This window comes from Rousettus aegyptiacus, unplaced genomic scaffold (genome assembly GCF_014176215.1).
Source record: "Rousettus aegyptiacus isolate mRouAeg1 unplaced genomic scaffold, mRouAeg1.p scaffold_m13_p_4, whole genome shotgun sequence".
NCBI lineage: Eukaryota > Metazoa > Chordata > Mammalia > Chiroptera > Pteropodidae > Rousettus > Rousettus aegyptiacus.
The window spans coordinates 6,259,643-6,317,515 of NW_023416307.1; the positions used below are offsets into that span (position 1 = coordinate 6,259,643).

The 57,873-nt window shown below is 45.4% G+C and overlaps 2 protein-coding genes across 7 annotated transcripts; both read right to left on the reverse strand.

Annotated features, from left to right (window-relative positions):
* Window positions 1–1,076: 1,076 nt before the first annotated feature.
* Window positions 1,077–23,119, reverse strand: IL10RB (interleukin 10 receptor subunit beta). Of its 2 annotated transcripts, none has more exons than XM_016162399.2 (7): window positions 22,738–23,119; window positions 20,886–21,009; window positions 17,263–17,420; window positions 14,090–14,256; window positions 10,572–10,719; window positions 5,461–5,621; window positions 1,077–1,772 (listed from the first exon to the last, which is right to left on the reverse strand). In XM_016162399.2, the coding sequence occupies exons 2-7, from the start codon at window positions 20,999–21,001 to the stop codon at window positions 1,596–1,598; spliced, it is 927 nt and encodes a 308-aa protein (XP_016017885.2). In that variant the 5' UTR covers window positions 21,002–21,009; window positions 22,738–23,119; the 3' UTR covers window positions 1,077–1,595. The 2 variants fall into 2 exon arrangements, with proteins under 2 accessions (XP_016017885.2, XP_016017884.2); XM_016162398.2 differs by lacking the exon at window positions 22,738–23,119 and adding an exon at window positions 22,288–22,439.
* A 163-nt stretch (window positions 23,120–23,282) lies between these two features.
* Window positions 23,283–48,958, reverse strand: IFNAR2 (interferon alpha and beta receptor subunit 2). 5 transcript variants are annotated; one of them, XM_016162392.2, is made up of 10 exons: window positions 48,743–48,958; window positions 41,132–41,223; window positions 40,048–40,089; window positions 39,670–39,693; window positions 38,700–38,823; window positions 37,200–37,372; window positions 35,123–35,283; window positions 31,806–31,974; window positions 27,643–27,773; window positions 23,283–25,522 (listed from the first exon to the last, which is right to left on the reverse strand). In XM_016162392.2, exons 2-10 carry the CDS (start codon window positions 41,184–41,186, stop codon window positions 24,839–24,841), a joined length of 1,563 nt encoding a protein of 520 aa, XP_016017878.2. In that variant the 5' UTR covers window positions 41,187–41,223; window positions 48,743–48,958; the 3' UTR covers window positions 23,283–24,838. The 5 variants fall into 5 exon arrangements, with proteins under 5 accessions (XP_016017878.2, XP_016017879.2, XP_016017880.2 ...); XM_016162393.2 differs by having other exon boundaries at window positions 23,283–25,519; window positions 48,743–48,876; XM_016162395.2 differs by lacking the exon at window positions 23,283–25,522 and adding an exon at window positions 25,614–27,318 and having other exon boundaries at window positions 48,743–48,876.
* Window positions 48,959–57,873: the final 8,915 nt, after the last annotated feature.

Below are 57,873 nucleotides of genomic sequence, written 5' to 3' on the forward strand. Positions count from 1 at the left end.
AGTCTCGTGGGGACATCGTTCCTGCTAGTGTTGGGGCCCCTAGGCTACTGGACACATCTGCCAGACCCCTGCCTCTACTGCTGTGGCCCCTGTCTCCTAACTCCAAGCTGGGCCAGAGCCCGGGCTGCGCGCCTACACTCCAGCAGGAAGGGCGTGGAGAAATGAGCAAGTTTCACTTTGAGCCATTAAATAGGGACAGAGGGTCACACTTGCAAGGCGCAGATTCCTCAGACATGTGAAGGGGAGCCAGGCGCCAGGTAGGCAGAAAGAACTCACGTCCTCTGCAGGGTTATGATAAAAATGGGGTGCCTCCATTTCTTCTCTCCTGATCCACATGCATCTATGAGGTGCAGAACTTTACAGCCCTGGATGTCACTTGTCATCCAGGGAGGAGGAAGAGCCTCAATGGGGACGAGAATCCATTTCTCCCTTGTCATGTGACTAGCCACAACCAGAGTGAGGAGGACATGAGAACTGAAAACATGATCACTCCCTCCCGATGTTACCGAAAGCGATTTAAAAATACTGAACCGCAAAACTTCTGATCTGCCCCCCACAGCCCCCATGCTTCGTTTTAAAAATGTCGAGTTATTTCAAGAGGTGTTTTTTCCTGTTTTGGAGGCCTTAGACTGATCTGCTCTATTGGGCCATCTGGCACAGAGGGAGGGACACCTGTTGCTAAGTTTGTGAAGTTGAAGTCATACCCGTGGAACGATGTCTTACGTAAGACTAGCTTTACAGCGTACCTACGACGTGCAGGCGCCGGCATAGGTGTTTTTATGGAGTATCATTAATTCTTAGGTCTTTTTGTCCCCACATCCAGGCGAGGAAACTGAATGGTCACAGGCTAGTAAGTGTCTGCGGTGAAGTTCAAGGTCCAGGGCCCTTCTATTCCTTGACATTCCTACCCCGGGAGCTCCCCGATGCTTTAGGCCCTCATACCTGGCACAGTTCCTGATTGACAGCAAACAGGGACGAAGGAGCACCTGTTGCACGAATGGGCGTAAAAGAGGCACGTGAGCGCCTCGTTCAGTGTCTGACGATTCTGCGAATACGGCATTAGGAACGCATACAGGTTAAATAGAGAATAAAACTTTATTTAATAGAGTACCAGCACTATATAAAATAGGCACGAGTAGAAAAATAAAACCCAGCTGAAGGATCTGAGAATCCAGAAAGTTTGCATTCTGCACAGCATTTCCTGATGAGGTTTTGGTTGAGTCTGCTTTTCGGGTCAGTCTGTTGGTAGTCAGTCTGGTTGGATTTTGCAGCATTTGGTTTTATTCATCATGTTAAATAGTTTTAGTTTTCACATTAAAACTTATTCCTTATATTAGTGTGCGTAAGAGGATGAAAATTATACCCTCAGTGGCCAACTATTTTTTAATCATGAAAGCCTTTATAAAGAGGCAAATTCCCAAGACAGCGTATTTTTGTCAAGTGAGTCTTTAAAATCTAGCTCTTTGGTTGTTTAGATGTCAACCGGGGCTGGCTCAGGTGGTCTCGGCCCTTGTTTTTGCTCTGATCACTCTCAGAGGCAGCTGTGAGAAGTGTGGGGTCGCCGTGCCCCGCAGAGTGTGCCCCCTCCTCAGAAACTAGCTGGAGGGCAAGTCCTCCCCAGCTAGGGTCTTGAGGCTGCAGCTGTCCTCAGAATTCTGCTTGCTGCTTTCAGAGACTTCTGTGACGACACTCAGTTTGTCAAAAACGTCGTTCTCATCAGACAACGGGAAGGAGAAAAACAGAAGCTTGCTGTGATGAGGGTGGCCCAAAAACTGCAGGAGGGGAAAAAAAAGAAAGTGAATTATCAAATTTTTCCTTTTTTTTTTTTTTTTTTTTTTCCTGAGCTTACAAAGATTTTGTACACAACTTGTGGCTGGGAAATGCTGTTTTAAAAACACATCACAATAACAGTATGAGAATTCCTTAAAAAAATTAGAAGTAGAATGACCATATGATCCGGCAATTCCATTTATGGGTATTTACCTAGAAGAACCGAGACAAGGCTCTCGGTGAGAAACGTGTTTGCTTGTGTCCACTGCCTTAGCCACAAGAGCCAAAAGGTGGAAACGACCCACGTGTCCACTGATGGAAGAAGGGATAAACAGAGAGCGTGGTCTACACGCGCAATTATTCAGTCTTAAAAAAGAAAGAGATTCTGACCCACACGCGATGAACCCGGAAGACATTCTGCGAAGTGAAATAAGCCGGACGCCACACGAGCGACCTAAAATAGTCACATTTATAGACGGAAAGTAGAATAGTGGTCGCCAGGGGTTGGGGGGCGGGGGAAAAGGGGAGTCACTGTGAGTGTCTGTTCGGGATGGTGAGAAAGGTCTGGAGACGGGTGATGGTGATGATTACACAAGCGTGCGAATGTGCTTAATGCCACAGAGCTGCACACTGCAGTGGTCAGGAGAGCGAATTTTGTTACGAGTGTTCTACCGCGATTCTAAAAAAAGCAACGACGAATCCACACCTCATTTTCTAAGTGACCACAGGTCAACTGGCAGGGAGATTTTTAGGCCAAGCGGCCACTAGTCGTTTCTGTCTGACTAGTTGGTCTCTTTGATGGTGAAACCAGGAGTAAAAATCGCAGGTAAACAGTTGTGCTTCCTCTTGGTTTTTTCTCCATGAGCAAAACACCTTCTACCCCTTCGTTTTTCCTGCCGAAAATGTGGTTTCTAACGTTTCACTTGTAAAGATTTCCCGGCTCGTTCTGGGGCTGCAGTCTTGCTGGAACTCTTGTCAGAAGGTTCTAGCTGCTCTGAAATACGTGCCTTGGGCCACGTTTCCCAGATCCCCCGTCAAGGTCAAGGCACTTATTCCCCAGCCTCCAGGAGCACTGGCACTTAGAACGGCTCTCAGCTGAGTCCCATTCCAGACGATGCCCTTCTTGAAAGGAAGTTGCCTCGGGCAGGGGTACGTGTCCTTCCCGGGGACAGCCTGTGTCAGGGGACTGGCTGGTGTGGGGACAAGGCCTGACATCTGCTCTTATGGCCGTATGTTAACAAGACCAGAAGAGCAAGGTGTGACGAGGCCTTGGTAAGACGCACGCACTCTGGGTGGGGAACTGACCCGGTGAAGATTCAGGGACCTGACACACCAGTAGTTTTAGGGGTGCCGTGGAGTAGGGCATGCTGGGATATCCTCTCCAGAGTAAAGGAATGACTGTGGTGTCTCGCCGTGCCACAGACTGCTGAGGAGGAAGCACCGTGCTAGGTGGGTGTCTTTGGGGTCTGGAGGCAGCACGTTCCACGCCTGGAACACGACGCTGGTGCATTTGCAGAGTGACGCAGAAGGCTGTCCCCACTTCCTTCCCCACGAGGGGGTCCCGAGCAGCAAAGGGCCCTGCAGCAGACGGCATGGGCTGTGGAGCGAACTGCCCTAGTCCCAGAGTACGAAGGCTTGGCATGATCAACCAATGACAACACAACGATTGAACCTGTGTGACCTGGCGGGTCCTTGATGGGTCTGCAGTGGGGAAAGACACTGGGTAGTTTGTGGCAAATCCCAAGAGGGGAATCGCAATGCACACGGCGATAGTCCCGGGCCAGGCCAGGCTGCCCGCACTGGAGAAGTAGACCCTATGTTGAAAATGGATCCTGGAGGACTATGAGGACCTGGTAGAGACAGGGCCTCTGGTCACCGGCCACCATGTGGCCATGCTACGTAGAAGCGACTATCATGAAGCCCATCAGGCCCACCAGGTCTTAAGAGGGGGCCAGAGGGTCCAGGTGCAGGCGGCCCGGCTTCCTGCGCCATCTACCCCTGCTGCACCAACATGTCTGCCTCTGCTCACGCCACGGTCATGTAGGGACAGGTCCTTACGACCAGCGGAAGACAGAGGAAAAGGCCAAGCGTAAATGTGCCACGTAGGCGTGAACCCACAGAGGCCTGCTGCAGTACTAGAGCTCCAACCCTGACTGGCTGGCCTCAGTGAGGAGACCACCCTCCACCGGGCGGGACAGGTGGGAGGGGGTGGAGGGAGGTGTGGCCCTGGCACACCAGACCCGGTGACCCGCCTGGTGCTCCCTGGCTGTGCAATTTTAGGGTCTGTGCATTTAGAACAGGAGTCAGCAAACCATGGCCCATGGGCCAAATCCAGGCCCCATGAGTTAAGAATGCTTTCAGAGTTTTAAATGACTACATTTAAGTGGTTATAGAAGTATCCGCATTATATCGCAATTTGGCCTCTTGGCCTGCAAAGCCTAAAATATTTGCTGTTTCTCCCATTTAAAAAATCTTTGCTGATCTCTGGTCGGGAGGGTCCCCAGAGGGGACAAAGTAGTGGCCCCATGAGACTTGAAGCTACAGCGACCACCTCCTCACGCCAGGTCCCTCGCGCCAAGAAAGGACTAGAGTGACCGCACTGGTCATCAGGAGAAAGTGCTGCTCTTATGGAACGGTGGGCCCTCGGCGTCCCCGGGCGTCTCGTGGTGTCCCCTGCCCAATTCTGAGTGCAGCAGCCATCACAGAGCCAAGGTGACCCAATGGGGTCAGCAGCGGCTAGTCATGAGAGAGGGTCCCGTAGGAGGGACAGCAGAGCAGCGAGACCACAAGTGTGACTCGTGCTCCTGAGACGAACTGCCGCGGTGGGGGTGGAACCTGTCCCCCTCAGCTTCCTGTGACTGCCACCCCGCACCCTGAGAGGTATCGTTCCCCAGGGCACTCCCCACTAATGCAAATCTCCATCTTCGCGTCTGGGTCCTGGGCCACAGAGAAGCCCTCTGGCGGCTGGGCTTGGCGAGCTTCCATTTTGAAGCGTGTCCACCCAGACTTCCTCTTCCGGCGGCCTCTGCGGTGGGACAGTCTCCACCCGGACACAGCCTCCACCCGGACTCAGCCTCCACCCAGACTCAGCCTCCACCCGGACTCAGCCTCCACCCGGACTCAGCCTCCACCGGACTCAGCCTCCACCCAGACTCAGCCTCCACCCAGACTCAGCCTCCACCGGACTCAGCCTTTCTTGTTTCCTGACCCTTTGAACACGGCTCTATGGGACACACATCCCATGATAGCGATCGCGCTCAGGTACCCCCAACTGAAAACACACTTGTCCCCGCTCCTGCCCCTCTCCCTGGCTGCTTTCTGGCCCTTGGGGTAGCGTTTCCTCTTTCTCAGGCTTTCCCCTCTGAGTTCTGCTTTTTTCTCTTCCTGCCCCAGAACGAACCATCGTCACCTTTGCTCCCTGAGGAGCTGGTGCTTTAGAGAAGGAAGGTCGGGGAGGGAACGGTGCCCAGGTTGGAGGGAGAGCTTCCGGAACCAACCTCCACCTCCTCCGTTAGGGCCGTTCCGTGACCACAGATGTCTCTGAAATGGCACCGGGGAACAGACGGCGGTGCAAGACATGGGTCGTTCCAAGAAGACGCGCTGGCCTGACCTAGGCGGCCCTGCCTGCGAAGGCACAACTGCTCCCGACCCGGGTTCGTGACCCGCAGCGGGCCCCACCCCGCCGCTCACCTCTTTCAGGTGCTGCGGAAGTTTGTTCCCACGGGCGAAGACATACTTGGTCTTCTTGTAAATGCACCACAACAGGGCGAAGAAGCCAAGGAGCAGCAGGCAGGCCACGCACACCGAGGCTGTGAGGATGATGGCCACGACGATCCAGGAGGGAGCTGTCTCTGCAGGAAGGACGGGGCGTGTCATGGTCTTGTCACACGCAGACAGTGTGGCAGCGACCCTCGCGCTATTTTCGCCATCGCGACCCCATGGCGGTCCCTGAAAACTGGGCCCCCGCGTTCATCTCGGAAGGTGTATGGGAATGCAGCGGCTGTCTGAGCAGGGGGTGAGGGGGGTGAAGGGCAGAGGTCCCCAACCAGCGTCGGCCCTTTCTTAGCGTCTTCCGAGTCTGGTTTCCGGCATGATGGCTGGTATACACGAAAAGGAACAGGACGCAAGGACTCTGGTCCGCTTTCCCTACTCACGGGGTAGCAAGGGGCCTCCTGTTCTGCATATACCTTCTCTGCCCGGGAGCGGAGAACAGGGTCCCCCGGGTCCCAGGGCCTCAGTTAAACACAGGCTCCAAAGCGTTTTGTGCTGAGACCCGCTAAAACTCTCAGCACAGATGACTCCATCCACACCCCCGCACTCAGAGACCCCCAGCTCCAGCATGGCTTCTAGCAACCTTAGGCCATGGTGCACCCTCTGGAGTTCCTGCCTGGAAAAGCTCCAGGGTGCTGAAAGAACTCACTATCCGTTCCACTAACATCTGACCTTCCCTTCTTAGAGCATTTACTATAAAAGGCTGTGAATCCTCCCTCCCTTGCTTTGAGATGTGTATGTATCTCCTATGGCCCAGGGGCGTCTTTCTCAAGGGCCTGAAAGCCATCCCTCTAAAATGTAACCAGGAAGGAGCGCCCTGTCACCCAGTCTCTGTGGGACAGTAGAAGCCTGATTTGATAAATGCCAGTTAGCATTAGACACAGATGGCCCACCTGGCAGTGACTCACGCCTTGGACTCTGAGCTTCGTCCTTCCCCTCCCTCATTCTTCCTTTGAAACTCTCCCCTCCTGAAACCCTTACTAAATGAAATGCTTTTGCCTCTTTAACTTACGTCCACTCTTATCTATGACAGCGTCCAGGCTGTTCGTGGTCCTAGCTCCCCCGGTTCAATGCTACGCCCCTTTTCCCGGCCACTTAACCTCCCTATGCCCAACCCCCGGCAATCAGCATCACCCTTGGGATCGAAACCCAAAGCATCTGGTGCTGAGAGAGGCCAAGAGAACAAACCCCGCCCTCTGAGAGCAAGTCGTTTTAAGGGGACCACATGTGGGGGGCAATGGCGACCACCACTTACACAGGCAGGATATATCAAGGAACTCTGACACAGCAAATGGCCCTGGAGCTATTTCGACCGCAATCCCTGGCTGGCCTCTCCCAGCACTTACCACAGTGCGGCTCACAGACAGTCCTTAAATAGCTGACAAAGCGAACATGGCATCTGTGAGTGGGAAGAGCCTGGAGCGAAGTGCCTTCTCTCTGACTGCCTCCTTCCCTTTCCTGCGGTTTCGATTCTCTCTGGCAGTGATGAGTTCCAAAGAACTCCTTTTCCAGTTTCCCAATGAATTCTTGTTTCATTTACTAGAATCGAGGCGTGCTGCCTTCGAGCCCATACTTTCAACATGTTCAAAGCTAAGTGTATATTTTCTTGGTGAAGGCAGGGTCACGTGACCAGCGAGCTGGCCGGAGTGACCCCGAGGCTAAACTCCTAGCAGATAGTAGGAGGTAGACTTGAGATCCAACATCCCAGCTCTTGGGAAAGCTTCAGGATCCTATACATCCATCTGTCCTTCCTCTCACTATTTCAATGGTTCTCTAACTTGGCGATGCATCGGAATCACTCATTAGGCATCAGAATCACTCGTTAAACACGGATGAAACACCGATTGCTGAGCCCACCCGGGCCCTGACGATGGCACAGCGATGAAGCTCCAGATGGCAGCGCCGGGTTCTCCTTGAGTCCCCAGCCAGGACATCTTAGCATCTTAGACAAGGACAGGCACACCTGGTCCATGGCGATAAAATTCAAAGGGTGCTTTTGTGACTTACCCCGAGGGAAAAGAGGGGACGGGAGAGAGAGGGCATGCTTTGCACAGGCTGTGCATTGTAAGAAGATCAACCCGTCAATCAACGCCCTCTCTGCAAAGCTTTCTAACTTGTCTCGGTTCCTGCGACCCTGGCGTCAGGAAGACCACCTTTCTCTGGTTTACCCGCAGGGACACCGTGCCTTTGCTTGTCTATGGAATCAGTCTGCAGGTAGCGCATCACGGGGAAGATAACCTGGGCTTAGGCTGGCCTGTGTTCTGTCATTTACTCGCTGAGTGACTTTGGGCAAGTCACTTCACCTCTCTGAACCTTCAGTTTCCAGCCTGTAAAAGCAGAGAAGGTCCTTATAATGCTCTCACTGAAAATGTGTTTTGAGGATTAAATGAGGTCACTGTTTAAACAAACCTAAAATGATGCCTGACAAAAGCTGCTTTTCAATAGGTCGTACTTTTCTTTGATAAAACTTTTGGGTTTTGTCACTTAACAGGTGACCATTTATAGTCACGGGATATTAGAAAAGTTTTCTTCTTTGGTCCAATCGTATGCCTCATGCCATGTTTCATGGTATGAACCTTTAGGAATACTTAATGATGTGATTTTCATAATATCGTTATCAATAACACTAGTAATATCTAACATGTACGAAGGGATCCCTCTCTGCCGGGCACCCTCCGAGTCCTCCCAACCCCCACGCACGGCAGCAACGCTTCATTCCACCCATTCTGCAGGAGAGGCAGCTGAGGCCCAGCGTGGTTCAGGACTTGCCCCATGTCACACATTATGCGAGGCTTCATGGCAAGAAAGGGCAGCAATGCAGGGACAATAGGGCACGGACTCAAGGCTTTGGGAAAGCAGACGGCAAGTGTTTAGAGGGAAAGGTGGGTCCGAGGCGGGGGATGCTAGCGATTCACGTCGAATGGGGGTGGGGGAGGGATGACTCCCAAGGTATAGAATTCTGGTTCAAGCACAAATGATTCACGAGAGGAATAACATGAGGAAAAAACGTTGAGAGGGTCTGAGAAAACAACTTGTAGCACACAAAAGGCAGGACTTTTTGTGATTTAAAGGTGCTGTTGAGAGGCTCAGCCAGCTCAGACCACGGAAGGAGGTAGACTGGCAGGTCCACACAGCCACTGACCCCTACAGAGGACCCGGAGGCTACAGAAAAAGAATGATAAGAGAATTCCCTCCAGAGAGACAGCAAGACTTTTTAGCTTCTGTGTGGCTTTGCAGTCCTGAGAAAACTGACCAATATAATTACAGAGTAGCCCTGGATGACAATGCAGAGATCATGGACCTGGAAGAGGTGTAAGAATCCTGGATTCAGGCAAATAATTTGTGCATTTACAAAAGAGGAGGAAAAAAAAAATTCAGGAAACTACAGGCCAGGAAGCTTGGTGTTGATCTCCAGAAAAAATACAAACGTTCCAGAATGGATAATTACGTGGTTAATTACATACCCTTAAAAAAGATAAGGATGATAACCAAAAATGATGGTTATTATTTAGGGCACCGAGAAGAAATTAACCCCAAGTGGCTGCCTTTCTTTTTTTGAGACCGGATTCCTTGTTGATACAGCGTGATCTTATGGGCTAGTTTTTCCCAAGCTGTGCTCCTTGGGATGCGAATCCTCCATAAAGGTGTTCAAAGATGAAATAGGCTAAAAACGCTAACATATAGGGCAACTTTGCAGAGGCGGAAATACGGTATGCCGTCATTTCCAGCATACCCGACGGCAGGGCTCTCCCTCTGAGACGCTGGATGCTCCCGGGACACAGGTGGGGCAAGGCCGCACCTTGGTACTGGGTGTCGATTTCGGCCGATATTGGCCAAGGTCGCTCACAAGGACTTTGCAGACAGTGAAACCGAACAGCGTATGTGACAGCACACTATATTCAGAAGCACTGGTGACCAGTGAGCACTTGGGTAAGCAGTGTAAAGGAAGGGGTGTTCTGGAAAAGAACGAGCAGGTAAGGATCCTGAAGCTCTTCCCTGCCGATCAGACGAGACAGAGTAAAACTAGGTGAGAAGTATGTTCAATGACAAAAACCAACAGTCAAGGAGAGCGTGATCAGCCAGAATGGTGAATCAAAGCAAACGCAGTCTCTCCGGGAGGGAATTCCGCATGACTGTCCTCTGTATTTCCCTGTCCCCTCCCCGCTCACCGCTCACCAGCTCTGTGCCTCATGCCCAGGAGAGCTTCAGTGAATGAAAACATGAAAATGGCCAAAAATGGACCTGCATGTGTTCATCCTTCCACGATCCGAGCTGGTTGAGCCTCTCTACGGCGTCTTTACATAATAATAAAAAGGCCTGTCGTTTGACAGTGTCTTTACATAATAAAAAGGCCTGCCATGTGTGTGCAGACATCTAGGTCACGGGTTTTACGCCTTGGATGCAACCGCAAAGCGCCTGAAGAGATCACAGCCTCCAGGCCCACTGGTATCCTGCTCCCTCTCTCCTTCCCTGTTTCCCGTCCTCCCTCTCGTTTTTTCCTTAAGAAACACCGAGCGCGGCGGCACTCAGCTAGACACTGTGACCCCTTCGCATGCGGAGGACCATGTTGAGGGCCTGGCGCTACATTTTACGATGGACCCTGAAACAAGTGGGGTTCGCTGAGGAGCGAGAGGATTTCTAAATGCTCCTTTCCTGTCACGTGCCTGAGGGGCCGGAGAAGGAAAGCCTTCTTTTGTGGGCTTTGACCTTTGCTGAGTGGTCTTGGGAGCGCTGATGAGACTTGCTTTCGGGAGCATGAGAGCACAGAATGAGCACGGGGGTGGGGGTGGGCCGGATGGGGGCAGGGAGGTGCACGGAGGCGGACCTCCATGCTCCGGGCAGAAGTCTCCAGCAATCCCTTTGGTCTCAGAGTGAACGTGCCCACGACAAGGTGCTCTCTCATCAGTTGGGGCTGACCTGGGAGGGAGTCTGAGCAGGGTGCACTGAGGTCTGAGGAGCCTCCCTACCCTTGTACAAGCCTGTTTAGGAGGCTCAGAGGAGGATGACAAACGGCCCGTCTTGAGACTCACCGTCATTGATGGTTTGCTTACAGTCGGGCTTACTCCATAGCCCAGTTTTGTTCCGATCGGGAAGAAATCCTTGAACTTGAACGCAATAAGTTGTCCTCGGCTCGAGATTTCTGAGGACCTCGAAGTCATACTGACAAGTAACTAGAATCTAGTAATGAAGATAAAAATAAGATCATGCCTCAGCAGGGAAGGAACACCATCTTCCCCCACCTACCCCCCCCCAAAAAAAAAAAAAACCACACACACACACTTATCAATATAATCTTTACTTCAGGCTCAAAATAGGAAGACAAAGGAATCAGACACATCTCCCAGTTCATTTCAGGGACTCCATGCTAAGGGACAGGGCCGCCAGGGCTGGCTGTGATCCTGACAAATGATCCCATTTCTTGAATTCTCTAGTTTAGATGACATAAAAACCATTCTACTTCGTTTTTTAAAAAAGATGAACTATATGGGTTGAACCGTGTCCCCCTCAAAATTTATATATAGAAGTCTAACCTCTGGTACCTTAGAGAGTGATTTAGTTGAAGATTGGATCTTTACAGAGATAAGCAAGTTAAAATGAGGTCATTAGGGTTGGCCCTGATCCAGCATGACTGGTGTCCTTATAAAAAGAAGTTCGGACAAAGACATACACATGGGAAGAATGCCATAAAGATGTAGGCAGAGATCAGGGTGATGCTTCTATGAGCCAAGGAACCAAAGACGGCCAGAACCACAAGCGGAGAGACATGTCTGGAACATATCAGCCCTCACAGCCTCAGAAGGAACCAACCCTGCCCTCCCTGTGATCTCGGACCTCAGCCTCCAGAACCATGTGACAATACGTTCTGTTGTTTAAGTCACTCAGCTTGTGGTACTTGGTTACAGTGGCCCGAGCTGACTAATCCACTGGTAATCTACAGTAAGACTCGATGCGCTTTTCTTTCTAAGACAAGAGAATGCTGCTGACCCCGGCTGCCCAGAGATTTCTCAATCACTTCACCGCCTGAGGACTTGGGGTGCCCCCAGTGGCCCACCTCACCTCGAGGGCACACACCAACAGCCGGCCTCTGGTGGGGGCATCCCAGACTCATCTTAGTTTAATCTGAATATAACATATCATAATTGATGATATATTCTTGAAATTGAGAATGCAAAATAGTTTCCAGCAAAATAAAAGGAATTAGTTTATACTACTTGTATTTCCATCACAGTTATAATGTCCCTAGAGAAGGGTCCTATTTGTTACAGGAATAGGAACAGCAATAGAAAGTGAGCACAGACTGCTTTTTACTTTAGTAATTGGTGATTTTTCTTTTGGGGTTGGGTCTGTTAGCATCTTGTCTATATTCTTTTATTGTATGAGAAGATAAATTCAATGAGGGCAAGAAATGGAGTAATACCAACTGAATATATGATCAGTATGGTATGACTTCTTATAATTAAAAACAAATAAAACCAAAAAATCCTGGCTTTCATCTCTGGAAATCCAATACCTCTAAACCTGAAAATGCTCTTTCTTCAAAGACTAAACCCAGAGGCTGATCTATAAATAGCAGGCAGGGGAAAAAGTAGCCCAGATGCGACGGGACCTGCTCTAGGGCTCTCTGATTGCTTTTTCCAGCCTTCCTTCACTCTGGCAACTTCCGGATTTTGCATTCTAAAAGACAACCGTACTGTCTTATTCCTTTCGGCTGCGACCTTTATTTCTCACAGTAATGGAGGTTAGAAGTCCAAGATCGCGATATCAGCAGATCTGGGGTTTGGTGAGGGCCCACTTCCTGATCCATCGATGGCCCTCTTTTCGCTGAGTCCTCACCTGGAGGAAGGTGTGAAGGAGCTCTCTGGGGTCTCTTTAATAAAGGCAGGAGTCTCATTCACGAGGGCTCCACCTTCATGACCTAATCGCCTCCCAAAGGCCCCACCTCCTAACACCACCACATTAGGGATTAGGTTTCGACATATGAATTTGGGGTGGTAGCCACGAACATTCAGTCTATAGCACATATAAACTGGTCATGGTGACATTGCAGTGAAGAATGGGGGAGCAGACAGCCTTTCCAACCCTCAGCTTGTCTCACCAAAGGCCTCCACACCACAGGCTGAGTGACAGGACAAATGTGTAACTGGATGCCTATTCTGTGGGCACGTTCTAGATAAGAAGCTAAAGGCAAGCTGGGTTTTGCATTTCATGCTTGGTGCAGGAGGCACTCAGGCATGGGAACTATGGAATCCGATCCTTAAGTTAAAGTATGCTGCTAACTCCTTGAGGGCGGCAGTCTTGTCTGATTTTTGCATTCCACAGCTTAGCAGAGACACCTGCATTTGATAAGTGACCATAAAACACGTTATTCTGTACTGCTTTCTAGGCGCACATCTCCTGGGGTCTTGACTAAAAACAAAATCATCTATTCTGTGAAGAAGGCAGATCTCTTACACCATTTAATAGAGCACTTTCTGGGGGAAAAGTTAACTTTAGATTTCTTTTTGGACTATGCAGTAAGTGCATATATATTTAATTACGTCATTCCTAAGACAATATTCTTGGGTGACCCTTTCTTCCTAAGCTCTTGAGAATTAAGTGATAAAATCAATATTTAACGTAGAAGAGATAACATATACGTAACTTAACTTACATTACACATACTTAAGTCAATTCAGGACCACAAATGGCATTCAGCTGGGAAGCACTAAGTGTAAGAACAAAACCTGACCAAGGAGGAATGAAAATAACCTAACATGTCTACATTAGGGGACGGGACCCTGGCGTATTGACCATATACACTGGTCAAGCAATGGGACAAGTTTATTTTTTTCATTATGTCACTAAATTCCCTAACAATCCTATGAAATAGGTTATGATCTCCACCTTTTTAATGAAGTGGGTTATTATTCCCATTTTATAGACATGAGGAAGCTGAGGTTAAGAATCGGAGCTGAGTCACACAGTGGCAGGGGCGACATTCCGACCAGAGGTTTCTACTCCTAGCCCTTGTTTTTAAAGGAACTGTCCCTTGAAAAGGAGAAGAGCAATGGAGAAAAGTGGGCTCCAACAGGTAAAATGTGACCCTGTTCATCCAGCGTCCAGGGTGGGGCTGCCTGACCACGGGCCCGACTGTCCTGTGGTGTATGTGTGGCACAGGGCTTGTGCCATGAAACAGCTGTCACTCAGCTGATCATGTGACTCAGCTGACTGTAAGTTCCGCCAGTCAACTGCTGAGTCAGCTCCGTCTTCTTCTGCAACTACCCTTTGGAGAAAGAAAGGCCCCCTCTCGTTGCGCAAGCACCCTGAAAATCTGCTCTGTGAATTTCCCTCCAGCGTGAGCTGGAGATGCTGGTCACCCCTCTGGCTGAGAACTTGCTTGCTCAGCGGGCCAGGCCTTAGATTCTCTGGACCTTGAGGCGCTGCCCCCTTGCAAGACTCTGACTAGATGGCCTCCTAGCCTCCTCTCTTCACTGCAATGGCCTCAGTCCAACACTGAGCAAAGAACAGGGGGCCTGTACTTGAGATACATACAATTTTCCAGGCTTACCTTTTCATCAGAGCCATTCTTCCAATATTGCACATTATAAGCCCAGGAGTTATAAATATTCTTCATGGTCCATGTTACATGTTCCTTCTCAATTTGAGGGGCTGAGAAACGTATATGTAAAGAATTAGCAAGCGCTTCTACTTCCAGTCTAGGAGGTCCGATGATGGCTAAGTATGAGAACAAAACAAAAGGACAATCAAAAACCACATTTTAAAAACATCAACATTTATTTTTCATAACTGTGCTGACCGGAAGTAATCTGACAATACTGTCACTACGGATTTGATTGACATGGGTAAGGAGACTAGTTGGAGTCTTAAAAAAATAAATCTGATAATCTTTGCTTTCATTAATCATTGTAGTCCATTTATATTTATTGTGATTTCTCATATATTTGAACTTATTCTAAGTACATTATTTTGTGTTTTCTGTAAAGGCTGCTTCCTGACCCCCACCCCCCGTTTTTGGCTTATTCCTCTTCTCTTTTTTTCTTTCCATTAGGTTGAATTTTCTTTATTTCCTTCATAGGGTTTCTCTATTAGTTTTAATGTTCAACATATGTAATTAACTCCATATTCTCCAACAAAGTCTGAAGCTGTTCCCTTCCGAGTGCTCCTTTACTAGATATCATGGGGCTGGCCCCTTCACTTCATTTGGGTCTCAGCTCACATGTCACCTCCTCAGAGAGACTGTCCCTTACCATCCTGTGTAAAGGGCAGCTCTCGCCACTTCCTGACTGGGTGCCTTGCTTTGTTTTCTTGAGAGCCACAGTCACTATCTGTCATAAAATACATCTTCCCCATTAGAATGTAGGCTCCACATGGGCACAGATTTATGTCTTGTTCACTGGTGTAGCTTCAGCACTAAGAATGTGCGTGGCATATAGTAGGTGCTCGACAGTCACTGTAGAATGAATAATAAATGAATAATAAAACCAGGCAACGGTGCTGTTTGAATTATATCCTGTATTCTTCTCTGGCTACTATTGTTTTTTTTTGGTGGGCAGGGGGAGGGGGTGCTGCTAATGGGCTTGCTCCTTACATTCTACCCTGCTTCTAATCTGCTGGTAGCTGAAAATCAAATAATTAAAAAAAAAAAACCCTATTAGAGATATTTTTGCAAAGCAAGTACATATAGGTTCCACATGATATCTTGAAGCATTTTCCTACCATATAAACGTCAAGAGGCAAATATGCAATATAAGCTAGATGTTTATAAGAGTGTGGACGCAGGAGCCTGGCTGTGAATCCTTGCTCAGCCGCTCTTCACCTGTATGACCTTAGGCAAAGCTGCTTGGCTGTTTTGTATCATTCTAAAGGGAACTTCCAAAATAGTCAGGACCTAGTAGATCAGTTAGCAATTACATTAACAGAAGCCTGTACTGTGTTTTGGAGACTTGACTATTGTTAAGCTGTTTGTATTTCTTGATGGTCACTTCTTCTTAGTTTTAATAAGGACACCTTTATAAAAGCTATAACTGCGATAACTTCTGACTCTGGAAATAAGAGCTTTTTGCCCAAGCCTGGGCCAGAATTGGGAAAGAGCAAAAGGGCATCCTATCTGCAATTCCCTACCAAGGTGGGTAAAATTGAGGGGGCCACTGGGGCCCAGAGCAGGGGGGTGGTATGACGGCACCTCCACACATAGAGACAATCCTTCTAATGCTTCTATCTACTCTTTGGAAGGCTGCACTTGAATTTTGTTAATGAGGTTCTTGTAACCCTTTATCCTCTTACTCTCAATCACGATACAGTAGATTAATTAGTTTTCAATTCCTGATGTTCTAATTACGTCCATCTTATGACCTCTGGTGGGTCCCTGTGACCCTCCAGATCTAATCTGGGAAACCTTTTTTTTGGATGCTTACCAGGCAGCCTGACCCAACGCATCTGCCATTAACCGGATCCGTCCCTCCGTCCTTCATCCCGGGGAAGCTGGCTGGTCTGTACCTGGTCTTCCTATCTCCACGCCTGCCTACAATACCTTTATTCTTCTGCCTATCCTGCCAAATTTCTTTAAGTCATAATTCCAAACTGACGTCCTCCAAAAAAGTTCACTACAGTCATGTACCACATAGAGACGTTTTGGTCAACGACGGGCCGCATGTATGACGGTGGTCCCAAAAGAGTACAATGGAGTTGAAAAATTCCTACGACCTAGTGAGGTCCTAGCCCTCATAATGTCATAGAGCAGTGCATTACCCATGGATCTGTGGTGATGCTGGTGTCAACAAACCTACTGAGCTGCCAGGTGCACAAAAGTCTAGCACTTACAACGATGTACAGTAGGTCAAACTTGATAATGATAACAAATGACTGTGTTACTGGTCTATGTATTTACTAGGCTCTACGTTTTACTGTTATTTTAGACTGCGCTGTTTCTATTGCTAAGAAAAATGTTAGCTGTAACACAGTGTGCCCTGTCGCACCAGCAGCAGCATTCTGCACATCTTGTGTTGACCGGGCCTCCTCATTGCATCATTTTCCCTTGGGCTTGATTGCACCTAGTGTTCTTTTTATAGATTTAGTGTGACCGAAGTGTACAGTGTTTTTAAGTCTACGGTAGTGGATAGTCATTTCCTAGCCTCCGCTCACCCACTGAGTCACCCCGAATGCCTTCCAATCATGGTTACTTTACTGCCCCTTGTCTATGTTTAGGTAGACAAAGATCACTGTGCTACGACCGCCTAACGTATCCACAGTAACGTGCTGTACAGGCTGGTGCCCTGGGAACAACAGGCTGCGCCACAGGGCCTAGGGCTGTCGTAGGGCTGTCGTCTAAGCTGTTTGGGTTTGTGTAAGCGTACTCTATGACGTTTGCAAGACGACAGAATCACCTAAAGATGCATTCCTCAGAATGGACCCCTGGTAGGGAGGCCGCGTGTGACCATCCACTAATCATCATAAACAGGATGGGCCCCACTCATTCTCACCTTTAAGGCATTAACATGATTACATTTACACTTAATTACCTTACTGACTTTATGCCTTTCCTGTCCTGTCTCTCCCATGAACTTCCGTAAGGCCACAGCCCTCTTTATTACACGGGCCTTATGCCCCTCATACAAGGCCATCCGCCTTGAGGGCGCTCAAAGAATTGCTGTGGACAGGTCAACTAATGGGGTAAAACCCAAAGCATGACATGAAAAGGAAATGGAAAATAAGGCGACTCACTGTCGTCCACAGGAGAGAAGGTGACGTTCACCCAGTCTGAGTACTCCTCTGCAAGTTCGGCCCTGACTCTCAAGGTGTGGTCGCCGTACTTGGAAAGACTTGAGAAATCACATTCCGTCAGCGCAGTACTTGTGCACATATCCTGGAATTTCCTGTAACTATGAAACCAAGAAAAGAAAACCCTGAGAGATCTAACTCTGGTCTTTCTGAGGCTGACGGGTGCTTTATTCTCCTTGCTACCAAAGGATAATGGAGGATAATGAGAGGAAAACAAAGCAGATTCTTAATCATCAATTTTGATGGAGAGTATGCAGCCTTTATGAATATTTTCCAAATTGTGTTCCGTGGGACCTTAATGATCCTTGAGATATATCTATCATAAGATGTTTCAAAAATAAGATGTTCCACGGTCAAACAATTTGAGGGCAAAAACTGGGTTCAACGTAAAGAAGTAGCTGTCTCCACAAGAGAACTTCTCAGAAACTGTCATATACTCATGAACACATGCTGCTCCAAAAAGGGGTCGAATAGTTAACACATTGACCAAGAAAGCTTCCTCTCTTGATTATGTATTTCTGAGAGCAAGACACGATTTAGGGAATATTAACAGACACAGATTAACCAAAATAAGTATATTATTGCCCTATACATGACTACTGTTGCAATTACTCTGGAAAAATTATAAAACCATTTGTCAACCTCTGATCTCTAGCCCTGGAACCCATCACCAAAGAGAGGGTGGCAGAAACATGAAATGCAAGAAGGAAAGGGATGTTTGGGGACATCCACCAGAGGCGGGTAACCTAACCTCACAACAGCCAGAAGAGGTAAGTGGCTCCAACCTGACCCAGGAAAATCCAGGCTTTTGTCTTGCAAAAAATAAAGATTTTGTCTGATTGGTTCCTCAGTCCAAGACCTTCCTGTCTTGGTGTCAAAGTCCATTTAGCTGCCCTTCGAGGTGACAATAAAAGTGATAATGATACAAATATTAAAAGCTGGCACTCGTGGAGCACTTAGGTGTCAGGCTCAGTGCTGAGTGTTTTATCAGCCTTGCTTCACGGACGAGGCACAGGCGTGGAGAACCTAAGAGACTTGCCCATCCGAACTCAGGTCTGTTAGACTTGAGCCCACATCTCGGTCACGACACCGCACCTCCTCCCCACATTCTTAGCAAAGCCCAGAACAGTCTCTTGCAAAAAGGACATAGAGATGATTGGGCTCATACTATTTTACAGTCTGCTCTTCTCACTTAATATACCACAAACATGTCAGCTCTTCATGGCTGCATAACATCCCTAACATCCTGCCGTCTGGAAAAGCCAGGGGTCATTTCATCAGGGGGGTTTTCCCACGGGTAGCCATTTCTTTCATTTAAACTAATGCAGCAACTGGCTGGAACACAGGGTATTTCAAAAGTAAAATAATGTGTTGCAATAACTCCTCTTTCACTAGCCCCGTTTTATCGCATTTAAAGATATTTTCTCCTCGTTATATAGGTAATATGACCCATTCTCCATATTTACATCTAATTTTTAAAAACGTTTCCATATTAAAATCACCAATGAATGCCCCTTCTCTGGTCACCCCTATCCACCGCGCATACATGAGAGAGCTTGTGCCATGCAATCGCTCAGGCTAAATTCTTTTCTTTGTTGTTTTTAATTTTTTTTCTATTTTTATAATTCTTTGGGGGTTTTTTTGGTTTTGTTTTTGTTTTTTTTTCCCTTTTATTGCCCCCAGATTAAATTCTAGACAAATCTTTAACAGAACCATGAAGGAGTAGCCATAGAGGAGTAATCAGATTTTTCAGGTTCAAATTTCTTCACCAAGGACACGACACATCCAACACATGCTCATTCATCCCTGGTGCACATCATGCTCGGTCTGTATTTCCATGCTGAGGACACCTGGAACCCGGGCACCAACTCTGCGTTACTGGAAAGTCACTGGGAACTCTCAGCTAAAAGACAGATGCCCCAAACCAAACATCTCTACCACAGGGCCAAAGGACAGAACAATAAAAAATAAAATACAGTGGGGAGAGACGGAGAGAGAGAGAAGTTAATTTTCCACAGTGAAGTCTCTAGAGCTATCGAGACTGAGTGGAAAAAAAACAGAGATAAAATTATAAAACCAATCAGCGCTAAAAAAATATACTGCAGGACAAAAATAAGTCACAGAATGACTCCTTCTTACGTCCTTGGGAAAACTGACATAATTGGAATACGGACTGTAGGTTAGATGGTGGTACTGTATCATTGTTAAAGCTGCCAATTTTGATTACTGTGGTGATGTAAAAGGTTATCCTTGCTCTTATGAAATACACGGTGAAATGCTAAGGGGACAAGGGCACGAGGTATGAAAGAGGAAAAATGTGGTGAACCTCAACTGGTGAATTTGGATGCAGGCTATTAGGAAGTTCTTTGTATTGTACTTGAAATTTTGAAATGTTCTGTTATCTGGAATTATTCGAAACTAAAAAGTTAAAAATAAAAGTAAACAAAGACTGGGATCACTTTGCAAATAATATGAATGCCTGACTACTATGCTATACACCTGAGACTAATATAAAATGATATGGAATGTCAAAAAAAAAAAAAAAGGAAAAAAGGAAACAAAGACTATGTTATTCATCTCTCTTCTTCTCTAACTTGGCAGGCCTTGGATACCTTTGTAAACATGAAAGCTCGATGAAAAGAAGTGTGGGATTAATAGAATCTGGGACCCATGTTTCCTCCAGCTCTATTGAAGAAATTATCTCTGCATGTTTCTGAGTCACACTAGAAGCAGCTGGTCTCCTGCTGCCGTTTGCACCTGGCATAAAGATGCGTCACCTACAGTCCAGCCTATGGCCTATGGGGGCAGGCTGCTAAGAGAGAGCCCGGCTGGCACAGAGAAAACAGGAAGGGCAGGTCCTGGGAGGTCAGAGCATCACTGAGATAATTGTCTTGGGTGTCACTCAACCTCCCTTCATAAGATGACCTTTTCAGAGAATAGAGCGTTTAATAGCCAGAAGCTGCCTTGCCTTCAATTTCAGTACACAGCCGTGGACTGAGCACCCACTATGCAAATTACCTGTCCTCCACAGCATGGGGGCACACTGTTATAATCTCTTGGAGGGGGTGAGTGGTGAAGATGGCAAGGACCCTCATGACCTTGATTTTCTTCCATGGCTTCCACCTGTATATTGCTGATTTCCGGCAACAGTACTCGAATAATCGGAAATGGTGTCGACGGTAGTGTTCTTTTAAAAAAACGTTAATCGTGACAAATCCGATATGTTTGCGTGGTAGTGGGCTCCCACTGTGGCCAATGACATCCATTCCGGATGATAAAATGTCTCTATCTATCATCGTCCCTGTGATTGCCAAACCATGAACCATCAAGAGAAAACAGTAAAAGGAATCTGACCTGTTTTCAGAGGTAAGAGCTTTCACAAGAATTTCCCAGACAGGAAAAAAAAAAAAAAAAAAAAAAAAAAGGGCCAGCAGGAAGGTTCCCTGTGGGCTGTCATGGTCACATGAGGGACAGCAGTCAGATTTTCTCCTGTGGCCCCCAGCCGAGTGACCAGCCCAGGGCCACCATCCTCGGGCGCTTTCCTGCCAAGAGCCTTTTTGACTCACCTTAGGTACTGAGCTGTGAAAGTCAGGCCCCCTTTGGGAAAAGCAGGCGACTCCCATTGTAGAATATTCTGAAAATTAACTGAATTCATTCTGACGTTTTCAGGAGGCGGCACCATTCCTAACGCTGTAAAAATAAAAGGAAAAAGTGTGCAACGTTCTTCCTCAGAAAAGTGGCCCAGGAATCTGACTATAGCCAATACTTGGGTCTGCTGTATGGCTCCACGTCTTCAGATGGCCAAGCGGGTGAGGCAGAGACAGTCCCGCTGGGGAGTCTGGGTTTCATTTGAGGAGCCAGGAGGAAAAAAACTGTTGCAGGGGTCCGGGAGAGAGTAAGGGTGAGTGGGAACAGGTGAGGGTGACCTAGATTTGAGTGGGGGTACAAAGGTGTGTGTGTGTGGGGCGGGGGGAGTGGGGGATAGATGGAGTTTAGATCCATTTATAGAAGCAAAAACTAGGCTTTCTGACACTGTTGGTGTGGAGAAGTAGAGCTCAATTTCCATTCCTGGCGTAAGCACCTGATGCTCTGACTGGGGCTACGGGCAGGAAAAGCAAGAGAGACCTAAATTCACTGCATTTGGTTTGAGATGCTGGAGAGGTATGTGAGGAATGACAGACTGCGGGACCAATGAATCTCAGGCCCGGCAGACAGATTTGGGCTAGCGATAGACATCATGTTCGAACATTTTAATAGACAACGTCCAACATACATAAAAGCAGAGAGACGAGAATTAAAGACCACCACGGGCCCATCCCCCAACTAGTGCCCACAGAGGGAGAAATTTGTCACGCGCCTGCCGCGGGTATTTCACGCCAGGATTCGGAAGCTGATCCCCCCCGAAGGGATGATGTAGGAGGACCCGAGAGGGCGCGGGCGTGAACCCGGCCGTCCGCAGGTCTGGTGGAGGTGGCGGACCCCAGGTGGAGGCACCCGAGGCGGGGGCGGGAACCCGGGCGAGTGTCCTGGAAGCCAGGACTGTTCATCGGAAAGGAAAGCGGGAAGGGGTCGGTCGTCTGAACGTGGGCGGGCGATTTGGAGGAGGACAGCAAAGCTTCCACCGGCTTTAGAACTCAGAAGCCACAAAGCTGTGGAGTCGGGAGGCCAGGATTCAGACGTCGGGGGGCTGAGGACTGAATGGGGGCCCGGGCGGCGGGCCCCGCGCTTATCACTCCCAGGGTGCCTGTAGGGTCCGCTCAGGGGGTCCCCCGCCCCCCGCCCCGGGGCCGTCGCTGCCGGGTGTCGCAGGCGGGCCTCCCGGTCCGCAGTCGCACCTCGGGCCGGGGCGCGGCGCGCACGCGGGTCCAGGTCCCCGGGGCGAGCAGCCGGGCCTGGGCAGGTGCGCGGCGCAGCGACGAGCGCGCGCCCCGGACCCCGCCCGTCGCCCCGTCCCCGCAGACCCCTCACCTGACACCAGGAGGCAGCTGCCCAGCCAGATCCAGCGGCTGCGCGCCATGGCCGCGCGGGGAGCCGGGGCGGGCGCTCCAGGGGCGCGGGCCGGGCACACACCCCCGCCCCGCGCGCGCTCGCTCGCTCGCTCCGCCAAGCGCCGGCCGCCCGGGCCCCGAGGCCGCTTCCGGGAACCGGCGGGGCGGGGCCGCCGCGCCCCACCCGCCCCGCCCCCGCGCCAGGTCCCCCCCGCGTCCCCTCGCGTCCCCGAGAGCCCCGCGTCAGGGCCGGTGTCGCGGGCTGGGCGGGGGGCGGGCGAGGAGCGAGAGGACCTGGCTCCTCCCCCCGCGCGAGCGGCCAGCACCTGAGCAGAACAGGTTGCAAAACCGCCAGCGCGCGTCGCGACCCGGGGCCCGCGCCGCAGACCTGGGAGGCGCGTGCCGCGAAAGGCGCCCTCGGGTTAAGCACCTGCGAGGCCGCCCCACAGGGTCTGTCTGGACGGTGCGATCGCGCGTGGTCGTAGCTCTTCTTCATGCCAGTGACAACGGCAACCCCAGGGTTTCTCCAGCGAACCGGCACGGCCCGCAAAAACCCCTCTCTCCCCGCAAATAAACTGATTTGAAAGCACTCCAGTAGCAAGCTCAGTTCGAGAGGGTCTTCTGTATCCCCTGCCCTGGGGGTAAACGGACACAAAGCCGAGTCATTTATTTGGCAATAGCTCATTTCCCCTCACCAGGCTGCTGAGAAACGCTGAAATTCCTCGTTTTAAATTTGCCCCGTGGTCAGGTTGGAAAACCCAGAGCCGGGGAAGTAGCCGGGACCGCCTGACGCCTGACGCAGGGACACTGCCCGGGCACGTGAGCGCGGCGAAAGGGTGTGTGCTCCCCTGGCCCCTGCAGGCCGCCACACCGAGGCAAAGGCAGTGTTGCGCAACCGTAGAAATGTCAGCAGAACCACAGATCTGCGGTACATAGTATAGTCAGTCTCTGGAGGAAGAAACGACTCTGAAGACATTACCGTTTACCAATCTCCAGTTATTATTATACAAAATTTAAACACGCATACACACACACACACACGCACGCACACACGCCGCCATAAAGAGATTATCTCAAAAGATTACTCTGGAAATCTAACAAAAGAGGGATGGAGGCATTCAGAGGACAAATGGCCTTCGTATAGGATAAAGTCCCTTTCCTATGGCATTTCATTAGATGAAGTAACACTTCCCCTGTCACAGCCCTCTCTTCGCAGTTACTTTAGAGCAATTATAAGAATGACCAGACGTTCTTGCACTAAGACTCATGTAATCCCCCCCTTCTTTGCATAGATTCAGAAGGAAGGTCAGAGCACCCTGCTGGGGGGGTGGAGGAGGGGGGCAGGACAGGAGGGCCCTGTGCCTTTCATGCATCCTGGGAAATTCCCACGGTGGCGGCACCTCCGGTAGTGTCTTCACCCCTCGTACTTTCTAATATTTCTTCTGGCATCACAGTAGTATCTCAGAGATTGCCTACGCCAACCTTCTTATTTCACAAGGGGAAGAAAAGCTGAGGCTCAGACTGACGAAGCGAAGTGCTCAGGGTCACACAGTGGAATGGTGGCAGTCATTCCTCTGCGTCCCGGTCCTTGTACTGTTTGCTACTGCTATTCCAGAACCTCCTCCCGCCCCCCACTCACAGGAACTGTAGTCACACCTAGGACATGTGGAGTCAGCACACACAGGACTATTTACATCGTTAAAGGTGACCTGGAGGAATTTTATCCCTTATTTCTTCTGAAGACCTTGAAGCACTTTTGCATTTGTTTCTTCACTTGCTTTTATTTAAAAAAAAAAAAAAATCTTAAAATACGGCACTGAGACTCTATCCCCCTCCCTGGTGCAAATGTTTTTTTCCTCAATTAAGAACCTGCCTGACACTGGAGTTATTTAGGTGTGAAATAACTGTCTCAGATTGAGGAGGGCTGACGAGAGGCTGAGTCAAAGACTCAGAGCGTAGGTGACAGAATATGTCAACCGCGAGGTGCCCAAGACTTGGCTGGACCTCCCCTACTTCCGACTTGGAATATGTGCTTCTCCTCTTTGAGCCTCCTCTTCTCCCTTGTGTGGTCTGCCCTCCCATCTCTTTTTCTGCCTATTTTCCTATTCTTTCCTTGAGCCTGTGGAAAACACTGCTGACTGCTCCTGCTGTGAACCCGACTAAGTGTCTCCCCTCTGTCTCCCCACTCCACCCCTGAAAACCACAGGGAACCTTGCTCCTTGCTCTGGGAAACATGAGGCAGAAACATTCTAAATGCGTGAACATAGGGGCAGGGCGTTTTTCCCTTCAAAGCCTATTGCTTCAAACAGGTAAACGACACACAGAATTATACAGGTTCTAGGTGTCCCGCCTCTCCTTCCCTCCACACTGGGAATTCGTATAGATGATGTCATCAGGAAAAATGGGGATGACTCTGCAGTCTCCAAGTCCTTCCCCCAGAGAACACCTGCAGACCGCAGAAGCGGGTGAGGGTGCAGGAGAGAGAACCCTGGAGGTATCTGTCAGTCCAAGTTAATTCAATCTTTTGGGATTCATCTCATTAAATAACCATCTGCAATGTTAACATCAGCCTTGGAAGTGTCACTTTTTTCAGAAGGAGTATCTTCACTCGACAGGCACTCCACAGAGGAGCTGGGGAAGGATGGCTGTGACCCTTCTCCACTGGCCACCAGAAGGCTTGTTTCCATTTCTTCAGGATCCTCTAGGTCGACTGTCTCTTCTGGAAGAGATAACACTGGAGGGACTTCTGAGTCATCGTCGAGGACCCTCATAAACACAGAATTTAAATTTACATTGAAGATAGTTTTGTCCCCAGATTCCTTAGTGGAGCTGCTGTCCTCCGAAAAGAGGTCCGTCAGCTCAGTCTCTCTCCTCTTGTAGGCGCTATATGTACATTCTGAGTCAGGTCCTGGTGCCATCAAAGACTCGGATTTAACCTCAGGCTCAGGCAAGTCAGTTTCCTCGGGGTCTGGGTTGCTACAGGCCTCCAGGGTGGCAGAAGAGGTGGAGGCCGGACACAGAAGCCTGCCTGTTAGTCCGTGCTTGGTATAGCCTCCTGCACTTGTTCGGGTGGCTGCTTCGTCTTCGCTCTCACTTTCATCATAGTTATAATTCCATACTTTCTTCTTTCTGTTGATGTGAATGACCTCCAACACACTCACCCCTTCCAACGGTGGCAGCTCAGGAAATATCCAGGCTGAGAAGTCCTTAAACTTCTTTAAAGGAAAGTGTGTGTGTGTGTGTGTGTGTGAGAGAGAGAGAGAGAGAGAGAGAAAGAAAGAGAGAGAGAGAGAGAGAGAGAGATTATCAATTCTAAGTGTGTGTTCTTTTATTTTCTGACATAATAAAACAATTGGATGGATTACACAGTGATGAGGATGGTGACAATAACAACAACAATAATAGCTAACAGTTATACAGTGTTTACTATTTGCTGGGCGCTACTTTTAGTACTTTGCACGTTATCTGATTTGTATCCTTCATTTCTTGGATGTTGAAAAGCAGCTTCACGTTTATTTTCTAAACGATTGTTGCTAGTATGTAAAAATACAAGCATCATTGTATCTATTATTTTGTATGCAACAACTTTGCCAAACTTATTAATCCTAAAAATTTATCTCTAGATGCATGTGAATTTTTTACGTAGCCAGTCATATCATCTACAAATCACTGTCTCTGCCCCAACCCCTCAGATCTGGAGCTCTATGACAGCAGGGCTTTTTTGTTCACTTCTATATCCCTAGTACCTAGAACATGGGGACACAGAGTAAATACTCAAAAAATATTCGTTAAATGCAGAAAAAGAAAAAAAAGCTAAGAAGAGATGCAATTTAAAAATATTTTAACATCTATTCTTGATTAAACATACATACGCAGACACACTAGACCTAGAGGGTTCTGTTTCACTGTTCCTAGAATTTCTACTTAAACACAGAGCGACGATTTTTAATGGAGAAATACTAGACAGACACAAGACAACAACATCTCCTGTCATTACTTGGGATTAACATAATAGTATATACAATTGCCATATAATTTGGATGCATCTTAAGAAGGGGAGGAACCCCAGGGAGACCCGGGGGGAGGGTTAGTCATGAGTTTAGGTAATTCAGTCACAAGAGTTATCTAGGAGGGTATGGGGGTGGTGCTAAGGGTCTTTATATCTCAAGGCTATATGAGAAATGTTAGTTGCAGTAGGATTTACCTAAGGCCTCAAGGTCAAAGTCATGCGTGGTAGATAGGAGGAGTTGGGATGAAGGAGATGTGTCACACCGATAGACAAAAAATATCCATTCTTGCAAGACAAGGATCACAGTGTGAAACCCAGCACAGAGCCATCTACTTCTCATAAGGCACAGCCAAATGTCAATGAAGTTCAAATACTAACTTTAATTAAAAGCTCCAAAAGTACACACGCCACCTTAATAAACAATCCTCCTTCCAACCCACCCAAGCCAGTAAAACCAACAAGAAAAAGGAGGACAATTTTATCAGCTGCAGAGGAATATTTACATATGTGGCCATTAAAAATAAGAATCAGGTGAAATGAGTTGAAACACAGAAAAACATTTCTGAATGAAAACTTCCAAAATGAATACGGAAAGCAATGGGACAGGGAAAAACGACCAGTGATGGGCAAAGTTGAGCCCAAAGAAGGAGGGGGTTTTGGAAGTACGTACGAGCAACACCCAGACTCGGCCGAGTAGTTAAGGCTCTGGACGGAAAGTCCGTGCCTTGGGAAGTACAGAGAAGCAACACAAGTAAAGTGGCTGGTTTTACTGTTAATTAAAATGATGCAAATGAGAGCAACTATGGGGGCTGTTATACACACGACAAGTGGACAAAAGTGGTAGAAATGACTAATCGAGGTCAGCAGATGTTTGGAGAAATGTACACACTAACATGTCACCACTGGCATTATAGATCACTTCTTTATCATTTTATAAGACAGATCCACTTTGTCTACGTGTTCCATTGAAGTAATCCAAAATCTAAAGATAATTCTTAATGGCTGAAAAAAGAAAGAAAACAAAGGAAAAGAAATGAAAAAGAAATTAATCCAAATACCCCACACCTGGGAAATGATTAAGGAAAAATAACATATTCACAACAATGGAAAAGTATATAATCATTAAATATAATATTGCAGACAAAGGAGAAAAAGAAAATATAAAATGCAAAGTATATTTATAAAGATGGAAAGGAACCCAGAGTGTTGAAACACCTTGGTGTTTTTAGAAAATGAGATTTTCTTCTGAGAAAGTATTTACATGGATAAGAAAAATTCCCATTAAAATAAGAAACAAAGACAGAAATTAGAAAGGAAACTACATACCAACACTTTGGGGAACTCATTTCTTAAGCATATGTAACCAATCCTTTTCAGTGTTACTATGGTGCTTATGATGACAGCTGCTATCAAAAACAGAGTAATCAATCCTCCTATTTTGGCAGATTCTGATGACTCTGTTGATGAAAAATTAAATAATTTTATTTCCAAATAAATCCAATAGATGCTCACAGGAAGGAACAAATGCACATTGGTCTGGTGGAGGAAGGAGATATCAAGGGAGCAAAATTTGGACAAAATATTGTTAAATACAAAAATAAAAAAATGGAAAGTAATCCAAGTATACATTTTTTAAATGATAAAAATGACTATTTATTTATTTATTTATTTATGTGTTCGTTTGAATTTTTGTAAGAGTTTATTTGAGCCAAACTAACAACGTATGTCAGGGAACAAGATCTCAAATGCTCGCCAGATTTAGTTTTTAACCCTATCATTTCTTCCAGTTTATAATTATATTCTATGACTGCACTGTCCAATATGGTTGCCATTAGCCAGGTGTGACTAATTAAATTTGAGTAAGCAAAACTGAAAATAAGCCCTCAGTTTCTGCGTGACTTGCTCAGCAGACACGTCAGTGTGCACTGCAGGCAGGAAGAGGTGGGGAACAGGGGTCTGCCTAAAAAAACAGGCTCATTCTGAGGCTGAACTTTGGCCACGCTGGGACCCCAACTCTGGCTGAACTCGCTTTGTCCTGTCATGAGTCTTTGTCAAAATTCCTTTTGGAAAATGTCAACATTCTGATCGGAAATAGTTTTTTCCATAAGTTCCACTGGACTGAGAAGAAATCGGTAGTTATGGAATAACAAGAGAGAAATTCCGAGCTGTCCTAAATTAAACCGCGGCGAGCCAGAGAGTGGGAGACAGCTGTGGGCAGACACCAAGGCTTCCCACATTTTTTGAATTTGTTGAAACTTCGAATCGACTTTCAAAAAAAAAAAAAAATCATGCTTATATATGAACTTGATGGTCCAAGACCAGTCACTAAGTAGTAAATATTTCTTCCTTAGGGACTTACACCTGATACCGGAGAGCTGGATAGGGATGGACATTCTAGAGAGGACTGAATGGAGCTGAGCTGGGCGGCCAGGTTCTTGCCTTATGTCGGGAGGAAGACTTCGCGGACAAGAGGAGGATCGGGCGGGAACGCGTGAGGTTTAGTGGAGCGAAAGGACACACTCGAGAGGAAAGTGCGGCAAACGGAAACCCAGCGGCGCCAAGCTCGTCTGCATCTGGTGGGGTTTCGTGCTCCGTAGGGGGCGGGGCGGGGCGGGGCGGGGCCTGCAGACGTGGTACTAACGTGGCCTCTTTGTCTTCTCCCAGTGGGCGGGGAGCTGGGTCTCCCACTCTTTCTTCCTTAGTTTGGTGTTGCCGGAGCTGTCATGATGTCAGGTGCATGATGAAGACCGGGGGTAACCGCAACGCAGATAACATTATGCTTTGCCAAAGGTCAAGTTCGGGTCAAAGAGGGCAGCTAGAATGGGCGGGGCCTGTCTGGGTTCGTCTCCCCTTGCTAGGGCTAAAACAGGGGAGGGGCAGAAAAAAGCATGGAGCCACATCCTGGAGGGGGAGGGTACGTTCCCAGGCTACCTGTCCTGCCTTACACCTGTTCTAGACCTGCCCCTCTTCACCTTGTCCACCCTTTCAAAACAAGTTACATCATTCTTCTCCAAACTCATTGTATAAAAGAGCCCAGCGGCCCCAGGATAACGGATGTGTCCCCCTCCACCTTGCCTTGCTGCTGGTGGTTTGGATGGTATGTTCCAGAACCTGGTCCTTTTCTAGCTACCTTGTGGCTCAGGAAACCCTTTCTTTCAGAAATGCTCTCAGACGCAAAGGTTTTTTGTTTAACAGTAACTAAGGCTCTCTTACATTTCCAGAAAGATCTTTATTACTATTAATCTCGTAACCACAGCCTCCGGCAAAACAGATACAAGAGAGAAAGAACAGGAAAGATCAGCCCTCCTCAGAGCCAAGGGGGCTTGACCTTACAGAGCAGGAATGAGAAAAGGGCAGTGAGGGCAGTGGCTAGAGCTGCAGGCCACAGTGGATTGGTCCCAGGGGCTCTCGTCCAGCAACACCTGTCACTAGCTGTAACCTCCGGCTTCTCTTCCTGAGTCCTCATCTGTAAAATGAGATGAACCCTTACTGTATTAGGGTGGTTGTGAAGATTGTTTAAAAAAAAAAAAAAAAAAAAAGAGCCCACATGGACTCCTTTTTACTAAGCCACTATCACCAAACCAAAACTTAATTAATAACTAACCTAATTGCAATTTTAGCCTCCCCTAGGAGTGGAATTTTAAACAAATCAGTCTGGAATTTCCTGATCAAGCTAGTGAGGTAATCCGCCTGATAAGACCCCTAGTCTTCCTCCAAGGGAAGGTGTCCTTGCCTTTTTCTTAGTCCACCCTCTTTCTGACTATAAAAACCTGTTTTGAACAACACATAGCTGCTTGGCAGGATGCTGCCTGTTGCATGAACTGCTTAATAAGGCCAATTAGATCTTCAAATTCAATTCCTGGCATAGAGCTCTACCTAATTCAAAATAAACCCCTTGAATTTATGTTAAGGAGTGACTTTTGCAAAGCTCCCCAGTCTGGGGGCTGGTTGCCAGGAGGAACCTACCATGTGATTAGAGTGCTGGAACTTTTGGCCCCACTCTGTGACCTCCAGGGGAGGGAGGGGCTGGAGGTTGAGCTAATCACCAATGGCCGATGATTTAATCAATCATGGCTACGTAATGAAACCCAATAGAAACTCTGAACAAGAAGGCTTGGGAGTTTCCAGGTCATTGAAGGAAGTACTGAGTCCCAGGCGACAGAACTCTTGCTCTTGGGATCCTTCCAGACTCTGTACCTCTTTATCTGGCTGTTCTTTTGCTTCCTTTATTAGTAACGGGTAACCATTAAGGGTAGTGCTTTCTCAAGTTCTGAGTCATTCTAGAGCATTATTAACTCTGAAGGGAGGTCACTGGAACCTCTGAATCTATAGCGAGGCTGGGCAGAAGTCTGGGGTAGCCGGGGGACCTAGGACTTGAGACAGGCATCTGTCTACAGGGGGCAGTCTCGTGGGACCAAGCCCTTTAACCTTAGTTAGTGGGGCCCTCTGGGTAGTTAGTGTCAGAAATGAATTGAATAACTGGTTGATGTTGGAGAATTGGTGTTACGACACAAATACGTAAATTTGTTTTGGGTTTGTGTGCTTGTAAGAGCTACAGGCATAAAGAATCTATGTAGTTTTAGCCGTCATTATAAAAATTATTTAAGCTAAAAGTTTAGGATGCTTTCTCCTTTAAAACTAGTCTATGCATCATTTGACTCTGAGGGATCCTGGAGAATAAAATCACGCTGAGCACCCTTACGTGCCAGGCACCGTGTAGCGTAGTCACTTAATCCACAAAGAAGCCGTACCACTTCCAGTTACTTCCTTATCAATCTCACCTTATTTTATTTTTACTCTGGTAAGTGAAAACTGTAAGGAAACTCTCATTGGGGTCAGGAAACTCAGAAAGGCTTCTTTGGGGGAGATATGCATAGATTTTTACTTGTGGCCAAACAGTTGGAGACCAAGTGACTTCCAGAGAAAGTAGACAGCAGTGAATGTCCCGAAGCCCCATTATTCTCCCTGCCAATTTCTCCGTTCAGAGGAAGGTTCAGGGATCAGGCTGTTGACCGTTCCGATGACTTTGCAACAGAAGAGCTACAGCCTTGTCAGAGACTCCGTCATCTACACAGGCAGGTTTCCCTCTCGTCTGTGAGCTACGGTCAACCTTGCCGAGAGCCAGGCCATGTCTATGACTCACACCCAAGGTCGCCATATGCACCACCCATGAGCCCACTCTTGGGTATCTCAACCTGCAGCTGCTTCCAGCTCCCTGGCCTCCTCTGGCACTTGGCTTGAATAACGGCCAAGCTAAGAGCACACAGAAATGAACTTCGTACTGACTCCTGAAATCAAAGTGTTTCTACTTCAGGGCAACACAAAAGTGACTCCGCCACTCAGCAGAGAATGACCGTCAGAAAACGTCTCCGCAATGTGCCTTTACTGGAAGAAATACCATTAGTTCTCCCCAACTTTCGGATTCATTTCTTTCAATAGGTTTTCCCCCACGGTAAAAGCAAAACATGAATTTTTAAAAACTGTCATACCTGATTCCTGTTCAAGTTGAAGAAGGGTACATTTTACGGGCGATCTCTTTATTGTTCCCGGATTGAAAGGCTCAAAATAAACAGATATACAGTAGTTTGTGTTTGGAATTAGCTCATTGATGACATAAATGAAATTCCCAGTGATGTTTGAATTGATTTTGGGTTTATGCTGTAAAAATAAGAAAGAAGATCAATAAGACTTTGAGTAGAATTCGATTTAGAGGCAGGATCTAACAGTATGTTTGAGGATTCGTCTTCAGGTCTTAAATAGGAATAGAAATATCATCTATTTCTTGCAATAAGATAAGCTTGCAAACATAAGATTATCTTATTTCATTAATGATATGTCTACTTTATATTCAGACAGTGCTTTCATACATATTAACTCACTGGACTATCAAAACAGTGTGCTAAGTAGGCATTGTTCCCACTCTCCAGACAAGGAAAACTGCAGCTCAGAGTGGTTAAGTAACTTCCCTAAGACCACACAGCTTATCTGTGGCAGAATTGAAGCTGATGTCTAGTTCCCTGTCTTCTCCCTTAAAACACCTTGCCTCTCCTCTCCCAGGCAGCTCTGTTCCATTTTGGAATTAAAGCGATGATATGAAGGTTCGTTCATAAAAAGTAACTTTCGTATAAAGCCTTACAGTTTTGAAAATACGTTCTTCCTAGTTCTATAAATTAGGGTTTCTAGCAGTTCACATATAGCCTTCTGTAGCCATGTGTTCTCTGCAAGTTTCTATTTGAAAGGAGGGAGGATTACTTAAAAACCAGCCAACAAACCAAAAGCTCATGCACGGCAAATGAGCAATGAAGAAGAAAAAGAGGGCGGAAGCACAAAGTGTCATGGCGGGACAGTGCTTAACGGTGGCTGGTTGTCACATCTGGGTTCCACACCTGGTACTGCCATTGTGCAGCCCTGCCTAAGTCTGCTGCCTCCTGCGTGCCCCTGCGCCTCATCCTCTGCCTCCGCTGCTGTGATCGGATGCACAGGCCTTGCTCCTGGCCAAGACCAACCCCGTGCTCACGATATTCCATTCATTCTCATTTCCTACAGGACGTCGTTCCAACAACCCCCACTGGAAAATTCCATCTGCATAAAAACACACTGTAATTTCTGTCTTAAAAAGTTCCTCCCTTGGCAGTGCTTCCTCTCCAGCTACCACAGTGTACCTCTCCTTCCCTTTACAGAAAAACTTGGAGGACTTAGCTCTCCTCACTGTCTCCAATTTCCCTCTTCCTTCTCTTCCTTGAACCCACTCCCACCAGGTTTTTACCCTACCGCTCCACCAAAATCAGCCTTATCAAGGTCACATGGACTTCCATGCTCCTAAATCCAACACTCAATTCATAATCCTCTTCTAGCTTGTTCCATTTATAGCATTTGACTCAGTAGATCACTCTCTCCTTCCAGAACTTTCTTCTCTCGGCTACCAGGACATCTTTCTCACCTAGTCCTCCTTCTACCATGCTGGTTGTTCCTTCTCAGTCTCTTTGGCTGTTTCTTCCTCATTTGCTAGATCTCCACCTTTTGGAGTTCTCCAGGGCTCTGGCCTCGGACATCTTCTCTTCTCTATGCATGACCCCAAGTGATCTCTTCTGGTCTCAAGACATTCAGTACATACCAAGAAGCCAGTGGCTCCCAGGACATCTCTCTCACTGGGACTTTTCTGAACTCTAGGCTCAGTAACATTCAACTCCTGCCCAGTACCCCTCCTGGGATGCCTCCTAGGTACCTCAAATTTAACACGTCCGAAACTGAGCTATTGATGCCCAACCATCCACATTTCTGCCTATAATCGTCACCATTTTAATTAATGGCAACTCTATCCATCCAGGTGCTTGTGCTAAAAGTGTTGGAGTCCTGCCTTCTCTCTTTCTTTACCACAACACACATCTAATCCGTCCAAAAATACCGTTGGTGCCACTTGCAAAATATACGCGGACTCTGACCACTTCTCATTACTACCAAGTGGTCTAAGCCACCACCATCTGTCACCTGGATAAACACCAGTAGTTTCTTTTTTTTTCTTGAACTAACTTAAAGATTAATTTTTTTTTTAATGAAGAAGATTGCTTATCGACTATAGCGTTCCACTTACAGTGTTATCAATGTCCAAATAAACATGGGTCTTTTATGTTAGAAATAATCTAACATAATTTCTTTAGTAGCTCATGGGATGACTATAAATTAGATGTGACTGAAATATACTTAATGGAACTTGATACAGTGTCTACGCTACATAAGTTTATTTTCTCCTCCTTTATTTTTGCTCCCTTTTCCTAATCAAAGGATTAGGGTATTGATAATAATCCAGGTTGATAGTAAAGAAAAAATTATTATAATTGTATAACTTGCTACTTCCTATCAAGTAGTAGTTACCATCCCAAAAGCCTCTTAACTGATTTCTCCACTTCTAACTTCAGCCCATATGGTCTAATCTTAACATACAAGCCAGGATGCCCTATCGGAGCTGTGGGTCCTCCAGTGTTTCCATCACACTCCAAAGACCTGGACCCACAAAGCCCTGCAAGATCCAGCCCTGTTTCCTCCCTGACCTCACCTCCTTCTCTTCTGTCTCAGTCATTCCGTTCCAGCTCCCTGCTGCTTCTCAAACCCACTGGGACCACTCCAGCCTCAGGACCTCTGACTTCCTGTGCTCTCTGCCTGTAATGCGCCCCGCAAGGGTTTTATATTTGGCAAAGAACTATGCAAACATAAGCTGCCATTTCAGCGAGGCTCATCGGCAAAGCACAGTTTGTCCATTGTTTACTCATTCCAGCATTCTAAGTGAACAAATCGAGAGAACGAATCATTCGAGATCTAGAACTGTGTGGTACCAGGCTCACTCTGAGGTTACTGACACTCCGGTAGCTCCTTCGGGGAATTAGGAGGGAACAGAATTGCTGGAAAGAGCCACTTCCCTTACAATGCATGAGGGCGAGAGAGGTAGAGACAGATGCTTTTTATGTGCTGCTAATCCACCCCTTTCAAAAAAAGTCTCACCCTGATGTGCTGAAATGTGCCTGTTCTCCCTGTCTACACCACGCGCCTCTCTTTCTTCCGTGTGCCACCCAAAGGCGTGTGTGCCGCTTATTCTTTGAAAGACGACCGTGCCGCTGGGCTAAGTCAACGTGTTTCCACGATGAATGACCTATGGAGCCTTCTTTCCCAAAATCAAACCACGCTGACCCAGACTCTTTAGTTCGAACTGTTCAAATCATTACAAACGTCTTCTCTTTCTTTTTTTTATTTTTTTTTAAAGAAGCGCGTCCAGCGTATTCATTGCCAACTCAGAACTGTTCGGACCACCTACCTTCTTAACAATGTTCCCTGACTCCTCTTCGATGACAGGTGACAAGTGAAACCATAATCCTTCCCCATACATTATCTTGGGCAGGACAGGTGGAAACTCCACTGTCACGTTCATGTGGTCGGTAAAACTGGCAATCTTAAAATTTGGCGGTTCCAAAGACACTGTCCGGAAAACAAAGTCAGAAACGAAGCCCAATGTCGGTCAGCGATCGTTCCCATTGCCATGACAACACCCCACTTCTCTCCAGCTATCTCCCTTTTAAGCTGCCTATGGTTCTAGCTGAGGCACAGGCTGTATATTTTTATTGGTGAAAAACTGAGAACAATGAAAGCGAAGTGATGTGCTTAACATTACCACAAGAAACGGAGGACAGAGTTTTGGGATGGAAGGCAGTACTTTCCCAATTTTCAGGCTGTATTCTAAACACAGAAGTAAAAATGACTTCTCTCCATGTTGCAATAGTAATACATAACCATTGTAGAAATGTCAGAAAATATAGACAGGCAATTGTCCCTGAATGTGGTTAATCATCTTCAGTCCATGTTGTATGTGTGTAAACATATATAGACATATATAAACTGAACTAGTTTGTACACACACACATACACTCCTAAATTAAATTAAATCATTCTTATGCACACTTTTTTGCACAGTAAATATTTTCACTTATGTCATAAACATACTAACACACATTTATCTACATCAAGGGCTGACAAACTATGGCCTGCGGATTGAATTTTTCCACAGCCTGCAAGTTCAGAATGGTTTTTATTGTTGAAAGGGCTATAAACAAATGAACAATATGTGAAGAGACTGTATGTAGCCAACAAAGTCTGAAGTGTTTATTCTCTGGCCCCTTCCTGAAAGTCAGGTGACCCGATTTTCATCATAACTTTTCATGGCTAATTCTGTCCTGCTAAGTGGTTGTATCATGATTTACCTGATTCACTATTTCAAATGTTTAGATTGACTCTAATTTTTCTGAATGGAATCTGTATTCCTGGAGCAAAATCTTTGCATTTGCCCATAATTTCTTTAGGACAAATTATTAAAGAGGAATTCTGGATTAGCACAGGCATGTGTTAAGGTTTTGCAGACTGCCAAATACCTTCAGAAAGACTGTGCCAAAGTATACTCCCTACATTTCCTCTAAACCTGGGTGTTTACAGATTTTTTCTTACAAGAATGATACTTTAAGCAGTTTCAAGTTAATATTTTTAATACTTGCCATTTTGAGTCTTAAAAAATGATAACCTATTATTACTTTAATATACTTTCTTTAATGGTCTGAAAACTGTGATCTGTAAGTTACGCTTTTCTTTCTTTTCTATGGGGATACACACAGATATGTCTATTTATACACACGATTCCAGCGAATCTCATAAGTATCTATCTAATTGTTTGCTTCAGTGGGATTCAGCTGTCATTATCACTTTGCTAAGTGACTACCTAGGATTACAGACTTTAACAGGGAGCTGAAACCAAATCTTTCTTTTGGAAACCAGTTGCCAACTAGGACATTGAAAAAATGATGGAGTCTGGTGGAGGGCCACCGGGGAGCTGACTCCAGTCACAGGGAAAGGGAAAAAGGTATATCCACTTTTGGGCTCCAGTCTCCTCTTGAGTCTCGACCCTAGACGCACACATGTCTAGACATTCACACAGAAAAGAGATACTGGGCTATGATCTGGAGGAGGGGTTCCAGTATTAAGGACAACTGTGCCAGAGAGTTGTCACAGCTCAGATAATAGGCCATGTGAATCCTGCTCCCCACATCCTGTCAGGTTGTAAAACAAACCGATAAGTAGCAGCTACTACTGCCTGGATGTCGGCCTTCTACAGGCATTGATAATCATCAGCAGAATACAGATGATCGTCTCCCTCTCTGAGTAAGAAAGCTGAGGCTCAGAGAAGCAAAGCAGCTACTCCATGATCATGGAGGTAGTGAGTCACAGGGCCAGGAGGCGGACCTAGCCCGAAATCTAAAACGCCTTTGTAGACCTGCCTATTTCATGGCAGAGAAAATAATGATGATCTTGATGACAATGGTGAAGATGATAAGGAGAGGTCAACTTACTATCCATTAACGGGAATAAGCTGCCCTCACAATTGACCAGCGTCCTGTTCCCTTGCATTCCAACCACTATGGGGGTGTACGTCTCAGACATGTTTACCCACGCATCCGTCAGGTCACAGGATGATCTTGTGATATTTGTACAGTTCTTAACGTTAATGATATCTTCTGGTTCACTTTGAAAGGAAAAGAAATGGTAAAAGGAAAACTTTAGCATTTATGAGATGAGAATCCATGAACTCCATACCCTACTTCCTCATTCCTTTGTGATTCTGCTCAAACATCACTGTATCAAGTCATCTGGCCTAAACGTATCATTTAAAATGGAACACCTCACCCTGCCCTGCCCACCCCCATCCCCATTCCCCTTATCTATCTATTTTTATTCATACCATTAACCATCACCTGCCATATTTTATCTTTGTTTGTTTATCGATGTCTGTGCCTACTTTTGGAATGTCTGCACCAACAGGGCTGGACATTAGTTCATGGTTGGACCACCTGGCATATAACAGGTGCTCAGCAAATATTTGCTGGATGAATGAATGAGCAAACTGTGGGCTTTCATGGTAGGGATCCCAGATGTCCTTGCTCTTGCAGGATAATCAGGAGAGCCCTCCCTGAGACCCTCCACGCTGGCTAAAGATCACCTGGCCTGGTCCTAAGTCAGTCTGTACTACATAGGAATGATGCAGACACCTGATCTCTTGAGCTTCAGAAAGGTAGATGGGCTATACTTGTGACTACCTGCTATAGAGAGAAATTTAAGACTTTAGTGGACAACAAGGAGAAACTTGCCAAAGGCCTTCTCTACCAGGTCAGTCAGCAGTAGTAACGGCTATAAGCTAAATAAACAACAAACAAAAGGACACACTGAGGAGCTACTGCATCAAGGGTAATGACTTATGAGGGTGACTGTGCCACATGGGAGGAAGAGAGACAAAGAAGGTTCCATCCATTATGTCATTAATCCTTAGAGCCACCCCTAAGTAGAAGGAATAGTTCAGAGAGATTGATCTCTGTGCCCAAGGTCACAGCTGGTTAGTGATCGAGCTAGACTTTGGATCTGAGCCTCTTCTAGTGTGGGCCAGGCAGCTTTCTGATGTGCCCCGTGCCTCTCTGAGTAAAGAGAAGTGACCACAAACCATCAATAAAGTCACCAGATCTTTGGACTCCTGTCCTCAGAAAACATACCAATTTTAAACATTTCTCTAATTCATTACTGAATTAGAGAAATAATTGTGAAAATGATACAAAATAATTATTTTGCTTCTGAGGCTTCCACTTGTAGAAATTGCTTTGGGTTATAAATATGGGCTTTGTCAAAAATAGCTTTTGATTATTATTGGATTTAATTAAAAATGGATTTGTGTCTGGTCTTTGAATTTTTTAAGCTATGAATAAAAAACAGAGCTCTGTCACTAGTAAACTCACCTCTTCCCTACCCCCACATAACAGAAAGACAATATATATAGCAAGAGAAAAATGAAATGTTAAACAAACCTCATGATTGCATACTGTAATGTATAGTGAGTCGGTACAATAGAATGGTCTTTTAATTTCCATGATAAAATTGGCCGGAAATTTCTTAACGTTATCTCGAAAATGCAAGGCTCATCTAAAACATCTAAAGGGAATAGGGGGAGGGAAAAAAAAAAAAAGGAAACATTGAAATGTGCAAACCAAGGCTGTGTTTTGGCCACTGTCTAGACTGTCCCTTGAGAGATCTGGAGCCCACACCTCAAGCAAAGAAGTTCCCTGCAGAGCCCAAGGTTCTTGGCTACACAGGCAAGAAACAGTTTTCTCAAACATGAGAAATAGACAAATACAACCAATTAATAAGAAATACAATATCAAGGCAGGACAGCTCAGGAAACAAGAAGTTAGCACTGTGTAAACAGAATTTGAGCTCACTCAATTATCATTGACTCTCAGTGGCTCACTGGATCAAAAAAATCCAGGTCACCCCAGGCCACCCCGTTCTTTCATCTCGACTCCCAGCTTCCCGTGCAGTCCTCCCTAAGCCGCTCAGCTCACTGCAAGCCTTTCCCCAATGAATTCCACCCTGAACTCATTCCCTACCCCAGAGGGGCTGGGAGAGAATAATGTGTGTCCAGACATGTTCAAACATTTAATCCCCACAACAAGGCAGGCTGAAGCAGGTGCTATTAACAGACCCATTCTATGGACTGTGAAATTGAGACGTTGAATTATGCAATGTTAGGCAGCTGCCAAGTGACAGCAGCAAATGAGCCTCTAAAGCGATGCTTGTCAAATCCTGCCTCATATAGTTACAAGTTTTTAAGATTAACTAAGTATCCTGTGGTTAGGACCTGGGCCTCTGATTCTTGGTTCTCGACTTTCCCCAGTGCTCATCACAAGGCTGAACACATGTTTAATGCATAGCGAAGTTTTGTGGACAGATTTATCTATGTGGGCAAGAAGCTTGGTTAAAAAAATTATTTTCCTTTACCTGGTGCCAGGTAGTGGATAACAGCTGGAAGGGTGAAAAGTAAAGGGAAATTATTTTCAGATCATTTTTTTGGTTTGGCATAGACTGTGTCTCTTCATTCTTCTATTAAGGGGTTTTAAATTGAATAGTCTTTTGAGGGGTTTTAAAATTATGACTAGTGTTAATTTCTTCTATTAGTTTTGTGAGGCGAATGCGAAAACCAGAATTGGCTAATTTTGGTTCCTTTTACAAAGAAAGTATTTGAGGAAAGGATTCAAACAAAATGGGCAGTGGATCTGGGATCAGAAACCAAATTTCTCACATTTTAGACTTCTGAACGATCACCCCCAACACTCTGACCCTTACACAAAATTTAGTAAAGCTAAGAAAATCTCTTACCAGGCAAAGCTTGCAAAGTACCAAACACGAGGCTAATGTACACTAGGAGGAAGAAAAACACATTAGACAACAATGTTTTCTCCGGGCTCGATTTATAACTGTTACTCTGCATCGGAATTCTTTTACACACACGTGCTAATATTGGATCGAGACTTCCTTGCGCTAAAGAGAAGTCTAGAGTCAATGTTCTTAGAGAGTTGACATTGCTATTAGCGCCAGTGGTCCAGGGCTTTCATCCTGAGTGAATCCAAAATAAGATCTGTTTGGGAGCTGACACAAATAACAGGGTTGGCTGGTCGAGGGCGTGTCCTGAGAAGCAGTTATCTGCCTGGAAAAATTCTCAGCATATGAATAGGCATGATGCTAATTAATAAACTTTGAAGATATTTATCAAGCGTGGAGGAGGAAGAAAGGTGTTGGTGATGGGAATGGGGCTTCTCATTTGTTTTCTGGATGTCACCGTGAGTTGGTGGGGAGGGTTACGGGCAGTTTTCATAGGTGGAGGCCAAGGATGTTATTTATACACTCCAATGTCTCATTCAGAGATCTCTTCCTCATAAACTATGGGACAGATGATGCAATGATACTGATACAGAATCAACAGAAAGGTAGAGAAAAGGCACAAATAGGGCCATAGGGGGAAAAAAAATCTATAAAATCGGTAAAAATAAGTGAAGTGTGAAAATCAAAGTTCAGGGATGACGTTTCAGTCTGGTGACACTGGTAAAAAAATATGAGGTCTGGCCTTTCTCAATATAGGAGTAGAGTGATAAATTCCACCTTGGATTAGAATGAGGGTATTAAGAGAAATTTACTCTTCAAATTACGTACGAGGTTATTTCCCATCATTCTTGAGCCTTAAGTCATTTGTGTTACTTTGTTTTCCCAAAATTTACAGTAGGGCAGAAATCCATATTGGATCCAAACCATCAGCACAGACTTTCCTATCTGTGCTCAATCTGGCTCTTGACATTGGGCAGGCTGACAGCGGGTCCTCAATTTGCTACTCCCTAAGAGGGCTCTTGGTCATGATGGCTTCCCAGGCTCTGCTCCTAATAGAGCTATGATAAAAAGTAACACTTACCCATGAGATACAAATTAAGCGGTCTAATCAAGGAGGCATTCTGGCTCAAAAGCATCTTTGTTATTTTACAGGTCCTTTCTTGATGGTCACATCTGAAAAGAAATCAATACTAGGTGATCAAAATTCTGAAGTGTCTAATTAAGTGGAAAGATAAGAACAGACAAAAGCAAGACAATGAAAGACTAGCAGGAAGTTCCCGCTTCCAGCCTTTCCGTGCCCTCCTGGGAGAGCTGGGTCATTTACTCCCACGTACACGAGCAGCCTGACCTCAGCTGCTGGGACCCATTCCCTACCGGGCTGCGAAGAAATTTTAAATTTAACTCTTGAATAGGTAACATGGTCATCTTGTTCCAAAATGTTAAACATACAAAAAAAGCAAATAGTGAAGAATCTTGCTTCCTTTAGAAATCTATATTTATTTATTTATTTTTGGTGAGTCCTTCAGAATATCTTTATACATAAATGTTCCCTCTGCTTTTCCCACTTAAAAATATATTCAGGGGAGGGAGGGAGCAATTGGGGAGATCGTTTTATGAACTATATAGATGTCTAACCAATGTACTGTACACTTGAAACTAATGAAAATAAATACATAAATAATATGTATATTTGGGAGACCTTTCGACATGCACATCGAAGAGAGTTTCCTTGTTTGTTTTTTTCCTAAATAGTTGCACTATCTATCCTACGGACATGTGTATATTATCAGTCAGTGATGGCTGACTGATAATACACACATGGCCATAGAAAAGATTGCTCCCAATCTATCTTTTCTTCAGTGAATTATCTTAGACACCCATAATCCTGCACTTGGACAAGCCTAAGTGAAGGGAAACATTCCGGAAATGGAAACATTCCAGAAACAAGACTGCTAGGCAAAAGGGCGTATTGGTCAGGGTGTCAGCAGGAAACAGTACATTCAAGCAGGACGCTGATAAAATCTTTAATCAATCTGCAAGCAGGACGTAGGCAAACCCTAAGGAAGTGTAGTACCTGGAGCTGCCAGCAGTGGGGGCTGTTACCACCCTGGACTTGATGCACAAAGAGAAGGTGCCCAAACTGGACTTCGGAAGGGGAGGCTGCTGTGTGAGGAGCTATGACCTAAGCCAGGCACAGCCAGCCCAAGGTGACTGTGCACGGTGGGGGCTGAAGGATAAATAAATTACCCATCACTATCTTTCCCTCTTTTTCTTGGGGGCTCTACATTGGGTGAAATCAACCAGAAGTCAGAAAACAAGGATGCTGGTGGCCGTAGCCATAGAAGACAGGAATCCCAGAGCAAAGAAAAGGGTGGGGAAGGAGGAGGCTGGGATGCAGTGGCAGACAGGAGACTGCGCGCACAAAGGAGCTCTGAATTTGTGATTTCAACAGAGAGGCCACAGCCCCACCCTCGGGGCTATTATCAACCCACAGGACCGCCTGCAATGCATGATGGGTTTTCTGGCTCCCCACAGTGTCTTCACTGAGGTTCGGATCTTTAAGAATCAAATTCACACGTAAAAAATTGCTTTCAGACTAACCGTCATTTGTATTTCTCTTATTCTGAGTGAGACTGAGCATCTTTTCCTCTCTGGAAGAGCTATCTGTATTTCCCGTCTCGTTAACTGTATCTTTGCCCGTTTTTCTACTGAGTTGTTGCTTTTTCTTCTTGTTGCTTCGCAGCTTTTAGTGTAGAAGGGGAATTGGCCCTTTGTGATATGTCACTTTTTCTTCCTCCCCTTGTCACTTGTCTATGCTTTTTTTTTTTTTTTTAAACCATATAGTAGTTTCTAAGTTTTGTTTTCAGGCTTAAAGTTATTTCCTTTCTTAGCGCCTACATTTTGAGTTGGTTAGAAAGCCTCCCTCACTCCAAGGTGAGAAATTCTTTAAGAATTTTAAGGAGCCATCCCAAGTCACTATTGTTCCTTCTCTGATCAGAGCTTTGTCTCCATCCAAGCAACGGGCCCTACAGATCCTGAGTATTCTTCTGCCCCCAAACAATAAGAAAGTATCGAGCCCAAGTCGAAAATGACCACAAAAGAGCAGACATGACTGAGTTCAAGCTAAAGACGAATTTAAAAGTCCTCTTTTTAAAAAGCATTTTTTATTTTTCAATTACAGTTGGCATGCAGTATTATATTAGTTTCAGGTGTACAGCGTAGTGATTAGACATCTATATATCTCACGAAGCGATCACCCTGATAAACCTCGTATCCATCTGATGCCACTCAGTTATTACAATATTATTGACTACATTCCTTATGTTATCCTTTATTGCTCCATGACTTTTTTTAACTGCCATTTTGTACTTCTTAATCCCTTCCCCCTTCTTACCTAGTCCCCCAACCCTCCTCCCATCTGCTAACCCTCAAAATGTTCTCTGTCTCTACGAGTTCGTTTCTGTTTTGTTGTTGTCGTCGATTTTGTTCTTTGGATTTCACGTGTACATGAAGTCATAATCTTTAGGTCCATCGTGAAGTATTTTTTTTCCCATCCCTTTACTTTCAGTTTCTAAAAGTGTCTTTCAGTTGTAAGTGATTATCTTGCAGGCAGCCTATGTAAGGGTCTTGTTTTCTTATCCATTCTGCCAGCCTATCTTTTGATTAGAGTATTGAATCTTTTTCATTTGAAGTACTCATTGATAGACATGTAGTTATTGCCATTCTTTATTCCTACTGTTGATACATATTTTTTTCTCCTTCTTAAAGAAGTCCTTCCAACATTCTCTGTAATACTTGCTTGGTGATGATGAACTCATAACTTTTTCTTGTCTGGGAAGGTTTTTATTTGTCCTTTGATTCTAAATAATAGCTTTGCTGTGTAGAGTAATCTTGGCTGTAGGTCCTGGATTTTCACCACTTTGAAAATTCTGTGCCAGGCTCTTCTGGCCTTGCAAAGTTTCTCTTGAGAAATCAGCTGACAGTCTAATGGGAGCGCCCTTATAGGTTTTTCTCTTGCTGCTTTTAAGATTCTTTGTCTTTAACTTGACTATCACGGTTATCACAGGCCCTGCTCAGAATACTCCCCTAGAGAAATCCAAGAGAGTCCAAGTCATAATTGCCATTCCTGCTGCAGACCCCACCTCCCATGAGGTGTCCAGGTGCCTCCACTCACAACTTACCCCATAATACTGTGCCCATTTAGAACACCCACAGAGCTGTCTTCGGACTATGCAAAGTCATTTCAGCAGAGGGCTTGCATAGTTGTGGACATTCCTTAGAAGCTGGGTGCACCTAGATTTTAGAATGCCACACTGGGGGTGACTCCCTTATACATGAACATCTGCCCTGTGGCCTCTGGTCCCTCTTTTTTTTATTTTTTCTAATGGCAGTATATCTTTTCTGATGGCGGTGCATCTGTAGAACTTTAGCAGCAGAGAAACACACACACACACACACACACACACATGCACGCACACACACAACTACACAGTTATTCTCCTTCTCTGGATCAATGGACAGTCCTCCCCTTTTTCATTCCTGATGACTCACACTCCAGATATCTGGTAACTAACTAGAGTCTTGTTTTCTGGGAAATTCTAATTTCCATCTTGTTTTCCTGCCTGGCATTGTTAACAAAGTTCCTTAAAACTCCCCCCTGACTACAAACACATCAGCCTTCCTAAAGCCTCGCTCTTGTTACTGTCATCTCCGTGGCCAGGGCCAACCTTAGTCCCCTGGGCCCTGCATGCAGAAGAGTCGCACACTTGGTTTACTGCTCTCCTGTGGCTGTCTTGAAATGCTTATAACTTTATCCTTGCACTGGTCTTTTGTTCGTGAAGTGTGATGGAACAATGGAACAGGTGCTGGGTTTGGAGCCTCACATCATACTTTGTCTCACTACCCCCTCCTTTGCAGGGTGAGGGTCCCAGGCCCGGCCTGGATCCTCTCTACACCCATGACTGCTGATGTCCTTCACGTGGGGTGACAGCTGCATCACACTGGAGAGCCCCATGTTGCACTGGTGCCTGCCGGGTGTGTGTGCAGGGAGGCTGGGGGACATGAAGGGTGGAAACTGTCCCTGCCCTGGGCTGTCAGTGCCCTGCTTCACCCAGGAGGCAGCTAGCCTGTTGGGGGGTGGGCATCTAGGTCAGCCCTGATCCAGGTACCTAGCATGTCCAGGAGCAGAGGTTTAAAGACCCTTGGATGTTGCATGCTGTGGCTTGGCATGGCAGGTCCTTGCTTGGGAAGCAGAGACTTGACTTTCCCAGAGCCCACCCCAGGCTGGGGTGTGGGGTGGCTAGCAGAAGGTGGGTCCCGGCTTTCTTCAGGCCCAACTGCACGTGTGCCCAGAAGCACCAGTGCAAGGTTGCCTGGGTATCTGTGGGAGCTGCACTGGCCCTGAGTTTCTCTGTGCATGAGCAAGTGCTCCTTGGGCTGGCTGTGTGCCTGGGGAGACCCCCTCTTCCTCCTTGTTACCTTCCTGAGTCTGGTTTCACTTTATTTCTTCTGGCTAGCTGGAGGCACCCTCCAAGGAAGTGCTATAAAATGCCAATTGTGTCATTTGGTGATTCCCCAAATTAATCGCTCTTATATTTGCAGTTAGTTCTGGCTTCACACCATATAAAGTGGACTAGTAAAAGTCATGCTGGTAATTTAAAATTTTATTTTTACTCAGAATGACATTAAACAGCAAATTTAAAAATGCAAGTTGAGACACAGAGACTGTGGAAGAAAAAGCTTTGTATTTTAGTACCTTTAGTGGTACTTTTACTTGGAAAACGACATTTTCTTTTGGCCTACAGATCATTTCTGTTTCAATAAAATTTATTTTATTCTATTTCCAGTGGCGTTTTGTGTCCCATTTGTTGGTTTCTCTACATCAGGGATCCCAATTAACCCTAATGCTTGATTGTGCTTTGTCTTCCACATCAGATCCTTTCCAACTGACTTAACCTTTGTCTCTTCATCTGCATTCATTGGGCTTAAATCAAGCCTTTCGCCTATTAAAATATATTTATTTTCAGCTGTATTTATTCTGTCCTTTTAGCATTTCTTCTGTAATTATGTTTCTCTGGTCTTCAATTTATTCCTTTAAGTCTTCCCTTTTCATCTCAATTTTCAAATTTTTTCATCTCCGAATTTATTTTATTGAATTCACATTTTTATCAAGGTGTTGCAAGTCTAAACCTAGTGTAAGAAATTTCGTTTTGTTCCGAGTAATGTTTTCTTTTTAGTAAGACTCTTTGCAAGCACGTCCCCCCCCCACCACACACACACACACACACACACACACACACACACACACACCATTTCTGTTCACTTTGCACTTGTATTTGAACGGCTTTGTCACCTGTTACTGTGATACAGCAGAGTAAAATTTTGACCTCTTTTTACAACAGTACTTGATTCCAGTTTAGTCGGTAAAGATGGGACATGTCTCTAGCTCAAAGGATTGGTGCTGGGGTGGGGGAATTTGGTCAAGGGAGGGTACTCTCTGTTAGGGTACTCAGGCCCTACTTCCTCCCAGAAGACTTGAAGTGTCTTGTTCACTGCCCCTAGTGGAGAGCTGAAGTAGTCAGCATGGGGGGTGGTGTTTCTAATTTTTGTGCTGACTTTCCCCATTTCCCTGGTCTCTGACCAGCAACGACAGCTCACTGCTCCTTTGTCAGTACAGGAAAAGTATACTACGGCTCAGTTTCTTCTTTCCTGTTCATTGGGGAGCATTTTCAAGATTTTTGTGGACTCACCGGTACAGTTTCTGGCGGTTGGGTGCACTCAAATTGTAAATATATTTTTTAAAAACTCCAAATCAAAACAACAGCAACATCATCAATGCTTAAGAATAACTCTCTCATGCACCAGTTCGTAAAACCCTGGCTCGCAGGGGAACTAAGCGTACTGCTGGCTCTGGAAAAGATTTTTAGTGGCTCTGAACTAACCCCATCCCACATCTCTCTTTTTTTTCTCTCTCTCGTTTTCTCTTCTCTCCAGTTCTCATCACCCATATTCAGCAAACCTGTTCTCCCGTCTAATTATTGTTCCTTTATTCTCCCGGAACTGCAGACAGCCAGTTTCATTTTTCGAAAGAAAAGTTTTCGGGAAAAATAGCGTCGCGCTCTGCTCTCGGTCAGACTGTATTTCACAAATTATAAGATGCATCTTTCCTTCCTGGATTTGAAATATCTCTGAAGTCAGAATGCTTCCTACCGCGACAGGACATAGTATAACTGACAGTGTTTTTTCTTACTCGGTGACATAAAATTAATGTGCATCTTCTACTCAGTTGCATTTTAGTTTTGGTAAAATACAATAGCGGAGAGTCAAAGAATAAATATGCCGTTAATAGTTTGAAGGTCTATAAATGTAATAGCGTGTGCAAGCGGGAGGGATGGAATATATATTTCAATAAGTTTCACTTCTAAGACAGTACTTCTGGGGCTACAGTTCCAATTTTTTGTTGTTAAGACAAATTACCATTTGTCAAATTATAGGAACTAAAATTCGGGCCGATTAACGTTTAAATAAATACATGAGAAACGTGAGAGGAAATATAGCAATAAAAGAGCTACACAAATTTTTGATAATCTAAATCGAAAAAGTTTGTGAACTACAGAACCTAGAAGTTCAAGTCATTTCCTGCAACAGGTCAGATCTTAGCAGGCATATCCATATCGCTAGGAAAGTTTACCAGGTGTTTTCTTGAGAGCTGATTTTCGTAAGGCCTAGCTCGAGTCCCTTTTCACAGATGTGTGTGGCGTGGGGGGCGGAGGGGAGAGATTTGGGGCGAGGGGGGGACTGAGAGATCTGCTCGGGTGGGAAGCTGACGGCCTGCGCAGCGGGACACGCGGGGTGGGGTGTGGGCGCCGGCCTCTGGTCATCCCACCTCGTCCTGCTCAGATCTGACCCTCGGGCGTGTCATTTTAGTTTCTAAAACCTCTTGCCCAACAAAAACAAAGAAATATTAAAAGGAAACAAAAAAAGAGAGAGAGAGAGAGAGAGACCGGATATCTAGAGTTTCTCAGTAAAGCCATCGCTAGTCACATAAGTTATCTGATGGACAGAACTCGCAGCTGGGTTTAACTGGGTTTAACTGGTCGATCTGGTCGGAGTCGCAGCGCAAGCTTCCATTCGCACCCAGTTCCTCGTTCCCTCCCGACCCTGGAAGGGGGTCCGCTCATCTTATCTCCGCGACGATGTCCCCCTGCCCTCTCTAGCTTCCAAGCGATGGATGTGGAAGGACGTGGGTCCACACCAGCGCCGGGTGACCCTCTGTGACCTCTCCCGCACCGTCACGGGGGAAGGTTAATTCTGGGTGGACAGGCTGAAGACCCCCAACCGGAGGCCCGAGCAGGTGAACCCACTTTTGCAAGGCGGAGTGGATCTGGAGGAGCTTCACAACGGCTCGCACCCAGTAGCGGCACGTGCCCGGGCGTCCCGGGAATCCTTGCTGGGGGATGCGGGGGAGGGGCGGATGCGCAGGGCCGGGCGCAAAGAAAAGGGGCTCCCGGCTGGGGCGAAGGACGGAGGAAGGCAGGGCCGAGGGCGGCGCGGCCACGGGGACGGCCCTCGAGCGACCCCGCGCCCGGAGGGCGGCGGGAAGGGGGGGCCCCGGGGCCGGGCGCCCGCGCGGCCTGGCGCCGGATTCCGGGAAGCGGCCCCGCCACCCGCCCGCCCGCGCCGCCGCCGTTACCTTGGCAGTTTCGCGTCGCCGCCGCGCCGCGGGGCGCCCGTCTCAGCGCCCGCGAGCTGACCCCCCGCTGCCCTCCGGTGCCCGCGCTGGCGCCCGCCGCCGCGCCGGGCCGCCAGGCCGTGGCCTGCACACTCCGCCCGAGGGCCGCCTCGGCTCGACCCGCACTCTGTCCTCCCCGAGAAGCGCGGCGAGCATCCGGCGCCGCCAGCGCAGGCCTTCTGCAGGGCTCCGGGAAGCGAGGCGGCGACCCCGGCGGCCGGGGGCGGGCCGGGGGCGGGCCGGGGGCGGGCGCACCAGCTGAAGCGACTCGCTGACGCTTCTGGAGTCGGCCCCTTACTAACCCCCCCTTCCCACCCCACACAACAAACATGTGCTGAATGAATGAATGAATGAACGAACGAATGAATGGATCATTGCCTGACCCCCTCCCCCACTTACTAGTTCTGTAAACTGCTCCGATCATAATTTTCCAATCAATAAAACAGGAATAAAAAGAGCTACCATTGAGTTGTAAAGGCTTGATTTAGTTTCAAGCTCAAACAGGCCTTTGTAAATCTGGTAAATATTGATTCCAACTAAAAATCAACAACTCTTCTTAGACCCATCAGTGAATCGAAGTCACAGGGCAAATTGCGGCCCGGAAAACCGGAGAGACCGGCAAATACAGAGCATCAGTGGACAAGGAATAGAAGTCTCTGAAACCACAGGAAAATGTAAACTATGCTTGACTGATTACTGCTGGCCGAGCATGAACTTGAGAGATAAAAACTCATAGACACCCAGTTTTAGTGGGGTCCTCCCACCCCCACCCCACCTGCTCCATCAGGGAAAGAAAACTCTCCCGTTTGCCCAAGGGAAGGGGAAAAGTAAACATTGTGAAATCAACCCAGACCGTTTTGCCTCCCAGAGGAATTATTCTACAAGAGCCAAATATGATTTAACTCAGTGGCAATTAGACAACTCCACCCATCTAGCCTTCCTGTCTATTATTAAAGGGAGGTGGGGGAAGTGTGTGTGTGTGTGTGTGTGTGTGTGTGTGTGTGTGTGTGTGAGTGGGGCTAAGAAACTTCTGAAGGTCACTGCTCAGAGTCTCGGGCCCATTAAAACGAAAAGCAAACCTCGAGATTTAATCATAATGTTATAGACTATTTCCCCTACACAATACTGTACAAGCACATCCTCAGGACTCCAGCATAACAGCAGAGGATTATAACTGTATTTAAGAGAGAGTTTCTAGAAAAATGCAAAGACAATAAGGTAGAGAAAAATGACAAACTATATAAAATCAAATCTGACACCTATGGGCATAGCAAATGTTAAATGAAGCCTACTTATCTTAGCCAGACAAATATCCGTACTTCATACATCAAGTCTGGCTTTCAACAAATGTACGCGGCATGCTCAAAGATAGGAGTAAACACAATATGAAGAAACAAAACAAGCTTGAGAACAGGACTAAGATGCGGCAGAAAATTTGGAGTCATCCGACTAGGAATTTGAAACCACTGTGATTAATATGGTAAGGCTCCTGTGTTCTCCGTTCCTGATACAGAGCTCCTAAATCCCTTGGCATGTCCTGAGTAGCAGGGGATGACGGGAGCATCATTTATTCTAAAGAGGTGCCACTTGGTAGGCTCCTAGAAAGCTTCAGTATTGGGACAAGTCACCAGACAGACCTAGTCTTGTAATGAGTAAAGTCTAGAATTTTCAGTGCTTTTCCTCCCTCTCTCCCTCACAACGTCTGGGAAGGAAACAGGGCTGGAGATTGAGTAAAGAATCAACCACGCCTATACAATGAAACTTCCCATAGAAATCTCTAAGTGATGATTTTTGAAGAGCTTCTGGGTTGGTGAGCACATTAAAGTACTGGGAGGGTGACCCACTTAGAGAGTGCACGGAAATTCTATGCCTCCTGCCCCCACTCCCACTTTGCCCTATGCATCTGTGGGCAAAAAAACAGTAATCTCACAGGTAATCCGATTATAAATTCCTAACCGGACAGATCGTGGTAGGTAGTCATGCCCTGGGCATAAAATGTTTAGCTTTGCCTTAAGAAAGCTCAGTCCATTATTCTTGTGCATTGAGGTTAACACACCTTTGAAATAAGCATAACCACCCTCGAGAGAGCACCTAGTCTTATTAATTATCCTGTAACCCAGTCTCTGCTTTCTCCCACCTTCATGTAATCTTCCTTAATTCTCCCCTTACTTTCAAATGCATAAAAGACGCTGCAAACTCTCATTCCAGACTTTTTTCTGTCTGTTGAGATCTTGCTTCCAGGCGCATCCTCTGTTCGACTCAAATAAATTTTAATAAAAATTCTCTACATGTTTGGATGTTCTTACATTTACACATCCTTCCCATTTGGCCATGCCTTAGTTATATCCTTTATAATAATCCAGTGGTAATAAGTAAAGTGCTTTCCCGAGTCTGTGAGTCTCTAACGAATAGTCAAACCTGAAGGGGAGGTCGTGCGGACTCCTGACTTTGCAGACGAGTTGGAGAGAAGTGTGGGTAACCTGGGGACCCAATACTTGAGACTGAGTGTCTGAAGTGGGGGTAGTCTCATGGGACAAGACGCTTAAATCTGTGAAGTCCGACACTAATTACTGTCAGAATTGAATTCTAAGACATCAAGTTGGTTGGAGAATTGGCTGGTGATACGAGGCAAAGTAACTTCTCAGGTCTAATGGAAAAGTGGATAAGAAAGAACCGATGAGCAATGTGGGTAGAGAGATGAAAATTCTAAGAAAGAATCAAAAATACTAGAAATAATAATAATAATAATAATAATAATTGTAACAGAAATGAAGACTACTTTTGATGGGTTCATCGGTAGACTGGACACAGCCAAGGAGAGAATCTGTGAGCATGAAGACATGTCCATATGAAATTCTCAAACTAAAAAACAAAGGAAAAAAAAGGGGGGGAAAGAGGACAGAATATTCAAGAACCGTGAGACAATTTAAAAAAGTATAACATATACATAATAGGAATATGAGGAGAAAGAAAGGAACAGAAGAAATATTTGATGTAATAATTGTTGAGAATTTTCTAAAATTAATGAGAGCCACTGAACCATGGATCCAGAAAGCTCAGAGAATAGTAAGAAGAATAAATACCTAAAAACCTATATTTTTGCATTTCATATTCAAACTACAGAAAACCAAAGACGAAAAAACTTGAAAGAATCCAGAAAAACACCAATAAGAAATATCAGAAAGACAAATTAAGCAAACAATTCCATTTACAATTACATCAAAATATACCTAGAATTAAAGGTTACAAGGAGGTAAAAGACTTGTACTTGGAAAACTGTAAGACTTTGAATAAAGAAATTGAAGAAGATATAAATAAAGGAAGAATATACCGTAATCATGGATAGGATGAATCAACATTATTAAAAAGTCCATACTACTCAAAGGAATGCACAGATTCATTGTAACCCCTATCAAAATACCAATGGCATTTTTCACAGAATTAGAATGAATAATCCTTAAATTTATATGGAACCACAAAAGACCTGAGCCGTCAAGCAATATTGAGAAAGAAGAAAAAATTAAAGGTATCATGCTACCTGATATCAAACTACACTACAAGGCTATAGTAATCAAAACAGTGTGATATTAGAATAAAAACAGACACATGGATAAATGGAACAGAATAGAGAGCCCAGAAATAAACCCACAGCTATGTGGTCAATTAATCTATGAGTCAAGAATATACACTGGGGTAAAGACAGTTTCTTCAAAAAATAGTGTTGGGAAAACTGGACAAATAAATGGAAAAAAATGAAACTAGACCACATTCTTACACCATATATTAGAATAAATTCAAAATCCACTGGAGACATAAATGTAAGACCCAAAGCCATAAAGCTCCTGGAAGAAAACATAGGCAGCAAACTCTCTGATGTTGCTCTTAGTAATATTTTTTGGCTACGTCTCCTCAGGCTAGGGAAACAAAAGAAAAAATAAACAAATGAGACTACGTCAAACCAAAAGTTTAGGCACAACAAAGGAAATCATAAACAAAATGAAAAGACAACCGACTAAATGAGAAAGATATTTGCCAATGATGCATCTGATAAAGGATCAATATCGAAAAGAATTCATACAACTCAACACACACACACACACACACACACACACACACTAATTTGCTTGAAAAATGGGCAGAGGACTTGAATAGACATTTCTCCAAAGAGGAGATACAGATAGATATGTGAAAAGATGCTGAACCTCATTAATTATCAGAGGAGTGCAATTAAAAACCACAATGAGAGATCACCTCACACCAGTCAGAATGGTGTCATCAATAAATCAACAAAAAGCAAGTGTTAGTGAGGTTGTGGAGAAAAGGGAACATGCATGCACTGTTGGTGGGATTGCAAACTGGTGCAGCCACTATGGAAAACACTTCAAAACATTCCTTAAAAAAGTAAAAATAGAACTACCGTATTACCATAATTCCATTTCTAGGTGCTTATTCAAAGAAATCCAAAACACGAATTCAGAAAGACATATGCATCGCTATGTTCATTGCAGCATCTATAGATGTAGGTGTGGAAAAAACCAATTCCATTTCCGTGTTCTAAGTTTCATCTCATTTTTAAGTTTCATGCTGTGACCATTGACCAGCCTCACTATCCTTAGCAAGCATATCAAAGCTTTCTAGTTGATTATCTGTGTTCTTTAAAATGTAGCCACAAATATTTTTGTTAGTAAAAGTCAGAGTGGCATAATAACCTACATAAATATCCAACTGATAGTATTGATTATAAACCATCATCTGTCACAAGGTCCTTGGTGCTACTGTACTCTTTATCCCTTTGTCTTGTCAATCACTAGTATCTGAGTTATAGTATTTAAAAAAGTACTGTAACAAGGGTCTGTTAGCAGAAAATAATCTGCAAGATTGTTGCTTTCACGCCGACTCAATCTTTCTGTAAGTAAATTACCCTACAATAAATTCTGTTTTGTTCTATGGCTTTGCCTGCTTCATTTTTTTGGTCTGAAAATACCTTCTTGTTAGAGCGGCCATTATACCTTTGTTCCCCTGTCAGACACAGCATTATGACCATTGCCAAGATATGGAAGCAACCTGAGTGTCCATCGATAGACGAATGGATGAAAAAGATGTGGTACATATAGGCAATGGAAATATTATTCGACCATAAAAAAAATGAAATCTTGCCATTTGTGACAATGTAGATGGACCCAGAAGGTATTATGCTAAGTTAAATAAGTCAGACAAGAAAAACAAAAACCATAAGATTTTACTCATCTGTAGAATCTACAAAATAAACGAACGAACGAAACTGAAACAAAGTCATAGATACAGAGAACAAACTGATGGTTGCTAGATGAGAGGACTGAGTGAAAACGGTAAAGGGAATTAAGAAGTGCAAATTGGCAATTACCAAACACTCATGGAGGTGTAAAGTACAGCATAGAAAATACAGTCAATAATATTGTAATAAGTGTGTATGGTGTCACACGGGTACTAGACTTACTGGAGGGTACACCTTGTAAGTTATAAAACTGTCTAACTACTGTGCTGTGCACCTGAAACTAATATACTCTTGAATGTCAATTGTAAATGAAAACACTTTTTTTAATTAAAAAAAGAATCCAGAAAAAAGAAACATCTTACCTGAAGAGGAACAAGGATAAGAATTACATCTGACTTCTCTTCAGAAACAGTGCAAGCAAGAAGAGAGCGGAAGAAAATATAAAAACCCCGGCACCCAGAATTCTAAATCCAGCAAATTATTCTTCAAAAGTAAAAGAGAAATAAAGACTTTCTCTGGCAAACAAAAACTGAACGAATTTGTCACCAGTAGACCTTTCTTACAAGGAATGTTTTAAAAAAGTTCTTCATAAAGAAAAAAAAATATGGAAAAAATTTTAAGGAAAAAATGATGGTAAAGTAAAATCTTTTATTTTATTCTAAATGGATCTAATACAAAATAATAAAAGCAACATTATTTGGGAGTGATTATAGCTTACGGATGCGTGAAATGTATGATAGTAATGTTGTGATGGATGGAAGGGAGGAATTGAAATTCTCTGTTGCAAGTTACCTGCGCGACGGACGGAGTGGTATGCTGTTATTCGAAAGTGGACTAGATTATTGAAAATGTGAACCATAATGTAAACGAAAGACGGAGTCGGAGGTGCCATCGTCGAGGGGCCGCCTTGCACGCTTTACGCCGCAAACCTTTGATGTAGTAAAACAGAGCAACCTAACTTTTGGACTGAGCCTAGAGCAACATTGTGTCCCAAAGAACTGCTCCCAAGGGAAATAAAAAAAGCAGATCTTATGATTACTGAACGGAAAATTAAACTATTGTTTAGAATCAGCATCACTGTTAGCTTATCTGCACCAAAAGAAGTGTCTTCCTTCTACCAGTATAATTGTTCCCCTTCTCATAAATACTCTTTGTTTTTGCCTCCTAGTCAGACTACTATTTGGATTTCTGCATATCTAAGTCAGTGATTCCGGAAAGACAAATTTTTGACCTCCATAAATGCTTGTTGCCTTTCACTTTAAAAGGCCTTTTATTTTTACGTTAACAAAAACTCTAGGGCAATCACTAAAGCTATGTTTAAAAGAAGTGTAATTGATATACTAACAGAGGAGAGGAAATGGAATCATATAAAATCAAAGAAGGCAGAAAGAGAGGAAATGTATACATATGTAGAACAAATGCAATGACTAGAAAACAGTTACAAATATGGTAGATACTAATTCAACTATGTCAATGATCACTAAGCATGAATGGTCTAAATACACCAATTAAAAGAGACTGAAAGAGCGGATAACAAAACAAGACTGAACTATATGTCGTGTACAAGAACCCACTCTATATAAGACATGGATTAAATGTAAAGGGATTGAGAAACACATGACAGACTAACATTAATCAAAAAAAAAAAAAAGTTGAGTAGCCGTATCGATATCATTCAAGCAGATTTCAGACCAGAGAAAATTATCAGGTATAAAGAGGGTATTTACATGATGATAAAGGGAGAAATTCTGCAAGAAAACATAATAATCCTTAATGTGTATGTGCCCAACAACACAGTGTCAAAATATGTGAAGCAAAAATTGGTAGAACCGCAAGGAGAAATACACACATTTATGATTATAGTAGGAGGCTTCGAAATCCATTTATCAGTAATTGATAGATCCGGCAGGCAGAAAAATCAGCAGAGATATACTTGAGCTGATCCGCGCCATCCATCAATCAACTGTATCTAATGAATATTTATAGAATACTCCACCAACGACAGCAGAATATACTTTATGCTCTAGCTCACGTGGAACAGTCACCAAAATAGACCATATTCTGGGTCACGATACATACCTTAACAAATCTGAAAGAATAGGAAACACACAAAGCATGCTGCCGAGTTGCGGTGGAATCGAACTAGAAATCGATGATAGAAAAAGAGCTAGAAAAATCTCCAAACTATTTGGAGATTAAACAACACGCCTCTAAATAACGTATGGATCAAGAAAGTCAGAGGAGGAATTACAAAACATTTTGACAAAAGGAAGGTGGAAATACAATTTTTCAAAATTTGTGGAGACAACGAAAGTAGTGCTTGAGCTGGAGATATCAAGAAATGGCATGGGTGAGACTGAAAGAGAAACAGTCTAGGGGCGGAGGGTGGAAACCCAACTTTGCGTTTGGTTGTGTAAGTTCGAGAGGCCTGCAGAGCTCAGGCAGAGAGAGAGAGAGTCCTAAGCCCACTAGGTTGGGCACAGCAAGACGGGGGGGCATGCCAGTGGGGGATGGGTGAGCCATGGAAGCCTATTGAGGGTGTCATGATCTGAACAGGGGGAAGGGGACAGCCAGGGGGCAAGCTGGCTGTCCCCCTGCATCCATACTGGGGGTTGAGGAGGGGGTGATGTAAGGCACCAAAGCCTGAGAGTGGTGAGGAAGGAATTCTCACATGGACCACCTGGAACGGGGGGTCGGGGGGGAGAGGGGTCCCAGGGGGATCAAGGAGGACAACTATTATTCTGGGACAGGGGTGGCAGGGGACATGGGAGATTGGTTACACACAGTGGGAAGAATCGAAAGATAAATTGTTAAGGATAATGGGAGCTGAAGTGTTCACGGTTGGAGAAGGAAGTTGCCAGGATTGAAAGGGAGGATCCGGAAGCAACCCTGTGGTCTTGGGTAGGAATCGCAGAGGTGTTGATGTGAACCTGTGATTTTCTGTATGTGGATGGCTAGAGCCATAGGAAGGGAGATAAAGAAATAAATACAAATATAGACGCGTGTGTGTGTATATTCCCCTCCAACTCTTCCCTCTGAGATGTAACTGCGTGCGTGAGAGTGTGTTCCCCAGCTCTGCCCTCTGAGGGGCCTTGAGATGCTCCAATAGTGATGCCCACAACTAGTACCCAGATCTCGATTCTAAATATAATTCCCCAATAAAAGAAACTAGGTTCCTTGGAGAAATGGCTAATTCCAGGGGAGGGTCAGTAAGGAACAGCTTATTAGGGAAAGCAAGGAAGCGCTCGAAGAAGGATAGGAACATGTCGGAATGACTGGCCCGCACAGAAACAGTGACAATGTCAAAATCAACAAGGCTGGTGATGGATTATGAGCCAATGAATAAAAAAAGGAAATCATGAGTCCACACTGGTGGCTTCCTTCTTTCATACTGAATAAATTGAAAGTTTGATGAAGAGTGGGATATTTACATAGTTTCAGAGTATCTTCCCACGAAAATACTTATTAACTACACAGAAGAAAAGAGTGATTTTACAGCGGCCAATGCTGGCAGAGGTCATCTTAATCCAATGATGCAACTGACCATTATCAACGATGGGACAAAACGAAATTACATACCACTCAACGAGAAGCCATGAGAAGACAGCATTACCGCATCCGCCGCACTCTGCCAAAGGCGCCAAACCAGATAGAGGGACATTCTACGAAATCACTGGCCGGTAGTCTCCAAAAGTCATGAAGATCGAGTGATGGAGGTCGAAATCTGAGAAACCATTCAAGACTGGAGGAGACCAAAGAGACGTGATGATAAAATTCGATCCGTGACTCCGGACCTGATCCTTTTCCTAGAGAGTACATGACTGGTGACACTTCAAGT

Bases quoted from the DNA above. Each gene is read 5' to 3' on its own strand.
- IL10RB (XM_016162398.2), bottom strand. From the start codon at position 22,336: ATGGCGCGCAGCCGCTGGATCTGGCTGGGCAGCTGCCTCCTGGTGTCA. The intron at 21,010-22,287 runs GTGAGGGGTCTG...TTATTTTTACAG, and splicing joins CAGCTGCCTCCTGGTGTCAG to CGTTAGGAATGGTGCCGCCT. The intron at 5,622-10,571 runs GTGAGTCTCAAG...TCCTTCCTGCAG, and splicing joins TAAGCAAACCATCAATGACG to AGACAGCTCCCTCCTGGATC.
- IFNAR2 (XM_016162392.2), bottom strand. From the start codon at position 41,186: ATGCTTTTGAGCCAGAATGCCTCCTTGATTAGACCGCTTAATTTGTAT. The intron at 40,090-41,131 runs GTAAGTGTTACT...TCTTCCTCCTAG, and splicing joins GCTTAATTTGTATCTCATGG to TGTACATTAGCCTCGTGTTT. The intron at 39,694-40,047 runs GTAAGAGATTTT...TCACCCTTCCAG, and splicing joins TACTTTGCAAGCTTTGCCTG to CTGTTATCCACTACCTGGCA.